Here is a 60,948-nt window from a genome sequence, read left to right as displayed (position 1 = left end):
CATAGACTGCTGGTGGGAATGCAAACTAGTGCAGCCACTGTGGAAAACAGTATGGAGATTTCTCAAAAAATTAAAAATTGAAATACCATACAATCCAGTTATTCCACTACTGGGTATTTATCGGAAGAATTTGAGACCAACAATTCAAAGAGACTTATGCACTCCTATGTTCAATACAGCATTATTCACAATAGCCAAGACATAGAAGCAATCCAAGTGCCCATCAACTGATGATTGGATAAAGAAGATGTGGTATATACATATATATACACACACAATGGAATACTACTCAGCCATAAAAAAGACAAAATTGTCCTATTTGAAACAATGTGGTTGGAACTTGAGGGTATTATGTTAAATGAGATAAGCCAGACAGAGAAAGACAAACGCCATATGATTTCACTCATATGTGTAAGATAAACAAATACATGGACAAAGAGAACAGATTAGTGGTTACCAGAGGGGAAGGGGGCTGGGGGTGGGCATAAGGGATAAAGGAGCACATATATATGGTGACTGACAAATTATAATGTACAACTGAAATTTCACAATGTCATAAACTATTATGATATCAATAAAAAAACAATTAATTTCAAAAAAAGAATATGCAACCTTCAAAAAAAAAGATAAATTATGACAAAGTCAGGTTTATCCTAGGAATGCAAAGTTGGTTTAACATTTGAAAAGCAATCAGTGTACTTTACCATTTAACAAACTAAAAAAGAAAACCATAAGACCATCTCAATAGGATACAGAAAAAGCATTTGACAAAATCTAAAGTCCTCTACTCATTAAAAAAAAAAAAAAAAAAAAAGCCTCAGCAAAGTCAGAATAGAAAGGAGCTTCTACAACCTGATGAAGGACATCTCTGAAAAGCCTGTAGGTGACAACATACCTACTCATTAAAGATTGAATGCTTTCTCCCTAAGATCAGGAACAAGCCTAGGATGTTTGCTCTCATCAGTATTATTCAACATTGTACTGCAGGTACAGTGCAATCAGGCAAGGAAAAGAAATAAAAAGCATTTATACTGGAAAGGAAGAAGTAAAACTGTCTTTATTCACAGACAACATGATTATCTATGTAGAAAATCCAATGGAATGTACTAGATTCCGATGGAGGCTCATAAAATTAAAAAGTGATTTTAGCAAGGTTGCAAGATACAAGATTAATATACAAAAATCAATTGTATTTCTATATACTGGCAACAAACAATTAGAAATTAAAATTTAAAAGTGATACTATTTATAATAGCATTAAAAAACTATGAAATATGTAGGGAATATCTCTGACAAAATGTATGCAAGACCTATATGAAAACTACAAACATGGCTGAGAGATATTAAAGAAGACCCAAATAAATGGAGAGATATATTGTGTTCAAGGGTTTGAAGACTCAAATATTTTTAAGATATCAGTTCTCCCCAAATTGATCTCTAGATTCAAGGCAATCTCTAGCAAAATCCCAGAAAGAGTTTTTTTGGTAGATATTGATAAGAAGATTATAAAATTAATATGGAAATGCAAAGAATATAGAATAGCCAGAACAACTTTGAAAAATAGCAAGTTTGGAGGGCTAAAACTGATTTCAATAATTATTATAAAGTTACAGAAATCAAGACAGTGTGATATTGGCAAAAAGATGGCCAAATGTATTAATCGAACAGAATAGAGTCTGAAAATAGACACACACATACATGGACAACTGATTTTCCACAAAAGTTAAAAGGCAATTCAGTGGAGAAGAATAATAGTCCCTTCAGCCAGTAATAGAATAATTGAATATACATATACAAAAAAGTGAAATTTGATTCATATCTTACACCATATACGAAAGTTAACTCAAATGAATCACACACCTAAATGTAAAATCTAAAATTATAAAACTTATAGAAGAAAACCTTTATGAACTTGGCTTAGGCAAAGATCCCTTATATTTGACATCACAACCCATAAAAGCACAAATTGATAAACTGAACTTCATCAAAACAAAAATTTCTGCTCTTCAAAAGGAGGGTATAAGGTCAAGCCATACACTGATAAAAAAAAAAAAAGTTATGTCATATATCTAATCAAGGATTTGTATCCAGAAAATATAAAGAATTCTCCAAACTCAATAATGAGAAAACAAACCACCCAATTAAAATTTGTCAAAAGATTTTAATAGACATTTCACCAAAAAAGATGTACAGATGGTAAATAAGCACATGAAAAAATGCTCAACATCATTATTCATTAGAGAAATGTCTATTAAAACTGAAATATGAGGGGCTGGCTCCGTGGCCGAGTGGTTAAGTTCGCGCGCTCCACTGCAGGCGGCCCAGTGTTTCATTGGTTCGAATCCTGGGCGCGGACATGGCACTGCTCATCAAGCCACGCTCAGGCAGCGTCCCACATGCCACAACTAGAAGGACCCACAACGAAGAATATACAACTATGTACCAGGGGGCTTTGCGGAGAAAAAGGAAAAAAATAAAATCTTAAAAAAAAACTGAAATATGATACCCCTAGACACCTATTAGATTAAAAAGTTTGGGTGAGGAGGAAATGGAGCTCTAACACACTGCTGGTGGTGATGTAGAATAGCTTCTTTGGAACACATTGGCAGTCTTTTTTCAGAAATTAAACATACATCTATTATAGAATGCAGTTATTCCATTCCTAGGTAGTTACCCAAAAGAAATGATAGCATATGTCCATATAAAGACGTAGACAGTAATGTTCACAGCAGCTTTATTTATAATGGTCAAAAACTAGAAATAACCCAAATGTCCATCATCAGGTGGATGTATAAAAAAGCTGTGGTGTATCGCTACCCATACAATGAATACTCTTTAGTAATAAAAAGAAATGAACTATGATACATGCAACAACACAGACGAATCTCAAAACAACTATGCTGAGTGCCAACAGCCACAGAAGAGGACATACAAAGATGAGTATGATTCAATTCATATAAAATTCAAGAAAATGCAAACTAATCTAGCGTCAGAAAGCAGATAGGGGAAGAGTAAAGGAGGGAAAACAGAGGGGCATACAGAAACTTTTGGGAGATAATGTATATGTTCACCATCTTGATTGCAGTGCTGGCTTCAAGGGTGTCGAAACTTATCAAATTGTACATTTTAAGCATGTGCATTTTATTTTGTCAATTATACTCCAACGAAGCTCTTTGTAAAAAAAAAAAAAAAAAAAAAAGCATGAGGGGGATCTATGCGTGTCGATATGGAACTATGTCCACGATGTAGTAAGTAAAAGAGGAAGTTCCAGAACATTAGTATAGTTTGATCTGAGATTTTAAAAAACTAACAAAAAAGTAATAAAATCCTTTTCTCTCACTGTACACTTTTTGGCATACGTATTGAAGTTCTGGTACTTTACACGATGAACTATTGCAGTGGCTATCCCCAGGGAATGAGATGTGGCACAGGACAGGGAGGTGATTTATACACATTTAACATCGAGCTGTTATCATTTTTGATATTTCAAAAGTTTCAAGTATTTGCATATTAATAAAGGGGTGCACTTTCTGGGAGGTTAAGTTCTACAAACCGGGACTGTTAACTCACCGCCATTTGGTGAGGTTGGCTGTCAGTTTTAAGGCGCAGGCGGTCACAGCCATTCCGTCGAAGACCCTCAGGCAGAAAACCTCCCGCTCACCACCTAAGTGGGCGTGCCCTGGACCCCGCAGCGGGCGTGAGCGGGCGCACTCGGACCTCCTGCGGGAGGCGGCGCTGAGCGCATGCGCGGCGGCCTGGGGGCGGGGCCGGCCCGGGCGGGGCAAACCTGTGGGACGCCCTGGGGATGAGGGGTCTTTGCCCCCGGCCCGCCGAGCTCAGTCGCCTCCAGGACTGTGCCCCGTGCGCCTTCGTGGCCGCCGAGGTCCCGCCGCCGCAGCCCGGCCCGCGAACGCCGGGGTCCGCGCAGAGACACGCGCAGTTGCATGTTTAAAGGTAGCCGGTCCTCTGGGGGGCGCGGTGGTCGCTCAGCGCCTTCGAGGGGGCGGCGGGCCGCAGCCCGGTCCCGCCTCAGGCGCGTGGTGACTCGGGGACAGGGAGGCGCCCGAGGTCCTCGCGCTCTCCCAGGCAAGGAGAGGCGTGACTGGCATCCTCAGCCGGCCGCCTGGGGCGGGGGTGGGGGACCCTGAGCAGCGAGCCCACCCCCGGCCGAGACCCCCCGCCGCGCCGCCCCGCCCAGGCTCTGCCCCGGTCGGCCGCCTGGCTGGTGTCCAGCTCGCGTCGGTCGAGTCACCGCGCTTGGTTTCCGCGGGGCCCCGGTTCCCCGAATTCGGGGGGTGAGTTTCGGCGGGGTCAGACCCCTCCCAGCCCTCCCTGCCGCGGGCGCCCGGTGGCGTTCCCAGCACGTGGAGCTGCTGGAAATGCTCAGTGATGGCTGGTACGCGGGCGTGCTTTTGCACGGCCACTGGAAGGGTCGTCGTTTACAGGAGGGTAGTGCCAGAGAGGGTATACTTAGCACGAAGAAATGTCCGCGAACGTGGCCTCCGGCCTCTCCTGGGAGTGGGAAGCCTCTGTCCTCTTTAAGTGGACTGGTTTTGTCTTTAGCACGTGTGCCCAGAAACTTCTCCCAAAACATGAAGTTGAATAAATTATGATGATTTTCTCCTGGAAAAATGTTGCAGAATGCCGTCTCGAATCCTTTGTATTAACTGACAGCTCCCTTAGTGTGTCTAACACGCAGGTGGGACTCTCCCCATTTCGCAAGGCTTCCCTGGGGAGGCCTGGCTTTCCTCTCCCAAAGTCGGGGAGGAGGGCAGGGGGACGAGGACAGGAAGCAGACGCCTGAAGTGCCCCCCATTTAGGGATCAAGAAAGATCGCTCAATTCTAGTTCTGTGTAACCCTCTGCTTGCATCTCAAAAGGTGTTTTGCATCCACATGTATTTTGAAAACTTCCGTTTTCATGAGTCATTTAAAAACAAACATACCTATTCTGAAATTAGAAACTTTTTGGGAAAAAAAAATGTATCTTAATACTGCAGCGAGACTTTCGAGAGTGTGGAAAATTGCTAAATCAATGATAAAATGTGAGAACACCAAAAAGCTGGCAATCACTGCTTTAGGAAAGATGCGTTTGACATAACTACTTCTTATCTATTGTCCTGTTGAAACCTTGATGATACTGTAATTTGATTTTCATGCTTTTAAAAAAATTATAGATTTTAGATTTAGAAGGGAATTTAGAGGTCATGTGGGCTACAATGAGCATAAATATTTTTGACAACGTGCCTAAAAAATTATATTGTGTCCTCTGCTTGAGTTATATTTAGTGGAGGAGGTATGGCCCCTTAGCACAATTCACTCTTTTATTAGAAAGTTATGTGCTTTAAAGCTGTATTTTGGAACAAATCTTCAGCTGTCCTGTCCAGGCCACACCTCCCTTGTCATTGCACGGATGGATGACTGGAACTTCAGATGCCTTATCAGAGGCCATCGGCCTGTGGTGGCAACAATCTGATTTCTCAGTGCCACCTTAGAAAGTTGCTTAAATAAAGGACATTTGCTAATTATTTCTCTTCATTTTCATCTTGCTGCTGCCAGCAAATTTGTCTAGCTGTTTAGATAGTTTTGAATCTTTGTTCTGTTATCTGGAGTGTTTACACAATATTTCTGGTGTTGTGATGATTGCAAACTTGAAACTTTTAAAAGTACTTTCTGCGTGTTCATTTAACCAATCTGGAAGAAGCTAGTGATGGTGCGGAAGATAGTTGCTTCCATTGCTGCCGCAAGGTTGGCTTGGGATGTTCAGTCTTTTGTCTAATCCGACTTGCTTGATCTTTCCCTCAAGAATACTGTGGGAGATTTCTTAGAATAGTTTTAGAGGGTCCGATTCACACGGTCACCTGGTGCACCTGATAAATTAGTAAACATATCAAAAGAGGAAATTGGGTTAGGCTGGTTAGTGAAGCCACTAAGTGGAATTTGAGTCATCATTACATTCTTTCCTAAATGCTAATACACCTGTTTTGTACTCTAGAATTGTGCTGAAAATCAGTGCCAAGCTTGCTTAATTCTCCCTTTATGGAAGTATGGCTTATCACTTGATGGGGCCATGTATTCTGGTGTTGTCTTCTGCCAGCCCGCACCGTTCCAGAGAGTGACTCTGAAACAGTAGTCCAGTTCCTTCAGCAACCAGGGAAGTAATTCATCTGATCCTGAAGACTCCTGTGACCTGATCTGCGATGGGTACTTGCCCACCATCTTCTTATGGGTCTTAGGTAGTGATCCCCTATTTATAGACCCTTACCAGCTTACTTCAGTGTTCTCTAGCATAAAGAGTGGCCTGCAAACACAGAATTAGCCATGTTGATAACTCAGTAGAAAAGTTTCTGCACTAAAAAACTGTGCAGTAAAAAATTCTGATTAGGGGAATACAATAGCCACTTGACTTATCTGTCTTTTATTTGTGGTGTTCCTCTGAAAGTGTGCCTGATAGCTCTTTGCTACCTACTCCTGGAGTGGAATGTGACGGAGAGAGAGCCAGCCTTGCCGTTTTCTGGAAAATGGTGGTTTGAATAGTAGAACAGGTAGCAGTGGGGGAATCAAATTGTAGATGTTTGCTGTAATACTGTCTTCTTGTTTGTCCTCCAAAGCTCTATTTTAGGAGTAAGATTCAGAGATAAGGTGAGAGCTGGCAGGTGGCAGGCACTAGAGGTTTAAGAGAAGTTTTTAGTGGATTAATAGGTTGCCGCCTCCACTTCCTGTGTGTAGTTGAGTTTGGCTTATTAAAGTAATAGAATGTATTTATTTCTTTATTTTTACTTTATGACATTTATTTATGATGCCAAAACAACGAGTGTTATCCTGGTGTAGACCTGTTATTATTGCCTTTTTCACCGGTAGACTGCTTCTAACTGGCAAGTCACTGTGCTAAAATTGGTCACCTCAAAGAAAATATGAATGAATCAATTGAATGGGAATGAATCAATTTATCTATCAATATAAGTGAAAAATTTTAAAACCACAGAAGCATATATTCTGTAAACAGCAGACTAATCAAGCTATATTCATATGGAAATGATAAATAATAAAAGCTATATGTCTGCTTATTTAATTATTAAAGTGTAGTGGTATTGTATGCTGCCAAAAACTGGAAATGAAAGATTTACACAACCTATAAACACATAAATGTAATCATGGACTATCTTAAATTTTTTGTAAAATCTTCCCATGTGTTCATTAAAATGAGAATTTTCAGAGCCCTTTGACTGCTTGATACAAAGTCTTCTATTTTAAGTGCAATTCCTGGCAAGTGTTGCAGTATTTCCACTAACCGGGCTAGTTCTTTTTTATGGACAGGATTCCTTCTGGGTAGAAAAACAGTTTGGGAATCAATAATTTCCTAACAAAAACTCTCAACATATACAATGATAAATAAATATCCTAAGCATAAAAATTATTGGATTTTTACTTATACATTCTGATGAATGTGGTGTTTTTGTGGTATTCTGCCAAACTAGAAAGTGAAATCAGATGGATGTTGGTGAGTACCTCATGGCAGCAGTTACTTCATTTCATTCCTTCAGAGTGAACTGAAGCTTGGAAGCTTTCTTTAGGGGAGAAAGTTGGTAGTTTGAAAAAGAAATGATCAGTGTTTAAAAATGATCTTAATATGTTTAGGCTGAAATTTTTATGTTAAGGTTTCCAAGCTAGTGAAGATCAATTTGTCTTGCATTCTAAAATATAGTTTACTGGTGCTCTTTGCTGTAGAATTATTTTATACAAAATTTATGATTTGTGGATGAGTTTTATGCTTTGAAAATTAATGCACACTAGGAAAAAGAAAATTAAAGTGTTGTTTTAATAGAATTATTGGTACATAATATCCTTTATTTATGGCGATTGTATCAGTGAATTGGCAATTTAACGATTTTACTAAATACACAGTTTTAACAGTCAATCCATGTTACATACAGTCAGATTTAATAGAGTACCATTGCTTTGTTTAGAACTGCAAGGCAATTTTCTAACCTGGTATTTAGATGAAGTCTTTGTTTCATTTTTTGGCTTCACTACTTTTCTGGTGAAGGATTATTAGGGATAACTTTTTTTGTGATACCTTACTGAAATTTTAACTGTCCATCCTGTAGGCTACCCAATAAAACAGTTAGAAGCAAAATGTCAGTAAGTGTGCTCCACATCAGAGTTAGAATCGAGTGTCCATTCCTTTACCTTCCCTGGGCCATTATTGGGATTAAAGAGGAGATCAGCTCTTTCAAGATAACATCTGCTTTGAATTCCTGATGTCAGCAGTTTCGTATATTCTACGTTGTATTGCTGGGCCAGTTCTCAGCTACGCAAGTCACTGGTTTAGGCAGATTAAAATGTGTGTAGTAGCTCTTTTGCCTGATGCTTTGCAACTATTTTTGCTTTCCATTTCAGTTTCCAAACCCAAAGGCGACCTTTCATTTTGTTCTGTGATTTTATGTCAGTCTTCGTTCTGGGATCCACTCTCTTCTGAGGTTAAGAAGTGTTTCCCATCAGACAGAGTGACTCACAAGACAGAGAGATTTTCATATTAAATAAATATTTTATTAGATTTGAAGGTATCTTTCAGTTGTGGCACTGAATCTTCCGTATATACATTCCCAACATTCAAGGGTGAAAAGGGGGTTAAATACTCAACCAAAGTTAAATAAAGTTCAGAACTGCTCTTACCATTATTTTACCTCTGAAATAATTGTACACTTTGGATTCTTATATAAAATACATAAGATAAGCCCATATACCTGGGTTTATCCAGACCTGAAATTTGTTGGAACTTACTTGTGTCTCAGGCTGACTAATAACCTGGAGATTCGTGTTTCCTTTGTTGGGGAAGAATGCTCATTCCTTTGCTATTTTTCATTGGCTGGTGAGGGTCAAGTGTGCGGCCTGCACAGACTCCGTCCCTCCATATCCACGTTCTCTAGAGCTCCTGCATCTTGAGTGTCATCCGACAATTGTCACAGATTGTTTGACTTTTTGTTAGAATTGTGCTTCGACTTAAGTAATGAAATTTGTTCAGAAAAATGCATTGGACAAGTTAACAACAATTGCCTCGTTTATTGAGCCCTTACTATGTGTTGGCACTTAAGGTACTTTAATCCTCACAGCAACCTTATGAGACAGTAACAGCTGTTCTCCCTGCTTTTCAGATGAGGAAACTGAGGCCTAGATTAATTTGCTCAGACAAGATCACATGGTTAGTAAACGGCAGAGCTGGGACTTAGCCAGCCCTATGCTTTTTATTATAATGTGCTATCTCTCAGACCCCCGACTTCTTAGCACGATTGCTTTGTGATGCTTCCTTCTCTGTAGGAGACAGTAAGAAGACAGTAATTAGCCAAGAACAAACCTGGGACGTATGCTGCTTCCTTGGACATTTCCTCTTGGAAGCCTCTTCGCCATCCTCTCCTACATACAAACTCAAATATGTGCCACGGCCTTATCCTTCCATTGCAGTTGTCCCAATTTCAGTGACGGCATTTATCGTGGTGCTTCACCATTTGACAATAGATCTTTGAGAACAGGTTTCCTCTTATTTATCTCTATATCTGCAGCACATAGCAGTACTTATCAATGCATGAAAGGGAAAGATTACTATTAAAATTGTCTTGAGCTGGGGCTGGCCTGGTGGCGTACTGGTTAAGTTCACGTGCTCTGTTTCAGTGGCTCAGGGTTCACCAGTTTGGATCCTAGGTGTCGACTTACACGCTGCTCATCCAGCTGTGCTGAGGCAGCCTCCCACGTAGAAGAACTAGAAGGATGTACAACAGGATATATAACTATGTACTGGGGTTTCGGGGAGAAAAAAAAAAAGAGGAAGATTGGCAACAGATGTTGGCTCAGGGCTAATCTTCCTCACCCCCAAAAAAATTGTCTTAGACTGTTTTTCATTTTCTGATGTTGTCATTCTATAGTTAGACCACAAATATATGGTGGGAATCTGGAAAAAATTATCACTTAACATTTTTTAATGTTTACAGAATGAAGAGGAAGAGTTTATCTGTTGTGAATAAAGTTGTCCAATCTTCACCAGCAGTGAAACAGCCAAAACTTGGGTTCTACTCTTCTCTCAACCAAACTCACACGTACACTGTTCTTCTAGACTGTTTGCGTCTAGGAGTTTGCCTCACCACGTAGTGTTACGCATTTTTCAGTATCTTCCTTTAATAGATCGGGCCCAGGCATCTTCTGTATGTAGGAGATGGAATGAAGTTTTTAATATCCCTGACCTTTGGAGAAAGTTTGAATTTGAACTGAACCAGTCAGCAACTTCGTCTTTTAAATCCACTCATCCTGATCTCATTCAGCAGATTATTAAAAGGCATGCTGCCCATCTCCGGTATGTCAGCTTTAAGGTAAGAAAAATAAGCTTTAAATAGAAACAGTAACTTAAATTTTGTTAACAACATTTTGGTATATCTAGATCCTTATATTGAAACATTGAATTTTGGAGAATTTTTATCCCAAACGATTTCCTGTTTTCCCTTAGTTATTTGCATGGATTAAGAGGTAGACCTTGAATTATCAGTGAATAACTTAAGCTTCAGTTTCCTTCATCTGGATGTTATTATTAGAGTTCAGGTGGTTGTAGAAGATTTGAAAGTATGAAGTGCTTAGAAAGTTGATTTGTCATCATCTCTATTCCTCACTTTTTATCTGAGACATTTTTAATAAAGAAAAAATACTAATTTATTTTCTAACTTAAAGGGATCAATACAATTTTGCAACTGAATTCTGTTAAACAATTATGTTCCCAGTAACTTTCTGATAAGTTACCTTCAGGAAATTAAGATTTAAAATTGTCTTTATAGGTTGATAGCAGTACTGAATCAGCAGAGGCTGCCTGTGATATACTTTCTCAGCTGGTAAATTGTTCTCTCCAGACCTTGGACTTGATTTCAATGGCCAACCCAAGTTTTATGAATGTGTCAAAGGTAAAGATGCCAGGCTTTTTTGTAAGATATACTAAAATTCTTAAATATTGTCAAACTAGGCAAAAAAGATTCTGTTGACTAGCGCTTATATTTGCTAAAATAGCTAATGCAAGGTTTCATTCTTTAGATATATTTTCTGATTTTAGTAATTATTTCCACAATAGATGTCATTAATATAAAATCTGGATGTTATACTTACGGTTTCCAAGTTTACTTAGTTTCTTTGAATATAGAGAGTGTAGGGCCCATAGTGGATGTCTTTCCTGTAATTCTGTAGTCTCTCAATTGGAGGTGGGACGTAATATTTAATTAAATGAACTATTAGTTACGATCGTATTTGAGTCGATATACTAGAAATTCCAAAACAACAATGGCTTAAAAAACATGACTAAAGTTTATTTCTCTTACATTAAACAAATCCATAGGTGAGACAGTTTATAACTGGTATGAAATTATTAGGAGCCCAGACCCCTCCAGCCACTCCATTCTCACCAAGGTGTTTTTTCATTTTTATTGTCCAAGATGGCTTTCTGAGCTCCAGCCATCAAGTCCCTTGTTCTAGACAGCTGGGTGGAAGAAATGGGGGAAGAAGGGCATGCCCTCATTTCAAGGAGACTAGCCCTAAGTACCACATAATGCTTCTGTTTATGTCTCATTGGCCAAAACTTAGCTCAGTGGCCACAGCAGATTTCTGAGAGGCTAGGAGAGTCTTTTAGCTGCGTGGCAATGTGCCAAGCTAAAAATTGGGACTAGATTACCAAAAGAAAAAAGATGAATGGTTGTTAGGAAGCAACTAGCAGTCTGTGCCACAGAAACTAATAAGTCTTCTCTTCATTCAGGCTTCAACTTGAATGCCGTCTCCTCAGAGAGGCCTTCCGTGACCACCTTTGCTAAAACACACCCACTCCTCCACTTCCCTCTCTACTATTACAATATTTTATTTTCTTTCTCTCATTCATCGATACTTGAAATTACCTTATTGATTTAGCATGTTTATTCTCTTCTCCCCCGACCAAAACATAAACTCCTTGTTCATTTACCATTTTAAACACAGAATTAGAATAGTGGCCGATATACAATAAGCAGTAAATTATGGTTGTCAGTAAAATTGGCTAATGGAAATCTTCCTATAGAAGAGGATGGGGAGCCAGCCCTCATGGCCTAGCAGTTAAAGTTTGGCACGCTCCACTTCAGTGGCCCAGGTTCGGTTCCCCAGACGTGGAAACCACACCACTCATCTGTCAGCAGCCATGCTGTGGCAGTGGCTCACATAGAAGGACTAGAAGGACCTACAACTAGAATATACAACTATGCACTGGGGCATTGGGGAGGGGAAAAAAAAGGGAATATTGACAACACATGTTAGCTCAGGGCAAATCTTTCCTAGCCGGAAAAAAAAAATCTAAAAAACAAAGAAGAGGATAGAGTAATAGTAGCATCTTCTTTCTCATAAACTGGGTCATGGCTGTCTTTCGCCAAGCATTTCTGCCAGGCTGTTTATCTTTTTAAGAGATATGCTGAAAAAAAATAGGTCATTTAGGGATTAGAGTAATATAAGTAATCAGATGAAAACTTACTCCCTCTAAAGAGTTATCTCCTTGTTTATGAACTGTGGAATCAGACGAGCCTGAAATTCTTAGATTCTAGGCTGTCTCTAACGCTGCACTTCAGCTGCCAGGGCCAACTTCTAGGTTAGCGGATGCAGTCACCAGCAATCAGCAGGCTTCCTTCCAAGCTCTGCCTCCACAGTAAGAGGAGCTCTGTGGCTTCTGGCAAAGTCGCAGGTCCCTCTGAGCCTCAGTTTTTTCATTTGTAAACTGAAGAAAAATAAGATAAAAGTACAGCATTTTGCTAGGTGTGAAAAGTGCTAAACAAACATATTGTTACTATAAGGAAATTTGTACTCTAATGCTGAAATGTGTCCTTCAAGACTAACAGAGCCCATTGAGAGTTGATTAAAAGGAAAATAAACCTTATATTTCTTAAGAAAAAAGAGTGATATATTTATGTTTCTCTAACAATTTTTGGTACTATGAAATTTAGTAAAGTGTTCTAGCCATCTACCATTTAAAAGTTTGTGCAAATCAGTTTACAATTAGTGTAAACCAATAAGTTTTATAAATAATTAAGATTTATAATCAATTTGGTCATTCTAATAGGGACAACAGAACCTTTGGGAGACTCCAAATTGATTTTGAAAGAGGACAAATGGTCATGCATGGTATTGGTTTCTAGACTTTGTATCTTTATTAAAAAATACTGGATCTTGTGGCTGGCCTGGTGGCGTCGTGGTTAAGTTCGTGTGCTCCACTTTGGCATCCTGGGGTTCGTGGGTTTAGACCTACATACCACTCACCAAGGCATGCTGTGGTGGCATTCCACATATAAAATGGAAGAAGATTGGCACAGATGTTAGCTCAGGGCCAATCTTCCTCAAGCAAAAAGAGGCAGATTGGCAAGAAATGTTAGCTCAGGGCCAGTCTTCCTCACCAAAAGAAAACAAAAACAAAAACAAAAAAACTGGATCTGAAAACTTGTGAAATTCTACTCATTTTTAAGTCAAACTATAAATAAGCTTTAGTCCGTCAATCTTCAAAACATAGAAAGTTTTCAAAACATATCTTTGTTTAGATAATTTACTAGCAAAAAGCATGTCACTGAAGAATATGACATCATTTATTCATTTATTCATCAACAAATATTTATTGACCTTCTACTGTGTGCCAGATACTATTGTAGATGCTGGATTATATGAGTGAATAAAATAGATAAAAATTCTATTCCTTCTAGGGCAGGGGTTGAAGAGGTCCAGATAGTACATATTTTAGGCTTTGCGGGCCATACAGTTCTGCTGCAATTCTTTTGTTGCAGTGCCACTCAGCCCTAGCATTGTAGTGAGAAAGCAGACATAGACAATACATAAATGGAGCAGCATGGCTATGTTACAAACAGACTTTAATTATGGACACTGAAAGAGTTGCATATAATTTTCACATGGCACAAAATGTTATTCTTTAAAAATATTTTTCAACCATTTAAAAATGTGAAAACCGGGACTGGCCTGTTGATGTAGTGGTTAAGTTCATGCACTCTGCTTCGGTGGCCCAGGGTTCGCGGGTTCAGATCCCAGGCAGGGGCCTACACACCACTCATCAAGCCATGCTGTGGCAGCATTCCACATGCAAGATAAAGGAAGATTGGCACAGATGTTAGCTCAGTGACAGTCTTCCTTAAGCAAAAAGAGGAAGATTAGCAACAGATGTTAGCTCAGGGCCAATCTTCCTCACCAGAAAAAACAAAGTAAAACACATTTTAATTCATGAACCATACAATAACAGAGTGTGGACTGGATTTGGCTGGCAGACCATAATTTGCCCCACCCCTATTCTAGGAAATAAATGTAATTATATCCTTTTAATATTGAAAACCAAATCCTTAACATTGAAAATAATTAGAAGACATTTACAATATCTTTGAAACTTCTTCCTTTCTCACCATTCCGTTTATCAAGTGTGAAAGTATGAAACTATATTGTGTTATAAAAATGTCTTCTACTGGCTAATGATACTTGGAAAAACAGTAATATGTTGATTGCTTTTACTATGTTGTTGTAAGCATATGTTGATCTGGTTTTAATAAGATATTTGATTGAAGCTGTAGGTTTGTGAATAATGTTTTCATAATTTTTTTCTTATTGCCATCCAAGTCTCATTTTGTGTCAGCACTTACACTTGTGTTTGTCAACTCAAAATCATTATCGTCAATCAAAATTGAAGGCACACCAGTGGATGACCCTTCACTGAAGATTTTGGTGGCCAATAATAGTGACACTCTAACACTCCTAAAAATGAGCAGCTGTCCTTATGTTTCATCTGATGGTAGGTTGTATTTTTTTAAGCTTGCATGATATTTTTTATTATAGTAATAGTAACAGTGCAATTTCTTATTGAAAACTACATGCTTATGAAACATAATTCATTAATCTTTTTTCAGAAGAGTCTTAATCTGCAAGCTAGATATAGTTTAAATTGCTTCTCTTAGGAGTATCTTAGTTATATATATATTTTATTATATGTATAATTATGTATCTTGACATCTCCTCAGAAATCGTTAGATGGCTATTTTAGCAAATGATGAATAACTAATATCAAATTTAAATTTACAAAATGTTATATTAGTGTCAGTATGATTCTTTGTTCTTAAGAATTTTTCCCCATTTCCCGCAGGAATCCTTTGTGTAGCTGATCACTGTCAAGGCCTTAGAGAACTGGCATTGAATTATTACATTCTAAGTGATGAACTTCTCCTGGCCCTTTCAAGTGAGACTCATGTTAACCTTGAACATCTTCGAATTGATGTTGTGAGTGAAAATCCTGGACAAATTAAATTTCATTCCATTAAAAAACAAAGTTGGGATGCACTTATTAAACACTCCCCTGGAGTTAATGTTGTTATGTACTTCTTTTTATACGAAGAGGAATTTGAGACATTCTTCACGGAAGAATCCCCTGTCACTCACCTTTATTTCGGTCGGTCAGTAAGCAAAGCGGTCCTAGGACGGATAGGTCCTAACTGCCCACGCCTAGTTGAGTTAGTGGTGTGTGCAAACGGTCTTCAGACTCTTGATAATGAGCTGATCTGTATTGCTCAACACTGTAAAAACTTAACAGCCTTGGGCCTCAGTGCATGTGAAGTTCGCTGCAGTGCCTTGGTTGAGTTTGTGAGGCTGTGTGGGAGGAGGCTCGCGCAGCTCTCTGTGATGGAGGAGGTTCTGACCCCCGATGGGGATTACGGCCTGGATAAAATTCACACTGAGGTCTCCAAATACCTGGGAAGAACGTGGTTCCCGGACGTCATGCCTGTCTGGTAGCTGGCTACCAGAGATTCTTCACTTTTTTTGTCAGTAAGATTAGCTTCTTTCTGTCTATGCAGACATAAATTTTAAGATGTATTGCTGAAATATTTTAGATAAAATATTTTATTTGCAAATTGTCTTAATGGATTGCAGCAGAAACATTTGAAAAAATAGGAGAAATTTGAAAAGCCAGAAATTTCCGTAAATAGAGTACAGATGCTATATTGTGGATTAGTTCATAGGCTAAAGACTACAGATGGTTTCTAGATAAGCTCCTCAGCCTTCCTTGAAGTCATATTTTACCTTGCTAAATAAATTTATAATATTGAGCTTTGGATCCTTTAAATTATGCATTTACAGCTTTATATTACTTTACTTGTTTTTGTTTCATCTTGGTATTAATATATTTTACAAAATATTTAGTATTAAAAACAAGAGTAAAATCAAAATATAGATATAGAGATTGGCTTAATTGTACTTCATTTTTAGCACTATATAAGATGATATTGTGATTCAATAGACAACTTCTAATTTCCAATGCACTTTGAATTCTATTTTATTATATTAACTTGGGAGAAAATGCGCATTAGATTAAAATTAAATAACGCTAGTTCATTTTATAAAGGTACTGTGATTCTGAATTGATGAAATACACTACTGAGATAAAAAAGTAACTCTTGCAGAGTGTGTTTGGGGGGAATCAGTATTTACTCATCTGCTTCTGTGTATCTGGAACTATGCCAGATCCTTTGCAGAAGTGATCTTATTATTTAGTCAGTAACACGGCTAAAACTCTTTAATGGCTGTGTATTGCCTTTAGAATGAAGGTATATCCTTAAAATGATGCACAAAACCCTACAAGGTCTGGCTCCTCCCTGCCTCTTTGCCCTCATTTTCTTCCTACAGCTGCCCCTTGCCCTTCTGCTCCCGTTCTCCTTCAGTTCCTTAGGACTGCCATGCACGCTCTAGTCAGAGGGCGTTTGTGCGTATTCTTCTTTCTACTTTAATTACCCTATTTGCTCCCTCAGATCTTTGCGTTAGATGTCATTTCCTGAGGGGATCCTCCGGGACTCTCAGCACTCTGTGACCTCCCTTTGTGGCGCTTATCACTATTGTAATTTGCCAATACTTGTGTAATTATTACCTGCTTATTCCATTGCACTGTGAACTCCATCAGTGGAAGAGCACTGTTAGGTTTTACTCACTATTGTGTCCCCAGTGTCTAGCATAATATTTAGCACGCAGCAGGCACTCAGTAAATTTTAAGCTTTCTTTTTCAAACTTGTTCCCCTAAGTCCTCCTCCCATCTTAAATTTTTCTACAAAATCAGTTAAACTAAAAATAATTAGAAATATGTTCGTTATTTTTCAGTTTCAAATATTTTTTAATTAGGAAAAAATTTTTAAATATTCTCACCTATTAAGAAGTTAGAATACACTGTGATTTGTAAGTGGTGATTTAAAAAAATAGCTCATTTTATATCGCTTCATGTAGAGACTGTACTTGTGCACACATTGTCACCACTCTACCAAATTCTTTGTCGCTGTGAGCTCTGTAAGAGCAGGCATCTCACCTCATTTACCTTCATGTTTGAAACTCTCAGAACAGTCTGTAGCACATTAAATGCTAGTGGAGCTGATGTTGCTGGTTAAAAAGTAAAACCAGTTTCTTAAAGACAGTTATTACTATTGCAGATCATATCAGCTATAGCTTAAGATTTCAGGAGAGTGCAGAAGCAGCCTGTAATAGGGAACTTAAAGTCTGATGAGAGTAACAGGACAAACAAACAGAAAGGAAAGGGATAACTGAGATGGAGGGCCCGGGCTGGTTGGAGATTAGAGTGATGGTGGAAATACTGAAGCCATAAACCTCCCGTCTCACCTGGTGTTACTTTAAGTATATATACCTTAATGGTAAGGTGATCGAAGGCCAGTGTTGTTTGCCCTAGAAGGATAACGAAGCAAAACCCAGGGGGCCTAGAGAAGGGAGGTCAAGGGGGAGTTTCTCCTCTTAGCCCACTAGCATAGAGAAAAAGTGAGTACCAATGGCCTCTTTTACATCCAATGAGAAGCTGCTGCTCTAAATGGTGGTCTCTAGGGGCCCGGTAGTCAAAGGTAGTTAATTAAGTACTGTAATGACTCTTAGAGCAAAACTCAGAGTAAAATTGTTGAGCTCGATTAAATGACCCTGGTTGTTCTGGCTTATTGGGTTGGTAAATTGAAGAGCAAACATTTTTAGGACAACCAAAACCAAGACAAGGAAATAGAAATTTTGATGCTTCGTCTAATGAAAATGTCTCTATTTACTTTGGAAATCTATGAAAAGTTGTAAGATTAAAGGATTCTAGATGAATGAGTTTGATATTACATGAATTTCAAGCATTAGGCTTTGAAAAATATTTTAGTTCTGTAAGAAAACTTGTTCATGTTAAAAATATTTCTGTGTATGTGTTAGAGAGTTCTGGAAAAGTTGAGACAATTTTGTGGGCAAAATGTAAAAAGAATGGGAGAAAAGGTTCTCTTGTAGGTGGTATTGAAGAGATGCAAAAATAAGATTCTCATATTTTTGTTTTTCCTCCCTTTTAAGCCTTGCAGACCTCATTTGTATTATACTAAATACTGAGGAGATGGGTAGATTTTAAAGTTGCATGTATTGCCGTTAATATGATAAATGTTGTCATGAGGATGTAAGAATTCTTCCCTCTCTAGGTCTGGCTTCTTAAATTGGCCACTTATCTTGTTCTCCCATTAAATTGCTTTCCTCCAGGAAACTCAAAATATTTTCTAAATAAAAGTTGCTTTTGTTCCTATTCGTTCATATTTGGTCATTGAACCTAGTAGCTGACGCCACAGTTCTTTCAGTACATATTATACTCACTTTCACTGAGGAAAAATAAGTTACTCAGTGCTATTGCTTCTCTGTCATTTGAACCTTTACAGTACTTTAATCTAAGCTCCACATTTTGACAGTCAAACTTAAAAGAAAAGGAAATTAAAAAACAAACCCAAAACAAAAAACCCTCTGCTATGAGGCACCAGAGGGCGCTGTGTTCCAAGAAAGAAGTCCTTTAGTCTAAGGGTTGCGTTTCCCTTCAACAGATGAGAGTGCTTGGCCAATGCTAGGTGGAAGGCAGTGTTCTGGCTCTACTGTGGGGAAGCCCTCCAATCCAGGTAGTGAATCTGGTTTTTAAAACAATCACTTCAGAAAGTTGATTACTTAGATGGCTAAGCATATATTTCATTGTTCACACATTTTAGAGCTTCTTTAAAAATTGCCTTTAAGGTCTGTGTGCTATTTCCTTTTTTGTGTTCTCAATGGGAGCACAGGCTTTGTCCTTTGAAAACAAATGTAATTTCTGGAAACAACCTAAAGTTATTTGGCACTAGGGAGATAAATAAGGTAGATGGCTAAACCAGACTGTGCTGGTTATAGTTTTCTTTCTTTTCTTTTTCTTTTTTTTTTTTGTTTGTGGAAGATTAGCCCTGAGCTAACATCTGCTGCCAATCCTCCTCTTTTTGTGGAGGAAGACTGGCCCTGAGCTGATATCTGTACCCATCTCTCTCTACTTTATATGTGGGACGCCTACCACAGCATGGCAGGCCAAGCGGTGCCAAATCTGCACCTGGGATCCAAACTGGTGAACCCTGGGCCGCCGAAGCAGAATCTGCAAACTTATCTGCTGGGCCATGGGGCCAGCCCCAGTTTTCTTTTTTTTTTAACAAAAAGTTAAATTCTTAATTCGCTAGCATTGTATAAGATGTTATGACACAGTAGAGAGTAGTATCTAACTGGATATGAGAAATTACCAATTGTGTTGTATAGTCTCCTAATATGTAAGAGTTGTCATTAACTCTTTTGTCTTCCTAGCCACCAACCTTTAGGTCCTGTTACCTCTATAAGGTATTATTCATAATAATAAGTACTCATGAAATCACCTTCAGCAGTGATAATAACTTAAATTTTTCCATGTGGTCCTTCCCTATCCAGTCCTGAAGTAACTTGTGTTCATTATTTGCTTGATTTCCTTTTTATATATTTTATCACATATATATGTGTTCCTAAAAATTGTGTTTTGGTTTTAATTGTTTTGAGTTTATAAAAAGAGTATCATGCTATATGCGATCTTTTGGACTCTTTCTTTTTTACTCAAAATTGTATTGCTATGATTCATCCATTTTGTTGTGTTTAGCTGAGGTTCATTTATTGCGATTGCTGTATAATATTCCATTCTATAACTAAGCCACAGTTTATTTGTTTGTGTCACTGTGATGGGCGTTTCAGTTGGTCAGGTTTTGCTATGACAAAGAGTGATATCGTAAACATTCTTATACATAAATCCTAGTATAAAAATGCAGCCACTCCTCTCCAGTAATAAAGTTAAGTTAATTACATCTTCCTCTAACATAGCTACACTAAGAATGCAGTCATTCTGCTGAAGTTTTCTACATTCCACAGGATTTAAGCAAAAATTCATAAAGAAAGTTTGCAGAATGAGGAATTCAACTTACTCATTTCTTAATGAGTGACTCAAATCTAGGGAACCATAACTGTTTCTGGTCCTTTGAACTTTTGCATGGTCTTGTTTCCCGTTAGTACCTATTGTCAACATAACCAGGAAAGAATAGTATAGATACACAATGATGTGTAGAAACAAGGAGCTATGATATGCATATGGTTAGATGAGGCTGACTGACTGGGTTCCATGAGATACTTCAGGTTAGGATGGACCTCTTTCTCTTTCTAGTGCTCCTGTCATGCAGTCTTACTGAAATCTAGACTATTACATGTTTTCTTGGATCACCGTCATTCATTGCCCAAAGGATCTACCACTTGTATAGAGTGTGGGAATGTGTGGATGTAAAGACCAGCACATTCTGTTATATTCATGCAGGCAGCTCGCCCTCCAACCAGTTTGACAAACCTAAGGATATTGTTGAAGTTCTTCACTACCTTAACTCAAAAGAAGCCTCTGGGGTTTTTTTCAGTTAATATTTATTAAGTGTGAGTGTGTGTCTAGCATTGTACAACACTCTATTCTTGTCCCATAAAAGCAGCTTCAGGCTTTTCCTTATTTTCAAGCAGAAAGTTAGTCTTAAAATTATCAACAATGCAGTGTGGACCAGCTTGAGCTCATATGTTTATTTATTCCATGTATTCAGGACTGAGAAATATTTAAAAAAAAAAAAAACCCAAAACCAGATCCCATAGGTTACAGAAAGACTAGGGAGCCCTGAGAAATTAGTTACACTCAAAAACATCAAAGCGGCAGTGAGTTGAAATCAAAATGCTATTTCCTTTCTTGCATTCATCATGTTTCTGTTTGAACACAAATTTCTTGAAAAGCAAGATATGCATCCAGGTTTTAAGAACACTGCTTTCTAGTCAGAAGATCTGGTCCCCTGTCTTCCACTTATAGGTACGCTGTAGGATCACTCGAGTCACAGTTTTCAATATGCACATGGGATTGTATGCCAGGATAAACTTTCTGCAAGGGCAGTACAGTTCCCAGTTTTTCTCCCTTCTTGATGGAACCTTTATGTTTAATTGGCTTAACGTGTAACATTTTAATACAGAAACCTAAAAGAAAAGTAAAATTATTCATTATCTGGATTTTAGTAACCTTGAATCAGAAATTCAAAAACATAAGAACAGAAATGGGAAAAAAGACAAAAAGAAAGGAGAGTTGATTGAACTCAATGAGCAAATGGAAGTACACTGCAAAATCATCAGAAACGAAGACTAAAATTACAAGGTGCCTGAGGAAGAATGGATTCAAATTAAAATTTAGTAACGCCATTGAAGAATAGCAGAAAAACACTAGTAGCTGATAAAATTGACCCAGAACAATGTCAACTCCAAGACATATTCTAATGAAACTGTTAGACTTTAAAGAAAAAAAAAATTGAAATAACTGGCAGAAGAATACAAGTCTACCTAAATACTAAAAGAAAAACTTTTTAAAAACAGAGACCCACCAAATAGAGAAATAGAGAGTTAACAGAATACCATAATTATAACATAAAACAATATGACCATGTTGGGACCAAATATTTGAGTTATATTTATATATGTTAACTCATGTATTAAAAAGGTTTTCATATTGGCTTGAAAAACAAGACCCAATTCTATGCTGTGTACGATAAAACACAGTAATTGAAAGGCTAAAAATTAAGGTGTGGACAAAGGTTTGCCAAACAAATGGAAGCAAAAAGGAAAGCAAGAGTTATGATCCCGTTACCGGAGGGTGGAATTCAGGCCAAAAAGCATTGAAACAAGACAAATAACACAGAGACATCTATACAAAGCATCTATACAAAGCAGAGACTACAGGAGATACGAGGAGAAATAGATAGGAACCTACTAGTACTAAAGACTTTAGCACACTTATGTCAATGAAAGCAGGTCGAAGGACAGGAAACATAAGTAAGGGTGTAGAAGGGTGTTGTCCGGTGTGGTAGCCACCTGCCATGTGTGGCTAGTCAGCACTTGAAATGTAGCTAACCTGAATTAGATGTGCTTTAAGTATAAGATACACACTGGATTTTGAAGACAATACCAAAAAAAGGTAAAATAATGATTTTTATATTAATTGCATTTTGAAATGATATTTTGAGATAGAGTTAATTAAAATATTAAGATTAATTTTACCAGTTTCGTTTTACTTCCTTAATGTGATTACTGGACACTTTAAAATTACATATGTGGCTTTTATTATATGTCTATTGGGCAGCATTGCTGGAGAAGATCTAAAAATCAATAAGGTGTGTCTTATGTACATATGTTAAACAGAATATGTGCAAGACCTCTATCCTGAAAGTTAACACAACAGCTACATATAAGAAAGCAAGAAGACCTAAATAAATAGAAAATATAACATGGTTATTTATTGGAGGACTCATTACTTTTAAGATATCAGTTCTCAGTTTGATCTGTATAATCAATGCAAACCTGATCAAAGTTGCAGCAGGATTTTTGGTGGAAATTAACAAACTGATTTTGTAATTTATTTGGAAATGCAAGTGACCAAGAATTGCCAAGGCAATCTAAAAGAAGAACAAAGTTGCAAGACTTACTCTGTCAAATATCAAGATGTATTTTAAATTTATAGTAATTAAAACTGTATTACTCGTGGAAGATTGACAAGCTGACTGATGGAACACAGTAGAAAGACTGGAAACAGACCTACATATATTCAGACTGATTTATGACACACAATACTGTGATGCAGTAGGAGAAAAAATGGTCTTGTCAAGTGAGTGGTACTGAGTCAATTAGATATCAATATAGGGAAAAAAATCTCTATTTCATTCCTTGCACAAAAACGAATTCCAGATGGATTCTAAATCTAAAGATGAAAGGTGAAGCAATAATGCTTGTGGATGAAAACATAGGGAGAATGTCTTTATGACTTCAGGGTAGGCAAAGGTGTCTTAAACAGGTAAAAAAAAGTGTTAACAGTAAATGAAAATATTACTAAATTGGATTCCATTAAAAATAAAGAATTTTTGCTTATTAAAAGACAGCATTAAGAATGCGAAAAGGCAACCCATAAAGTGGGAGAAGATATTTACAATACGTGTATCTGACAAAGGGCTCTTAGGCAAAATATACAAAAAGCACCTACATACCAGTAAGAAAAAGACAGGAGAAAAAGGGCAGAATATGTGAATAGGCACTTTGCAAAAGACAATATCCATGTTATCGATAAGTATGAAAAGGTGCTCAATTTCATTAGCCATCAGAGAAATGCAAATTAAAGCCAAATGAGAGACCACTGCCTATTCATTAGAATGACTGAAATGAAAATGTCTAGATAGATAACACCAAGTATTGTGTATGGAGCAAGTGGAACTTTCATCCACTCTTGGTAGGAGTGTAAATTGGTACACCTACTCTGGGAAACTGTGTGGCAGTATCTACTAAAACTGAAGATACACATAGACCAGTTAACCCAGCAATTCCTCTCCTGTAGCTTTCTGCCAATTGCTGAATATGTTGATTCCAGTTATGCATTCTGGAACTGGGGAAATTACTACAGGGTGGATTTGTGGACATGCTGGGCTCACTGTAAGATGGACCCTAGTGAAAAACTGCGTTGATCACCTGACCCTGGAAGTCCCTAGTCTGGCTGGTGGACCACATCGACCTTTGGGGCTCAAGGAATTAGTGTCATCCCTTTGGGGGTGGCTAGAAGTAAGGTTTACAGTATAAATTCTTGACTGTGTGACAGAGCTCTTCCTCAAAAGGACTCAGCCTCCCTTTCACTCAGGAGCTGTGGGACTGTAAACTGACTCAAGTCTGAGAGTAGGTTGGCAAGAGGGGGAAAATTTTGTGACCCATTATTGTGATGATTGAAGTCAGAATTTTGTTCATCAGACTTAGAGCATTTCCATTTATACAGATTAAATAAGGCTTTAGTAAGCTGCCCATCTATTCACTTCTGGAGTCACCATGATTAACTAGACAATGCTACAGACCTCTGTGCTTCAGATGACTCTGATTACTGCTTCAGCTCTCCCGCCTGTGAGGTAACCATGCCAACCCTGGCATTGGCTACTAAGTGGACCCCATGCAATGGCAGCAGTTTCTCTTATCAGTTCAGATCTACAGAGGATAGCTACCATATAGCTCCTCAAGGGTTTGGGCTTTCTCACAAAGTTTCTCACAGCCTTAGAGAGGGAGTGTCCTCCGGACCCACTCCCAAAAGGAATGCATATTTATGTTCGTTAAAAGAAATGTTCAAGAAAGTTCAGAGCAGCATTTTCATAATCACCTGAAACTGGATGCTACCCAAATGTCCATCTAGAGAAGAATGATTAAAAAGATGAAGATATATGCATATAATGGAGTACTATGCATCAATAAGAATGAAGGAACTAAAAGTACATGCAAAAACATGGATGAATCTCACAAACATGAGGTGGAGTGAAGGAAGCCCCACAAGATACTGCATGCTGCTTAATTTTATGTATTTCGTTTTCAAAAATGGGCAAAACTAAGATGTGGTGGGATAGTGATTACCCTTGGTGGGAATAATGACTAAAAGGTAGCACAAGGGGTTTCTAGGGTGCTGCCCATGTTCTTTTTCTTGATCTGGGTGCTGGTTACATAGGTATGTTCACTTTGTGAAAGTTCATGGAGCTGTACACTTATGCTTTGTGCACTTGTCTGTGTGTATGTTATACCTCAGTAGAATTAAAGCAAACAAACAGCAAGCCCAGTAGGAGTACCAGGAGACTCAGCTCAACCTAGAACATGGAGGCCTTTGGAAATATTTCACAGTCAACTCTCACAGAAATGCCAACACTTTTGAATTGCAGGATTTTGGTAAATGAAAGTATTTAGTCATTATAGTTGATAGTGCTGAAAGTGATTTTATTTATAGATTGTGAAGCAAAGCCACATTGGCCCCAGAAGGAAAGCCCTTCAGTCAGCTATAGAGTTAGGTGGAGTGTGTTCATAAAGAAGACGATTTCAGGGAAAGGGGTGGAACATTTTTGAAAATGCATTAGCTGTCGTAGTTTGGTACCCTAGGCCCTTTATGTTCTAGGTTTTATAATTTTCGAGGAAGTCTGAAACTTCTATGTATGGAATATGCATTAAATAAATAAGCACCAAACACGTCCAGTCTGTGCCCCAGGTATATACACCACCTCTTACCTCTTCCAGATAGCCGAACACCATTATTGATGGCATTTTTGTCTTTATACGGTTTCTCCTGGGCCACAATCATTCCGGTGAAAGGTGCATACACGGTAGATCCATCAGAGCACAAGACATCCACGCCCTGGTGAGGCCTGTGACTTTTAGGGTGTAAATAAGAATGAGCAGACTGAGGAACTGCCCTGGGAACTCCATTGCCCAAGAACATGGTGTCAGCCCACTGTTCCCAGACTAGGGCATCAAAAATTGAAGCTGCTAGGACATGTTGAGACGTCCTGGGTTTCCTCACTCTGTTTAACCCTCCCTCCCTGCAGGTAGTAATAACCATGTTGTAAAGATTAAAGCATTTAAGATTGCATTTGATACACAGGAAGCCTTTAAAAAATAATAGCTATTATTATTATATGGCATTTTGGGGAAATGAGGCAATCCATGTAAGTAAATGTTATAGATATCTGAATCTTGACACCTTCAAGACCACTTAGAAAGAGTTGTCTCTTTCTGGGAACCTACCGTAAAGAATCATAGGTTACCTTAGTCTTATTTTTCTCTCGGTGATCCAGAAGTCATGATAAACATCATTTCCTGTATACAGTATTTTAATACAGTGAGTGATACATCCTGACTCTATTAAAGTATGTGGAGCACAAACACAGAATGACCCCAGATTATGAGATTTCTTGAGGCTGTTGTCACTGTGCCCACTCTTACCAGCCTCTTCTCCCTTCTAATAGGCTACTCCCTGAAAAGTCAGATTCACCAGGATTGTTAGAATTAGTGTAAAGCAACACTGGGCAGGTTGCAGGGGAAGAGCCAGTAAGTGACTGTATAAGTCAAGTGCGTAAACTTTAGGGCTATGCACTACTTTAGTCTTAATTTTGGCAATTCGGAGGCCATTTTTCAAATTTCCCATCTCTTAGCCCTGTTCTGGGTATTTGAGTTTGCTTTGTAAGTAGTATCTGTGTAAGTGAGAGTTCCACTATAATTAAGATGGAAATAATGATGCAGTTGGACACACGGCTATTTCATCAGAAAGTGGCACTCCCACGGTGGTACTGTGTGTTGTGAAAATTGACGTGTGCCCCTGACTGTCTAGAAGAAATTGCCTGCTTAGGGCCAGCCTCTGGTGCTCAGCAACCAGAGCTGGGTCAGTAACGCCACGGTTTGAGGGGAAGAGCATCCAAAAGCCTGAAGCCTCGGCCAGCCTTCACTACCTGCAGCTGTGGTTAGCACATCCCTTAACCCCTTGGTACCTCGGTTCAAGTTGCTCCTCTATAAAATGGGATGGTAATGCTTGATTTTCACCTCGGAAAAACCAGGTGAGATCAGTCAACGTGTGAAAACATTGAGGGAAAACACTGTGTTTGCTCCCCTCTCTTTATTCAGTGCTCTGTTCCCAACTCAGAGCCCATACTTGAAGCAGAGTTCTTGGAAGTTGCTCCAAAGACAGTAATGTAACTTGTTTCATCTCTGAGTTTTGCCACTGTCAGAGGGAGATGATTGTGAGCACCTGGGGACATGTAGGGCAAGGACACTAAGCAAAGAGGTTAAGAGCCAGAGGAGTTTATGGTTATTTGTGAAACCCCATACCTTTGAGCAGTGTACCGGCCACAGCCATGGCTGTCACACGTCCTGATCTCATTGGAAGACTTGCCAGCACATATATTAGCCCATGGTCCAGCCAGTGCTAAAATGGAAAAACATGAGAGGCAGAATTCCTGACCTCACATATTTCTAATCTCCGTTTGCCTTATGTCTCCCAGTGGGCTCAAAAATTATGTTTCCGCTATAGTTTTTTCCTAACTTTCTGTAGTTTATGGGGAGGTCTTCCTCTAACTCCGGATTCAGATATAAAAGTGGCTTTTTCCCTGGCCACAGAATTCTGTTTTACGACATAAAGAGTATTCATAAACGTGTTTACTTAGAAGCAGTAAACGCCATCATTATAGTTTGTTTCCAATTATGCACTAATAAATGGTGTAAACTGTGCTTTTCAAATTTTCTTTACTCATAGCTTGGCATGGGGACCACCATGTATAGGTTAAACAAAATAATTAAATATTGTGGCTCAAAGAAATAATTTTAGAAACTCTAAAGTAACTCTGAAATGTTCCTTTATTGTTAGTCCTGTTACTCAAAACCAAGAAAATGTTTAAATTAAAGGAGAAACAAACTCTGAACTATCAGGGTTTATTTAACACTAAATAAATCTCTTTCATATTTGCAAACATGGAAGAGGGAGAGTCTTAGAAACAAGAACATGTCCAACTAATTTAGCCTAGAATGGAGTCAGGGGAGGGGGAAGGGAGGAGAAACGATATGAAAAGAAGTGATATGAAAAGTTATGAAGCAGTAAAACACGCAGGAGGGGCTGGCGCTGTCAGTGTATTTTGTGTGAACTTTGCTTTAAGTGCAACTTCTCTTTAATATAGTAAGCACTTGATAAATATTCAATTGAATTAAATTTCCTAGATTTCCATTGTTAACATTCACAGAGAGACACAATTAGCAAACTCATCCTTTCACTGCAAAACTAACAAAAATAGAAGCAAAAACGAGGAACTGATAATTTGACTGTTGATTTTCTTTAACAATATTTTACTATTCATTAATATATGTGCTATGAAGACAAGCTACAGAATATGGCCGTTAAGCATATTCTTTATATACTTTTAAGAGATGAATTTCAAAATTCTTATACCTTGGGGCCAAGCTTCAAGTCAACACCTTGATCAAGATATAATACCATCACTTTGGCAACAAATATTTCTCCTTGGCAATTGAGGCATGTACTACACGATTTATTAATTTGTTCATTTTTCTCTCCTGCTGTGACTATTAAGGGAGTGTTCCCCTTGTCTTAATCCACACCAATCTCTGTATCAGGAATTTTCTAAATCAAATTCTTACACAAAGTTTTTTGTCTAATTTTGTTCCAATTAAGTCCTAGGCCAAGATCGAAAAACTTATCTTAAAGTCCTTCCATTCCAAAGTTTTTGGTTCCCTCCCTAAAGACCTAGAATATTCAGCTGGAAATCATTGAGAACCCCCCCCCCATGTATGCTCTCTATTCCATTTTTAATAACCAAATCTATAAGTTTCTGTTGTGACTATGCTATTAATAACTTTAAATCTATCCTTTACATCAGTTTTTAAAGATTAGCCAAGATTCTAATATTGTATTTTTGACTTACCAGTCGAAATCAAAACAGCCAAAAAGATGACTCCTGTGGAAAACATTTGGCTTTTATTTCACTTATGACGTTTCTTCCTCTGGTACTTATAATTGCCCCCACACTCTCTTTGAAGAATATTCAAGTTTGAATTAGTATTTTCTAACTATTTAGCCTTACAACTCTGCAGCTCTCATTTCTTTAATTTGGTGTGAGAGAGAAAAAAATCTGAGACTGGAGCAAGTCAAAGTCTAATATTCCATGGGTAGCTATTTGGTTCACATGTAGGACTTATGTAAAAGCTTTTGATCTGAAGAAGCAGCTAATTTTATTGGAAATGCTGACTAAATATTAACAGGAAGTGATAAGGCTAGGTGAAGAGTGACTGTCCTTGAGGCTGTGGCTTCATGAATAGCTGCATTTAGAGTAAAAATACAAAGATTTGCACAGACTATAGGATAACAATTACCTCTGAGGAGGGAAGGAAATAGAATTGTGGAGGGGTACACAGTATGCTTAAACTCTAAAATACTTTATGTATAAAAAAGAAAAATTCCAGAAGCAAATATGTAAAAATATTCATTTGTTAATTATTGGAGGTAGATACATGAGCATTTGTTTTATGATTCTCTGTACTTTTCCATATATTTCAAACATGTACCAGCACTTCCTTCTTTTTATGCTTAATGGTAGATGAGCCCCTCACGTGAGATGAATTTTCTATGGAAACGTCTCCATTTAAGTAATTTGTCACTGGCTGTGGGAGGCTGAGATTTTGGCCCAATTCCTCCCCCCTCCCTGCATCCGCACCCTTGCCACGTCTCATTGGGGGCAGAGGGACTTCCCCAACCATTCATTTGTGGTTCAGCTGTATGACTTGCTCTGACCAATAAAATAAGGCAGAGGTGACAATGCATCAGAGGAGCCTGAACCCTACGGGTTCACCCTGTGTATTTCCATTCACTTTCTTGTGTTCTGCCATTGCCTCGAGGACAGCATTCCCAGGCTAACCTACTGGCCCCAGGAAGAGAATGACAGTCACATGGAGCAGAGTCACCCTAGCCAAGCCACCCCAGCTGAAGCTGCCCTAGCATACTCCTTAATTCACATTAGAAAATCACCAGCTCTCAGAATTATCGAACACAATAATTACACTCCAGTGTTTTTAAGAAAATTTTAAGGGAAGTGGTCGTAAGCAACGTTCAGATGTTTGCTACATGTTAGAGATCTTTTGATTAGAAACAATGATCGGCTAATAGACAGCTTTGAATGAGATCTTTATCCTCTCTGAGCTGTACGTCCTCATAAAGAAATATATGTGGAAGTCTGGTTACTTGTTGGGCTACAATTACGGAAGGGCGCTTAACTTTTGCCAGATGTAGTCAACTGTCAGCATTATAAGTTGACCTCTCATTTCTCCCCCATGCCTCATGCCTCATGCCTTGACCATTTTATTTTTCTTAGCACTTTTGCCAAAGATAGAGAGGGCCAGGAGGAGGAGGAGGAGGAGGAGAAATTCAAACTGGCTGTAATTCAAGTTTGAAGGCAGTGGTGATAAAAACCACTTTTCCTGTATTGAGACTAACTAAGAGTACCTGCCTCTTTCAGCACAGTGTTCTCATCTCTAGAAAAGCTTGAGATGAAATAGTGTGAGAGTTCACCCAATGCAAGTCTCAGTTGATCCTCTCTCGTCCCTGCTTCTCTGTAACTACGTCTTCCGCTTCCTATGAAGTAGGTAGTGAGCTCATGTTGAAATAGCGAAGTGAGGGGACTGGCCATATTCCAGGAGTTTATGAACAAATCGATTCTGATAAAAACCACTGAATCGTACACTTCTCTCTGCTGAGCCAGAGAAAATAATTGGTTTTCTTCTCTTAAGGCTAATTGTGTCCTTTTGTGGATAATTTATTTATTGATTTTTAAGAAGTAGCCGTATTTATTGTTCTGATTATATAAGTAATACATTCTTACTGCAAAAATTACCCCCCAATTCCAAAAAAGTATAAAATATTCCCCAATAACGTTTTGGGTATAAGTGTTTCTCTTCTTACTTTTATCTAATCTCTCATCAGGAAAATCTTGTTTTATTCAATAGGTACCATCTTCACCTGAGCCTAGCACTAAAAGTGAAATGCAAGAAAAGACTAAAGATTGTAATAGAACACTAAATAACAGAAGAGTTAAAGTGTTGGATATGTCCGAGTGCTTCCATCTGGGCAAAATTTATGTGAAACCTTTTTGGTTTTCCTTAGCTGTGGGAATAATGGGTGAGAGGGTGTGGAAATCATTTCTTCAGTGTCTTTCATCTTCGATTTGATCTACAGTTTGGAGGCCTTTGTGAAAGGGATGAGGCCACTGTGATTTGCAAAGGGTCGTTGGCCTGGGTGACCTGACTAAACACACTGGCTCCCGCCCTCTCTCCTCCTCCGTGCTTCACTGGAATGAGCCCACTTAGAAACAGCACGCTGTGTTAAGGTACTGATTTATTAACCAAATGCATTCAGAAACCTGAAATATGTCCAGAACCGTTCTACTAAAGTCCACTTAGTTGTGACTGGAGTGAAGAAGGCACTAAATACATACAATTTGGCTTGTGGAAGCCTTAGCATAATGAGCTCCCACTTGGTTTCTTCCATCGCTGACTTGAAAATGCTAAGCAAACGTTTAAATCATTCATTCCACCCGCCCTGACCCTCCTCCCACAAATCCTCTGTGCTGATAGAGAGAATGGAAATAATTACAAGTATGAGACATTAGTCACCACGGCTTTGGGAGGTGAAATAAGCAAGGGAGCCGGATTTAGTTACAAAAATAATTTTAATGTGAAGAATTGTTTCTAAGTTTTCTATTGTATGGGTTGGTTGACTTATCCTAAAAGACAGGAACCCAAAGAAGCATTTTCTAATAAGCCATTTCCTTTTTCATTGATGGAATAATGGAGGGGACACATTGTGATTCTTACAATGGAGTATTAGGTTTGATTTGCTTTAAATTAAGTTGTAAATTACTGAAGGTGAAAAGCTCCCTTTATGAAACGTGAACACACAATACAACTTTGCGTCATGTCTAATGCAATACTTCAGGATTAGAGGGATGTGGCCAGGAGGTTTTCTGGCTAGAGGCCCCTGAGGGAGCATTATCTAAGACAGAGTGGCAGTATATATACAGTAGTTCTCCCTTAGCCGCAGTTTCACTTTCTATGGTTTTGGTTACCCATGGTCAACTATTGTCCCAAAATATTAAATGGAAAATTCCAGAAATAATTCATACGTTTTAAATTTCATGCTATTCTGAGTAGTGTGATGAAATCTCTTGCTGTCCTGCTCCGTCCCATCTGGGACATGAATCATCCCTTTGTTGGATCCCCAACCATCGACGTCATCTGTTCCTGACATCCAAACATAGACATTGTCATGGCTTAATGATCCACCTTCTAAGGTATCGTCACAACGTCAATAGTAGCCTAATGCTACATTACAATGCCTACGTCACTGACCTTACTTCATCTCATCACATAGGCATTGTATCATGTCACATCGTCACATCAAGGAGGAGAGTACAGTACAGTGAGTACAGTACAGTAAGATATTTCGAGAGAGAGACCACATTCATGTAGCTCTTATTACATTGTTATAATTGTTCTATTTTATTATTAGTTATTGTCATTCATCTCTTACTGTGCCTAATTTATAAATTAAACTTTATCATAGGTATATATAGGAAAAAACATTGTATACAGTGTTCGGTACTATCCACAGTTTCAGGCATCCACGGGGCGTCTTAGAATGTATCCCCCATGGATAAGGGGGACTACTGTACCATTACTTTCCTGGCTATGACCAAGGCAGACATTACTAATCAAGCATGATAGTCTGTCAAACTACCCTCAGACATGTCCTCATGATCTTGCTTCTCACAAAATCTTTCCCAACTATTAGTGTGTTGAAGTTAACATATGGACTAAACCCTACTTGTCATTCTTGATTGAGGTGAATTTACCTTAATCTAGAGTCTGGCCCTTAGTTTTTTCAGTGTCTCAGACTCAGACTCAGGGAAAGTGATTCAAGTTCATTAAGTTACCAGAAGCCAAATAAATGAACACAGAGACAGGTAGATGATAGATAGATAAATGGAGGTGATTATCAAAGGAGATGATTCCTCTCTACTGGTGGGATGTGCTCCCTTCTTGCTGTTAGAATCCTTGGGAAAGTGGTTTGATGAATGTGGAATGGAAGCTAAAAGAGATGAAGAATTTTAAGGGCTTTTCCAAGCAACTGTGTGGTCCAGTCTGAAATCTCTTTCCTTTCCCCTGATAAATGGACTAGAAAATATTTCTCCCTTGGGTGACACCAAATGGGCCCATGAACTTCTGGCATCTTAATCCCTTTCTGGCTCCCTAGGCCCATGTTTTTCAAGTGGGAGTACCCAGAGGTGGGTCAGGTAACAGAAGATGCCACAGGATAAACATGGTGACAGAGTGTCAGTTTTTCTTTAGGATTAGGAATGGGGCAAGAGGAAAAAGAATAATCACTATATATAGTAAATGTGTGTGTTTTTTTATATCTGCTAGTATATTAAATCTTTTTTTAATTGAGACTGAATTCAAATAACATAAAATTCACCCTTTTAAAGTAGTCTATTCAGTGTATTTTAGTATATCCACAGAATCGTGCAGTCTTTACTACTATCTAATTCCAGAAAACTTTCATCACCCCAAAATGGAAAACCACACATATTAGCAATCACTCCCCATTCCCTACTATCTCCAGCTCCTGGCAGCTATTAATACACTTTTTCTCTCTGTGGATTTGCCTATTCTGGACATTTCATATGAATGAAATCATACAATATGTGGCCTTTTCTGTCTCGCTTCTTTCACTAAGTATAATGTTTTCAAGGTTCATCCAAGTTATAACATGTATCAGTACTTTATTCCTTTGTATGACTAGATAAAAGTCCATCAAATGAATATGCTATATTTTGTTTATCCATTCATTAGTCGATGGACATTTGGATTGTCTCCATTTGGGGCTATTATGAATAACGCTGCTATGAACATTCATGTACAAGTTTTTGTGTGGACCTGTGTTTTCAGTTCTCTTAGGTATACACCTCGCAGTGGAATTGTTGGGTCATGTGGTAACTCTGCGTTTAACTTTTTGAGGAACTAGTTAACTAATTTCCAAACTGAGTGCATCAATTTACATTCCCACCAGTAATGTATGAAAGTTCCAGTTTCTCTACATCCTCATCCTCACCAACACTTGCTGTTATCTGTCTTTTTAATTATAGCTCTCCTATAATTGGTGGGTGTGAAGTAATATCTCATTTTACTTTTGATTTGAATTTCTCTCATAACCAATGAGGTTGAACATCTTTTCATGTGCTTATTGCCCATTTGTATATCTTCTTTGGACAAAAGTCTATTTAAGTCCTTTGCCCAGTTTTTTTTTTTTTTGAGGAAGATCATCCCTTAGCTAACTACTGCCAATCCTTCTCTTTTTGCTGAGGAAGATTGGCTCTGAGCTAACATCGGTGCCCATCTTCCTCTACTTTATATGTGGGACGCCTACCACAGCATGGTGTGCCAAGCGGTGCCATGTCCGCACCTGGGATCCGAACCTGCGAACCCCAGGCCGCCGAGAAGTGGTACGTGGGCACTTAACTGCTGTGCCACTGGGCTGGCCCCTGCCTGGTTTTTAATTGGATTGTTTATCTTTTTATTGTTGAATTGTAAGAGTTTTTAAAATATATTCTGGATATTAGATCTTTGTTAGATATATGGTTTGCAGATATTTTGTCTCATTATATAAGTTATCTTTTCACTCTCTTGATAGTGTCCTCTGAAGTATAGAAGTTTTTAATTTTAATGAAATTTAAGTATCTATTTTCCATTGGCTGCTTGTGCTTTAGATGTCATATCTAAAAAAACATCACCTAATCCAAGGTCATGACGATTTATGCCTATGTTTTATTCTAAGAATGTTATAACTTTATCTCTTGCATTTAGACCTTTGATCCATTTTGAGTAATTTAGCATATGGTGTGAAGTAGAGGGTCCAAATGCGTTTTTTTGTATGTAGATATCCAGTTCTCCCAGTACCATTTGTTAAAAAGACTTATTATTTCCCCTATTTAGTTCTTTTGACCCCCTTGTTGGAATTCAATTGTCCACTTTGGACTCAGTTCTATTTCATTGATCTATACGTCTATCCTATGCCAGTACCACACAGACTTGATTACTGTAGCTTTATAGTAAATTGTGAAATCAGGAAGTTCGAGTCTCTTCCAACTTTTTCTTCTTTTTCAGAATTGTTTTGGTTATTCTGGTTCCCTTGCATTTCTGTATGATTTTTAGAATGTCAGTTTCTGGAAAAAACTGAAAGGCAGCTGAAGTTTTGATAGAGACTGAGTTAAATCTGCAGGTCAATTTGTTAAATGTCTTACTAAGTATTTTATCCTTTTTGATGCTATTGTAAATGGAATTGTTTTCTTAATTTCTTAATTAATTCTTAATTTCATTTTCAGATTGTTCATTCCTAGTGTAAAGAAACACAACTGCTTTTTGTATATATATATATCTTGTATCCTGCAATCTTGCTGAATGTTTATTAGCTCCAACGCTTTTTATTTTTTGATGGATTCCTTAGAATTTTTTATATAACAAGGTCATGTCGTCTGCAAATACACTTTTTTATTTCTCTATCACTGCTTTCTTTTGTAGTCAATAGATATTTTCTAGTGTACCCTTTAATTTCCTTGTCATTTCTTTTACTATATATTTTTAGTTATTTCCTTAGTGGTTACCTTGTTGATTATAACTTAACTTATAACCATCTGGTTCAGATTAATACCACCTTAATTTCAGTAGAACACAAAAACTTTGCCCCTAAATAGCTCCATTCTTTCCCTCCTCTTTTGTGCTTTGTCATACAAACTACACCTTTATACATCGTGCGCCCATCGACATGCAGATTTCTAATTCTTGCTTTATTTACTTATGTAGTTACTTTACCAGTGTTCTTATTTTTTCACATGGATTCAAGTTCCAAGTGTAGCGTCCTTTCATTTCATCCTGAAGGACTCGGTTAGCATTTCCTGTAGAGCAGATCTGTTAGCAAAAATTCTCTGAGTTTTTGATTATCTGGGATTGTCTTAACTTCTCCTTCATTTTTGAAGGATAATTTTGCCATATCTAGGATTCTTAGTTAGCAGGTTGTTTTCTTTCAGTACTTTTCTTTAGGTACTATGTCATCCCGCTGCCTTCTGGGCTCCATGATTTCTGGCGGCCAATCAACTGTTAACCTCATGAGAGTTCCTTGTATGTGAAGAAGTCCCTCTCTCTCATTGCTTTCAAGATTCTGTTTTTGTCCTTGTCTTTTGATAATTTGATGCTGATGTGTCTAGTCTGTGAGTTTTAGTGTGTCTTACCTGGATTTTGCTGAGCTTCTTGATTGTATAGATTAATCTTTTTCATCAAATTTGAGAAGTTTTTAGTCATTATTTCTTTAAATATTCTTTCTGCCCCTTTCTCTCTCTCTCCTGTCCTTCTGAGACTCCTATCATACATATATTGGTGTTCTTGAGGATACCTCACAGGTCTCTGTTTCTGTTCGTTTTTCTTCTTTCTTTTTGTTCCTGAAACTGGATAATCTCAATTGACGTATCTTCAAGGTTGCTGATTCTTTTCTCTGCCTGCTCAAATCTGATGTTGAGCCCCTCTAGAGAATTTTTTATGTCAGTTATTGTGTTTTCCAACTCTGGAATTCTTACTTTTTAAAATATATAAATATGTGTCTATATATAATTTCTATCTCTTTATTGAAATTCTCTGTTTGGTGAGATAGTGTTCTCATACTTTCCTTTAGTTCTTTATACTTGATTTCCTTTAGTTCTCTGAAGATATTTAAAGTGGCTGATTTATAGTCTTTGTCTAGTGTGTTCAACATCTGCTTTTCCTAATGACAGCATCTATTGGCTCTTCTCTGTGCTCAGTCCTTACATGAAGTTGTCTGGCTGTATCTGGCTACCAGAGCCATGACCCCATGGAGAGTGCTTGTACTTATGCAGAACATAAATATTCTCCCTTTTTCTACCCACTGTTGCTAACGGCAGAGGATCAGAAATGAGGAGGCTCCTCCCTGCATCTCATTAAATTACAGTATCTGCCTTCACAGCTGACAAGCACTAATATTTTACCTAAGGTTGCTTTCAAGAACTCTTGTGAACTGATTGACTCTCTGTCTCTGGCATACCTTTGTAGCTAAAAGACATTGGTGGTTGTCTACACAAAATAAAATAAGATCACTCTAGATTGTGAGATTTAAATTAGACATGAACTTTCTCCAGTGAAGGTTTTCTTTATCCCATTGGGTACAAATATGCAACCAAGGAAGACTCTATACCTTCTCATTATTTAAATCCATTCTTTTCAAATGAGGGTCTTTTAGTTTCAAAATCCTGCCTGAGAATTTTGACTAAGGACTGACCATTTGATTATAAGATTTCAGAATGTACTAAGCCTCAGTCAATAGACAACTCTCACTCTATCAAATGCTTACAGGCCCACAGTGGGCATATTTCCTCACCCAGTTTCACCATCTGCTAGTACTTTGACCAACAGAAAGCAAACAGCCCAGGGCCACCTAGGGAAACACAGACTTAGATCACCCCAAACCATGGTAAACAGATGTGATTAGCCCACTGAGCTTTGAACCCTGAAATTGCACCACACACAGACATGGTCAGAGCATTGCCAGAGGTTACAACACACACATTCTTGGCACCATTGTTCTGATTGACTCAGACCAGCTGACCATATTAAACTGAGTGGTAAATGAATTATCACAATGGAAGAAATGATGCTTTCCTATTCAGGGATTAAAATGTCTCTCTAGGGGCTGGCCTGGTAGTGCAGTGGTTAAGTTCACACGTTCCGCTTCAGCAGCCTGAGGTTCACTGGTTTGGATCCTGGATATGGACCTACGCACCGCTTATCAAGCCATGCTGCAGCAGGCATCCCACATATAAAGTAGAGGAAGATGGGCACAGATGTTAGCTCAGGGCCAATCTTCCTCAAAAAAAAAAAAAAAAAAGTCTTTCCAGCTATTGATACTTCCTAAAAAAGAAACTGTCGACATAAATGACTTTTAAAGTTACAGTACTACTTTGCTGTTCAACAACTCAAGCCATCACACACTCAGTGAGCAGTGTGTGCAAGGCACTGAATTGCTGTGAGAACATGAAGATGAGTAGGGAGGCAAGCAGGCCAGGAAACACTGACAACCTTGGACAGGGGAATGAGGGTGAGTGTGGGCCAGGAGGAGTGAAACAGGTTGACAGAGTGTTGCTTGTCCTGTAGCTGCCTGAGCCCATGAAGCACTTCAGAGGGCCTTGTAAATCAAGCCTAATCCCCCAGTTTGCTTGTTTCCAGCAATAAAGATGGAATTTTTGAATTTCATTTGACTCTAGGGAGATCTGGAACTGCTCCAGGAATATTTGTGTTGGATGCTATGAGAGGGGATAGGGAAGTAATTATTGGATATTTAAGTACGTGTGTGCAAGGACTAGATACATTTGTGTTTTTATCTGTTTTCAAAATTTACTTTAAAATTGTTTTATGAGAACGTATATCAGAGATATAAAACAATTTTTTCTGTTATTGCTAAATAGGAACTATCAAGAAAAGGACCTTGGTTGGATTTGTTGGACATGAAAGACAGACTGTGACCTTCAGAGTCGATCACTCTAGCAAAACTGAACCTTAGTCCGACAGCAGGGTAAACAGAGGTTTTCAGGGGAAATGCAACAGTCATAGCCTGGAAATATCTTTTGTACTTCCAAATTCTGATAATTTCTTTCTGCTGGAGATGTTTTCTCTCTGCATTTAACAAAAGGATACCCATCTGTATTAGTCAGGGTTCTCCAGAGAAACAGAACCAAAAGGCTGTGTGTGTATATAAAATAGCAATGTATTTTTTCTATATACAGAATATATATACGCACAAAATAACCCTCTCTATATTATACAATAAAGAGAGAGAGTTATTTTGAGGAATTGGCTCATGAGATTGTGGAAGCTGGGAAGTCTAAAATCTCCAGGGCATGCGGGCAGGATGAAGACCCAGAAAAGAGTTGATGTTGGAGTCCAAAGGCAGTCCGGAGGAAGAATTCCCTCTTCCTTGAGGGGCCCCCATCTTTTTTCCCTTAAGACCTTCAGCTGATTGAATGAGGCCCACTCACACTACAGAGAGTAATTTGCTTTACTCAAAGTCTACTGATTTAAATGTTAATCTAAAAAATACCTTCACAGAGACATTTAAACTAGTGTTTGACCAAATTATCTGGGTACCGTGGCCTAGCCAAGTTGATACACAAAATCAACCATCACACCATCCTAGCACCTTTGCTCCAGGACTCAGAATGTAACTGTGTGCTTTGACTTCAAGAGCTGAACTAGAACAGAAGCAAAGCTTGGCGTGTTATGGGAGCCTTCGCTGCACTTCAGGAAATTTCATTTTGTTGGTTTAATTTATGGAAGCTTTATATACCTAATTACATCTCGCTGAAAACTTGCCTTATGATCTGTCCAATTTAAAACTTTTGATGAGGAGTTAGAGGGCAAGTAGGACATAATGAAAGTGATTGAGCCAGGCACGCATCCTTAATTCTCACGTTTCATTAGCATGTTTTGCATCTTTGTGAGCACTCTGCACATCTCTTTGCATTTTATCTGTGCCAAACTATATAGACCAGAAAGGCGAGCAGAGCAGAGCGAGGAGCGGGTGGTGTGCTAGAGCAGACAGAACCCCATGAGGGAATATGAGTTCAGGTTAGCCCAAGGCCCCCACATTTTCAATAGCAAATGGCACAGGCTGTTCGTCTTATCATTTAAGAGCAATGTTAGTTGGAAGAGGGATTTCTGGCCCATGGTTTTTGAAACAAAAATCACCTACTTTGTGGCTTAGTGTTTTTATTGATCATTATTAAATATTTTGAAACATATTTTCATTATCAAAAGTTACAGTTTATCCTTTTCTTCCCAAAACCTTGTGAAAAAATCGAAAATGTTGCTTTGCCAAAATTAGAAGGGTTACACGTGAATCCTCCATTTAACAGTTCAGGGGACTTCGTTCCTTGGTGTGTTTCTTTTAAAGAGAACAAATCACCTTTTTCGTTTTGCGTTTGCTACCTCATTTGTTTCTGCTCTTCGTTTGTACCCAAACTGAAGCTCACACAGTTTAAGTGATGACTGTCTGGTTGTGTCTCCAGGGAAGCTCTCTTCTACCTCTGTTGTCCTGTCTCCAAGGATGGTCTCTCTGAGATAACTACTAACTCCTGGCCTTCAGAACCACAGGAGCTCCAGGTCTGAATATGGAGGATAGAGATTTTCCTTTGGTTTTTATTTTATTTTATTTTTTTAAATTTATTTATTTATTTATTTTTTTAATGTTTATTTTTTTCGGATGTACATCATATTTGAAATTCTGGATACATTACATCCTGTTCACCACCCGAACACTAATTATAGTGCATCCCCTCACATGTGACCCTAATCACCCCTTTTGCCCTCCCCCCTCCCTCCTTCCCCAATGGTAACCACCAGTCCAATCTCCAATGCTATGTGGTTTTTTTTTTGTTGTTTTTATCTTCTACTTATGAGTGAGATCATATCGTATTTGACTTTCTCCCTCTGACTTATTTCACTCAGCGTAATACCCTCAAGGTCCATCCATGTTGTCACAAATGGCTGGATTTCGTCATTTCTTATGGCTGAGTAGTAGTCCATCGTGTATAAATACCACATCTTCTTTATCCATTCGTCCCTTGATGGGCATCTAGGTTGCTTCCAAGTCTTGGCTATTGTGTATAATGCCGCAATGAACATAGGGGTGCAAGTATCTTTATGCCTTTGTGTTTTCAAGTTCTTTGGATAAATACCCAGCAGTGGAATAGCTGGATCGTATGGTAGATCTATCCTTAATTTTCTGAGTATACTCCAAACTGCCTTCCACAGTGGCTGCACCAGTTTGCACTGCCACCAGCAGTGAACAAGGGTTCCCTTCTCTCCACACCCTCTCCAACATTTGTTGTTTCCTGTCTTGTTAATTATAGCCATTCTGACGGGAGTGAGGTGAGACCTCATTGTAGTTTTGATTTGCATTTCCCTGATAGCTAATGATGTTGAGCATCTTTTCATATGCCTGTTGGCCAACTGTATTTCTTCTTTGGAGAAATCTCTGTTCAGATCTTTTGCCCATTTTCTAATTGGATTGTTGGTTTTTTTGTTGTTGAGCTGTATGAGTTCTTTGTATATTTTGGATATTAACCCCTTATCTGATATGTGGTTTGCAAATATCTTCTTCCAATTGTTAGGTTGTCTTTTCGTTTTGTTGATGGTTTCCTTTGCTGTGCAGAAACTTTTTAGTTTGATGTAGTCCCATTTGTTCATTTTTTCTTTTGTTTCCCTTGCCCGGTCAGACATGGGACTTGAAAATATGCTGCTCAGACCAATGTCATAGAGCGTACTGCCTATGTTTTCTTCTAGAAGTCTCATGGTTTCGGGTCTTACATTCAAGTCTTTAATGCATTTTGAGTTGATTTTTGTGCATGGTGTAAGGGAATGGTCTACTTTCATTCTTTTGCATGTGGCTGTCCAGTTTTCCCAACACCATTTATTGAAGAGACTCTCCTGTCTCCATCGTATGCTCTTGGCTCCCTTGTCAAATATTAGCTGTCCATAAATGTGTGGGTTTACTTCTGGGCTCTCCATTTTGTTCCATTGATCTGTGTGTCTGTTTTTGTGCCAGTACCATGCTGTTTTGGTTACTATGGCTTTGTAGTATAATTTGGAATCGGGGAGTGTGATACCTCCAGCTTTGTTCTTTTTTCTCAGGAATCCTTTGGCTATTCGGGGTCTTTTGTTGTTCCATATAAATTTTAGGATTCTTTGCTCTATTTCTGTAAAAAATGTTGTTGGAACTTTGATAGGGATTGCGTTGAATCTATAGATTGCTTTAGGAAGTATGGACATTTTAACAATGTTAATTCTTCCAATCCAAGAGCACGGAATATCTTTCCATTTCTTTGTGTCTTCTTCAATTTCTTTCAACAATGTTTTATAGTTTTGGTGTACAGATCTTTCACCTCTTTTGTTAAGTTTATTCCTAGGTATTTTATTCTTTTTGTTGCAATTGTAAATGGGATTGTATTCTTAATTTCTCTTTCTGTTACTTCATTGTTAGTGTATAGAAACGCAACGGATTTTTGTACATTGATTTTGTATCCCGCAACTTGACTGTATTCCTTTATTATTTCTAAAAGATTTTAGTGGACTCTTTAGGGTTTTCTAGATATAAAATCATGTTGTCTGCAAGGAGTGACAGTTTCACTTCTTCTTTTCCAATGTGGATCCCTTTTATTTCTTTTTCTTGCCTGATTGCTCTTGCTAGGACTTTCAATACCATGTTAAATAAGAGTGGTGACAGTGGGCATCCTTGTCTGGTTCCTGTTCTTAGAGGGATAGCTTTCAGTTTTTCTCCATTGAGAATGATATTTGCTGTGGGTTTGTCATATATGGCCTTTATTATGTTGAGGTATTTTCCTTCTGTACCCAATTTATTCAGAGTCTTTATCATAAATGGATGCTGTATCTTGTCAAATGCTTTCTCTGCATCTATTGAGATGATCATGTGATTTTTATTCTTCATTTTGTTAATGTGGTGTATCACGTTGATAGATTTGCGGATGTTGAACCATCCCTGCATCCCCATAATGAAACCCACTTGATCATGATGTATGATCTTTTTAATGTATTGTTGTATTCGATTTGCTAGTATTTTGTTGAGGATTTTTGCATCGATGTTCATCTGTGATATTGGCCTGTAATTTTCTTTTTTTGTGTTGTCCTTGTCTGGTTTTGGTATCAGGATAATGTTTGCCTCATAGAAGGAGTTAGGAAGCCTCCCCTCCTCTTCAATTTTTTGGAAGAGTTTGACAAGGAGGGGTATTAAGTCTTCTTTGAATGTTTGGTAGAGATTTTCCTTTGTATGCCTCATATTCACTTAAAGCACAGAATGCCCAAAAGCAAAGATAGTGCTCTCTTCTGCGAGAGACTGAAAACATAAGTCTTACCTGAGGACGTGATGTGTGAAGGTGAGGGGTCTAGAACATGCATGGAGAATAAGCGACAATAAAGAAACATTTTAAAGTGGAGACAAGGTGTGTTGGAGGGCTCATGTAAAAGGGTCTCAGCCTTCTGAGATGGGATAAGTAGAAAATATGATGGTGGTGAGGAAATGACCAAGAGCTTGAGATTAAGCACAGTTTGGACTGGCTACTATAACTGAGACATGGGAAATGAAGAAAAGGATTGCCAAGCAGCTGGAGCCCGGAAAGCCAGGCTCTGAGACTCTCCAGCAGTCATAATGCAGTGCCCAGGAGTGGGAGCAGATGACATGACAAGCAGAGGGAGGTCACAAGGTAGCTAAAGCCCAGGGTTGACAGGCTTGATTGGAAGAGCTGACCTTGAGTTCTAGGCTAGACAGAGAGGCATGAAAGGAGCCAGATGGGTAGGTGGGAGAGGTTTGAGAAGCTAAAGTCATCATGAGCTGCGCCGTGGCAGGACCACTCTGAATACTCTCTTTCTCTCCATGGAGCTCTTCCTGCGTCAGCCTCCACCATGCATCCTTCTGAGTCTGCCTTCTCTGAATATTTCTTTTCATTTCCCTCCACTCAAATGCCCTTCCCATCCTTCAGGTTCAGGTCAAGTCCTACTTACTCCATGAAGTTCTCCTAGCTGTTTCTAGATTTGTCAGCACCTCTTCTAGAAACTCCCCCAGAACTTTTTTCTGGGACACAAATTATTTCAGCATTAGAGTCATATATTGTATCCATTGTATATATCTCATTGTCTTGTGAAGATGTGCAACCTCTCCAGGGATAAGAACTGAGTCATGTGCTGCTTTTATTTCCCTAATGTGGTTAAACACCATTTGAACACAAATATACTCAATTAAAAAAAGTGTTGGATGGAGCTGACCCCGTGGCCAAGTGGTTAAGTTGGCGCACTCTACTTCGGGGGCCAGGGTTTCGCTGGTTCAGATCCTGGGTGCAGACATGGCATCGCTCATCAAGCCACATTGAGGCAGCGTCCCACATGCCACAACTAGAAGGACCCACAAGAAAAAGAAAACATATACAACTATGTACTGGGGGGCTTGGGGGGAGAAAAAGCAGGAAAAAAAAAATAAGATGGGCAACAGTTAGCTCAGGTGCCAATCTTTAAAACTAAAAAAAAGCCAAAAGTGTTGGTTGATTATCCAATAAATGGCATTACTCCCATACTCTTATTTTGAGACTATTTGGTGGATTTTTGTCAGATTTATGATATTTGAGAATTTGCAATATGTTGTCCTAGTCACTCATGAGAAGATCAAAATATATGTCAAATAATTATTATCTCTAATGTTATTTATCTCTATGAACCATTTGATTCCAGTAAAATCTTTATGGGAGAAGGGATCCCAAGCATTTATTTGCAGAGTTATTAAATTATGATAGAATCGAAAGAACTAAGACTCTCTCCAGACACTCTATATTTTCTTGGCTTAAATATAGAGCAAGTTTGTACTTCCTATTAATATAATGACCTGCACCTAACAACAGATGAATAATAAATTATAAGTTACGATGAAGGAGAAAAATTAGTGTATTGTACAGAAGAAGATAACTTCTCTGTATGGACCAAAATGGCTGCCAACAGGGCAACTCTCCTCTAACGAGCTGGTGGCCTTGGACGAGGCACTTGCTCTTTCTTCACCAGTTTCCCCGTCCACGAGCTGCATGAGGGGACTTTCGGTTAACTTAAGCAGTGTAGAGCTGTTGGAACCCCTGCGACCAGCAAGTCTGCAAGGCCGCACGGTGGCCTTCCACTAGTGGGCGCCATTGAGCAGACGTCAGAGCCTCAGCCTCTGCCCCCTGGAGCAGCCTGCGTGCATTTCCCGTCCTGACTGACGCATTTGGGTCTGAAATGGCGCAGGGTTATGAAAGTAGTTGGCAGAATTCGATTCCATCAGCTTTTCCAGAGGTCTTCCCTGGCCCTCTGGTTTTGAGTCATGCCCGCGCTGGAAGCTTGCAGTTTTGCCACCACAGCCTGTTGCCATCGAAACGGTGTTCCTCCTTTGTGGAAAATGCTGATCCTTACAGTGCATTGCTGTCTTTCTTAATAGGGCAGTTGATCTCTTTCTATATGCTGAAGGCAGGTATCCACCTCCCTGGGCTCCTGGGCAAATTTTCACAGACAAAATCTTAGAGATGACTTAAGTTGTAGAAATTCAGAGCAGAGGGAAAGCTTAGGAATGACTCTAGCCAAATCCTCTTGTTTCCAGAAGAAAGTCAGGTCCAGAGAGGAGAAGTGACTGGTCCAAAGCCACTGGTCCAAGCCCCTCCGGGAGTGAGCCTGGCCTGGAACCCAGGGATAATTGTGAGGCGCAGGTAGAACCAGAAAAGGACCCACAACCACGTGGTTTCCATTACCTTTGGTTACCTAACTGTCCTCTCCCACACAACACGCCGGGGGAAGTGGAAGGTACGCCAGTTGCAGCTTGCATTAGTCTGTTTTTGTGTAAACATCCTTCATTTGCCTCTTTGGTAGCTCATTATGCGCTAAGCACTGGGCTAAACTCCCATAGCACATTATGTCTCATTTAACCCCAGGCTGTGCGATCCAGGCTTAGAGGAAAGTTCTGGAGCCAGCGCCCTGGACTCAAGTCCCAGCTCCACTTCTTAAGAGGCCCCCGGGCTGGAGCCAGTGGCGTAGCCTCTCTGTACCTCACTTTCCTCTGCCAAATCTCCGGATAATAATACAACCTCCTTCTAGTCCATGAGATAAAGCATACAAGCTACTTAGCACAGGACCTGGCCCGTAGGAAACACCCCAGAAATGTTAGCTGTTGTTTGTATGCTTTAAGGTTAGCTTTCTTCATATTGAGATTCAACGTGAGAACCATCTGACTGTTTTATTTCACATTTGTAATGAGAATCAAATATTAAAAGTATATATAGCTATCGATGTGTTAATACCTATATTGTTTTTGTGCCACTGGACAAATAATGTTTTTGTGAAATGAATGCATAAAACCCAAATGGTATAATTATTCTAAAAAAAACTCTATGCCATTCTTCAAAAACAGCTTATTTTCTCATGATGCCTCTCTTCAGCCTCACATTTAAAAAGATCAAAACAAAAACAAAGAAATACTTCAGATAAAAGGCATCATCACCCTTCTTGATAGTCTCTCTTTTTTTTCTTTAAATGATTGGCATTCTGTTTATGGCTTTGGCTTTGGGATTACGCACTTTTTAATCTGTAGGAGATAATTAATTGTGGTTAACTTTTTTCTTCCCAGAAGAGGACCGCGAAGACTAGTTCCCCAGGCTGGTTAAGGTGGAGGTGTTGTCTGCAGTAGAGCCCCATAGCAATATCCAACGTTTACAAGTTGCGTAAGTTACAAGTTACATAAGTTCTTGCGTTTTTGACAGCCATCAAAGTTAACAGATCGCAGCGCAAGGATTCTGCTTGAATTCTCTGTGACATGCTCAGTACTCAAAGCAGTAGCTGTTTGCAGTTTGGTGCATTTTAAACCCGAAAGCGGGGGTTCTAGATATAAATAGTATGCACAGCTGGACAACGGCATTATCGTCGGGGTGAGATCACTTCCAGGAAAACACTGCAGTGTAGCAATGGGAATAACATCTGGCCTTTCCACAGTTGCATTTGATTTAGACTTGGACATCCTACATGAAAAAGAGGCTGTGTTTATTAATGACTTCAGTTTCCATGCAATTCACTCGTTTTAACTTGAAAAATGAGACCTCTACAGCCTACTCGTTAAACCTACTATGTTTAGGGTATGGATGCAAAGCTCACTTGACTTAGTAATTGCTTGCTTGCAAAAATTGCCTGTTCCTCTCTGGCCCATCCATTCCCACCTCATTCCACACTAAAGGAATATAGGCAAAGAGGACCCCAGGGAGCAAAGTTTGTCTTTTTTGTTGGTGGTGGTGGTGGTGATAGGCTGGGGGTGGAGAAAATGTCCATTAACTAAGATAGGATCAAAATATGAATGTTTTTCTTCCTCTCTTTTTGTTTCAGTATCTGGATTTCATTTTAGTTTTCCCTGTATGGCAATGAAACCCTCAGTTTTTTTGCTGGGTACATGGCCAACCAAAATAAAGACTCCATTCTCAGCCTTCTGTGGAAAGTAACTAAATTCTGGCGAATGGGATTTAAGCAGAAATAGTACTTGCAAATTCTAGAAAATGTTTTTACAGAGAGGTTGTAAAATTCCTCTTCTTATCTTCTCCTTCTTGTGTTTGGAATGTGGCTCCAATGACTGGAGTTTCAGCAGCCTCTGGTACCAGGGCGGCCTTCAAAATGGAAGAGATGTATGGTGAAACACGGAGGTAGAAAGAGCCTCAGTATGACACCATGGAGGGTCTTAATAATCCTGGACAGGGAACCTCCAGATTAGTGTGGAAAAACAGTAATGTGAATAAAATAAAAATGAACAGTTCAATGACTTATCAAAAAAGGAAGGCTCATGTAACTACTACTTGGTCAATTTTTGTAAATGTTCTGTGTACACTTGAGGGAAAATGTGTCTTTTGCAGTTTGAAGTGTAGAAAATGTGTCCATTCTGTCAGTTTGCTAATCGTGGTGTTCACCTTTTCTCTATTTCTGCTGGCTTTTTGTCTGTTCTTTCGGTTATGGAAATAGGGGTGCAACAGCCTCCCGTCGTGATTGCACATTTCTATTTCTCTAGCGTTTGAAACTTGATTTGTGAATTAATATTTTGAGACTCTTTTATTAGACGCATACAGTTTTAGAATAGTTCTATCATCCTCTGAATTGAACTATTTCTTTTTAAAAAGTGCTTGTCTCTGGTAATGCACCTTACCTTAAAGTCTATTTTATCTTGGGATGTTAATAGAGCAAAACCAAATATATTTAGTGATTTCCACGTTATCTTCAATCCTTTACTTTCCACTTTTTTGTATCCCTATGTTGGAGATACATCTCTTGTGAATAGTATAGTATGTAGTTGGGTTTTATATTTTTAAATCAGCTCTCATAACCTTGTTTCTTAAAACAGAAGGTGTAGACTGTTGTAGCCACCCTGAAGAAGCAGGATAGACCGCCATCTAAAATTTGGTTGGATGTTGAGGCTGATGACACCGTACATGCACACCAAGAGGATATGAAAAGGTTTGTTGCTTACATAACTGAGGCCGTCTGAGAAAACAGGCCAGACTTCTCAAGCAGGCCCGAAACGGCGTGAGAGAGCAAGAACAGGAGACTGTGGTTAGGGGACTGGGTTGGGGTGAGGATTTCCTCACACAGGAAGGGGCTTGTGTGGTTTGACTTTCCCACTGGTGCCAAAGGAGGGAGAACCCAGGTTTTCTTACCAGCTGTCCCAGATGTGGGGCAGAAGGCAAGAAGGAGGGGCAAGACTTAAGGACCATTAGCAGTCAAACATCTCAAAATGGAATCAGACTCTTTATCAGCTAGACCTATTCCTTTAATGTAAAAACTGATTTCATTTAAATCCACCATCTTACTCAGTGCTTTCTATTTTTCTTGCTTGTTCTATATTCCCTTTTCTCCCCATTCTTGCCTTGCTTGTGACTAATTATTTATATTTACATTCATACCTCTATTAACTTGAGAGTTTTATGATTTTTAATTTTTTTTTCCTTACGAAGATTTGCCCTGACATAACATCTGTGCCAATCTTCTGCTATTTTTTAGTATGTGGGCCACCAGCACAGCATGGCTGCTAACAGAGCAATAAAGATCTGTGCCCCGGAACTGAACCCGGGCCACTGAAGCAGAGCTTGCTGAACTTAACCACTAGGCCGCCAGGGCTGGCCCTTTGATCCTTCTTTTCATATTTATTCTAGAGATTATAGCATGCGTGCATTTCAACTTACCAACATCCAGTATTAATTGGTGTTTCTCTTTCTTTCTGGACAATGCAGTGATTTTATTTAATACTTTAACTCTCTGCCATTGTTTGTGTTTTAATTTTTATCTATCTTTTAAACCCACAATACATTGTTATTATTTTATGTAGTTGAAAGTAGTTTAGATTTACCCTCATATTTTCCATCTTCATTGTTTTTTCTTTCTGCATCTCCAGACTTCCATCTGGAATCATTTTCCTTCTTCCTGAAAGATACTTTTTGATATCTAAAAAAGGTGCAGCCTATTAGAGAAAACTTCTCTCATTTTCTACTTGTCTGCATTCCTCACGTCACCATTTCTAAAGCATATTTTTTGTGCATCTAGAATTCCAGGCTGGCAGCTGCCTTTGTCAGCACTCTGGAGATCTACTGCAGTGTCTTTTGGCTCCACTCTTTCTGGGGAGAAGTCAGCTCTCAGTCCAATAGTTCTACTTTCAAGGAAACCTGGTTTTGTTTGTTTGTTTTTGTCTTTAGTTTTCAACAGACTTACCATGATGTGCCTGAGCGTGGATTTCCTTTTATTCCTGTTTAAGGTTCCTAGAGCTTCTGGACTCTGTGGCTTGATCCCTTTTATCCATTTGGAAGGCTCTCAGCCACTCTCTTAAAATACTGCTTCTGAACCATTCTCTGTCACGTGCTTTGGAGACTGCAATTATACTTACATAAGACCAGCATCTCTTTGTCTTCCCTCTCCCTCTTCCTTTCTCTTCTATATTTTTCCTTATTTTTTTCTCCCCATGCTTCATTCTGAAAAATTTCCTTTTTCCATTTTCCAATGCTTTGCAAATTTTAGTATCTTTAACATCACCTGAAGGGCTTATTAAAATATAGATTCTGATTCACTAGGTCTGTAGTAGGGCCAAAGATCCTACATTTCTAGAAAGCTCCCAGACTTAAAAAGGATATTAAGTAAAACTAAGGAAGTATGAATAAAGCATGGGCTTAGTTAATAATAATGTATCAATATTGGTTCATTAATTGTGACAAATATACTGTATTAATGTAAGATGTCAATAATATGGAAATGGGTATGGGTTATATGAGTACTATCTTTGCAACTTTTCTGTAAATCTAAAACTATTCTAAAAGAAAAAATCTATTAAAAAAAAAAACACTCCCAGATTATGTCAGTGCGTCTGGTCTACAAATCACAGTTCAAGTACAATATTTTAACCTATTTTACCACTTTTCTCTTCAGTTGTATCTAATCTACTATTAAACCCATCCACTGAGTTCTTAATTTCAGTTATTGTAATTTTAATTTCCAAATCTTTCATTTGATTCTTTTTTATAACTCTTAGTTCTCTGACAAAAATTCTCAAGCTTATCCTTTAGCTCTTTGCATATAAATAGCAGTTATTTTAAAGTGTGTATGGTAACTCGAACATCTGAAGCTCTTGTGGGTCTGTTTCTTTTCTCTATTGCTTTTCTTGTTTTTCTCTCATATTGTCTTATCTTTGAGCGGCTCTGGTTATTTTTAATCTTGTGTTGGACATTGTATTTACAAAATTTTTTGTAGAAATAACTAGAGGACTAAGATGAGTTTATAATTCCAGAGAGGAATTATGTTTACTTTTGCCAGATCCCTAAGCATCCCAATGAGCCAGGATGAGCTCAGAAGAACTTCCAAGATTGAGATGAGCTATAGTCCTTGCAAAGACCTGTCTACTTCTATTTTCCCTGCTCCTGGGGTGCAGCTCTTCAGTGTCTTGGATCCAAAGCAAGGGAAATCACCTCTTTCTTCCTTCAGGTGACAGGCCCTGGGTTCCACTTCTTGATCCCCTAGGCTGTAAAAAGTCTGTTCCAGCTCTAAGCAGTGGGTTAGATCAGTTCCCCCAGAAGCCACTGAGAGAAATGCCCTTCCCTCATTCAAAATGATTCCTCTAATTTTAGCAATACCCTCCTTCTATCCCAAGTCCTAATGTAGAAGTCCCCTCACTTACCCCAAGTACCAGTGACTTCAAAGGGGAGATTCAAGAAGACCATGGACTTTATTCTTCATCTGTCTTTCTCCCTATCCTAAAAAGGTACAAATTCAGTGTGAAGAATAAAATTGGAAAAGACATGAGCTTTCAAGGCAAAAATTTAAGTCTGGCTATGTGGTTCTCAAATGTCAGCGCACATCAGAATCCTTGGCAAGGCTGTTGAACACGATTATGTCTGGGTCCCATCGCCAGGGGTTTCTGAGTCAGAGTGTTTCCCACAAACTTTCTGGAGTGGTTTTGATGCAGGTATCCCCCTTGTAAAACCCTTTTGTAATCGTGGACTGAACAAAAGGACCCTGAACTGGCTGTAATCGGTGATCAGAGTGAGTTCTCTGGCTTCATTCTGCCGCTGACTTGCTCTGAGAACTTGGACAATTCACTGCATGTCTCTGAGTTTCCAAATTAATTAATCGAAAGATGGGTTCCTGACTCATCCCCACTTCTCCAGATGTTCTGTGAATGAATCTATGAAGTCACTAACATTCACTGTAACCAATTCTAGCACAGAAATATTTGTTCTTTTAATGTGCTTACCTGCTAGGCAGGTTCTAAGCTGAGATCCTCTGGGATTCCTCCTCCTGCATTAATATCAATTAGGGCCGTTTACAGTAATATTCTTCGTGGCCAAGTATGACTTTAAGCCTTAAGGTCACTTACCATTATTAGGAGGATCTGTGTTGTCCCAGCACCACAGCTCCTGAGAAGTGGCTTCCAGAGGAGCAGCACTCAGGACCCGTTGGCTTGAACTTGGTTTGAGCTGTGTGAACACCTCTGGCTGTCCGGGCAGTGAGGACAGTCAGCTCTGGGTGGTTTTACTGGAAGAAGGAGCTTAGCTGACTAGGTTCTGGTTTCTGACCTGGGCCCATTTTGAATTTCCTATGATCTGGTCCGGTCAAGGGGTCTCAGCCTGCCAACAGAACAGTTAGGGGCTGGCCAGAAATTGTCAATTCAGGATGGCAAATAGGGATAAAGAAAGAAAACCATGTTACTTCTTCCTATTCTATGTTCTAAGCATGATTTATCATTAAAGAAAGTCATCTCTAAAAGAGAGCATTTATCTTAGTTTTTTACTAAGTCAGCTCTTCAGGGGTGAAATGTGAAAGGAGAAAGAAAAGGCTGGCAAAGGTAGAAGTCATCTGCTCATCACTGCTGGTTTCGGGGAGGGAAGTTGGTGTATGGCTTGGCTAGTGGGCATGAGTTGAGATAATACAAATGTTTATCAAGCACCTGCTGAGTGCCAGGCCCTGACTTGGGAGCCAAGGGTGAGGTGGTGAATCGAAAGCAGTTCCTGCCTTTATGGAGCTTATATTCCAGAGGAGGAGCCAGAGCCTCAGCAGTGTGGTTGTTTGCTTCATGTCTCATGCCAAACTTTAGGAAGTGCCATGAAAGAAAAGAGCACAATTCTATTACGGTGAATAACATGGGGGCTGGCCTAGACTGAGGGTCAGGGCAGCCTCCTCTGAGGACATAATGCCTGAGTCAAGATCTGAAAGAAGAGCGGGGACAGGAGGTGGCTGGTGCTGGGGCGATGCCAAGGGAGAGAAGAGAAGAGGGCACTCAGGGGCAGGGTGGAGCACGTGCCATGGCCCTGCAAGAAGACTGACCAGTGTGTCCTGAAGGAGGAAGGGAGGGGGAAATGTGGTGTGAGGGGAGGCCACGGGTCCTTGGTGGTGAGGAGTGGAGAAGCCCAGTGCGTAGACTTCACAGACCACGTGAGAGACGTCGGATGCTGTCTTAGGATACAACCGGAAACCACTGCAGGTGTTTAAGCCAAGTAAAGCTGTGACCATATGTGTGTTTTGAGAAGACGGCTCTGGCTGCAGTGAGGAGAACAGATGGAAGAATGGTGAAGAAGGGCAGCGAGGAGGACGTCGCAGGGTCAGTGGCTGGGCCTGCGCTGGCAGAGGAGGTGGACAGAAGTGGGCAGGTTTCAGAGACATTTAGGAGGGAGCACAGGCAGCAGAGTGACAGTCACACTTATCTTTATTCTGCTGTGCTCATTTGCAATCTCTTTGTGACAGCCCAGCAGAAAGTATTTGGATGGATGTCAATAGTCCCGATGGCCTCTCTGATTAGCCCAACGTGTAATCCCAGCCAGGCGCCCCAACATGCCTGCAGGAAAGATATTTCCATTCGACACAGATCAGGTGTGTGAGGAAGCCGAAAGCTGAGCACAGGCCCTCTGCATGTGGCACCTTGGGCTAACAAGGGGCCGCTGGCTCTCAGCTCCCACATCCACGTGTGGAGAGAAAGCTCTCTCCCATCTTCTCTGTGAGCCACAGCTCTCCTCCCTCCCTGCCCACTGTGGTCAGCTATCTCAGTTAAACGTGTCACTTCCCCTATTCTGTCCCTTCACACAGAGAGTGGTTTTGGTTAGCCAACCATGGGGGCTGCGTGAGCTAGGAGAGGGTTAAGTCACCCCACTACATTGTCTGAGTTAAGTTGTGGGTCTCCACCCCTCTGATTCTCCTCTATTTTATGTTTCCTCTCTCTTCATCAAATTTTTTATGCAGCTTTTTCTCCGAATGTCCCATCCATGCTGAGAACAAATGACATGCTAATGTGTTCGATTGGTCTCATATGTGGTAGCTTTGAGAGAAAGTGCCAGAATGTGTAAGGGAAGTTATAGGGCAGTGGAAAGTATCCATGGCGATGTTACCCTGTTTAGGAAACATATTAAGATCATTTGTGCTGAGATAATCAAAGCACAACCTGGAGGTACACTTTGGCAGGTCCAAATTCAAAACTGGGATTTTCCACTGGTTGACTGCAAAGCAAAAATAATATTCATACACTTCGTGCCTTGAACTTTATAGCAATAGTGAGGCACGTTCTCTCAGATCATGGATAATTATCAAAGTGTCATGTGACGTTGGGGTGTACTCATGACTCACACTGACATCAAATTTCATTTAGATCAAGTCTATACACTTTTTCCCTGCAGTATGACGACCTTCAGTCATCCTTAATTCGCCAGATATTTCATCGTTATTTTTCTTGAAAATTCTGCAAACATGTTAAGATAGAAACATTTACATGAAATCCAAAAATGCTCACTCAATGCAATCAGTATTTATAAGGAGTTAATTCCTTGGCCGTTACTCACTGGTGGTACATCCCCAGCGCTACTCATCCGAGTCCTCAGTGTTCTAGCAGCTGGTCTCTCTGCTCACCTCGGTGCATCCAGAATTACCTAGAGTTTATGTCTCCTGTCTACACTTGACCTAGGAAAAAAAGATTAAATGCAATAGTGTGATGCTGTTTTCTGGTGGAAAATAGAAGGCCTGGTTTTCGTGTTAGCTTTGAAATTGACGTAAATTCCATTTTCTTACACATAAAACATGTCAAAACAAATTAGGTGTTGACATCTGGGTTCTCTGGGACTTGAACCAAACTTGTCCACCTAGGAACTATGTACTAAAAAGCTATGAAGAAATCTAGGAGGATCTAAGTGTGGGGGCTTCCTAAGTAGAAATTTAGATCTGCCAGCTGCCAATGGCAAATGAGGTAAGTGACCAGTCGGTAAAGCTTTGTGTAGTTACGGTAACAAATAACATGCTGCCCTTGCTAATTGTAGATGATTCATTCTTGGGAGGACTTTTTCCTGGTGGCCTGAGTTAGACATATGCTGGGTAGTGGTATATATATTTTTAAAATGCTGTGTAAACATAAAAATTGCCCATTATCCAATTCCCCAGAGAGCCATGGCTAATAGTTTGTTGTTTGTTCTTATAGTCTCTGTGTCTTTTTATGGTTCAAACTCCTTTTTTTGTCTAGCGATATCTTATGAATAATACTCTGTGCTAATGAAAACAACACGAACTCTGCTTAGTGGGGATGTTGTGCGACCACTGAGCTTGGTACACAGCAAGTACATAGTGCTTAGTACATAGTCAGCACTCAACAAATATCTGAAACAATAAAATGACAAGGGCAGTGTGTATAGCTTTGGCACTGGATCTTAACAGGCAGGCACCAGTCTCTCGAAACAGATTCTTACATCTACTCTGTTTTTGGTGATCTTTGTAATTACCTCAACCAGAAAAGTCATTTTCAGATTTATGGCATTCTTGTCATTCTCCTTTGTCTGTCGTTTACTCCGCCAGACTGAACCCGGGCTACTCTGAGGTAGTGCAGGCCAGGTGCTGGGTGTGTGGCTGCCTTTCTAATCCCAGGGATTTCCTGTAGAAACACGCTAATGGTGGGGCCTTCTGCGTCCGGGGTGCTTAGTGCCGGGGAAGACGCATGCTCAGCATGCCCCATCCTCAAACCCCAGCATGAGCTCGGGGCGCTTGGTAAAGTCCTGTGCTCAGCCACTCCAGCTCTCCCCTGAAATCACAGGTAGATGCCCAACTGCGGATGGTGTTTTCAGTTATTCAGGACCCCTAACCTAATTGGAAATGAGCAGAGTTCAACAACCTTATTCTGTGTTGGAAAATCTAATTGACTCATTGTTTGGGTTAAGTCATTTTCCAATCCAGTTATCCGCCAGACCTCCCACGTTGAACATTGTAGCTTTACCTCGTCATTTTCCAAGTTACAAAAAAGGAGGGAGAAGAAAATCTAGACTTCAAATCTGTGATGCTCCACTCGATAATATGAAAGGGAGGAATAAAAGCAGGGGATCAGAGGCCGCGCAAAGCAGAACATCACCTACTTTATCTGTGAGGAAGCACAGGCGTTTGTCTCCAGAAGGACATTCTGCCTCCCTAGAAAGTCACGCCTGCAAAATTATTCCAAACAAGGTTCAAAACAAAGACTTCAGATGAAACGGACTCAAACGAGTAAACACAGCAAAACAGAGGATTTCAAAAATCTTTGACATGTACGTACCACAGAGCCGTTTTCTATAATTGGTGGGGTTTGAGCTTTAGCTCACATTCACCACTTCGCTCTCGAAGGAAAATTTCTGAGGCTGCAAGCCCACGGAGGCTGCTGTGAGCAGGCCCTGGGAGAGATCTCCATCACCCGGTAAGAGGAGAGAGCACAAGACGCCCCTGACAGAGAAGGTACTGTCAAGGCTCCTCCTGGGGCCCACTCCCCTCCCGCTCGGAGATGCCTGCACACGCCACTGTCTGACTCATCCCAGACTAGACAATTAGCAATCACATTTGTTGATTAAAAATCAGCCTATCTGGAATATAAATATTCCTTTCAAGCAGCTATATTACCCTATCTGTGAAGCATGTAGGAAGTCTGCTCTGTGTTGTTTTTCCATTAAAATGTAGTCCTAACAGAATTCCAGCTACCCGATAACATCTGCTCCAAATTTTCACATGATTTATATGACCATGTGGCCAACTCCGTGTACAAATATAGATAGATTCTGAAAGGGATCTTGTTCTAAGTACAAATAAAAGCGGGAAGATAGGTATTTAGTTACATCATCAAATTTGTATTTGATCTTAGAACATCATATTGTCAACCAGATGTCGATATAGCCACATGTATTGTTTCATGTCAGCAACACATGAGCGCTTTAGATGTATATGTTCCTTGTAATTAGTTCTGAATATTTTTCCTAAGTTATTTCCATCACAACTGCAGGCAGAAAGAAGGAGCAGATTCTATCCACTCTGCCCTATGGCTGGGGAAACTCAGCGGTCACACAACACGTGAGGTAACCAGCACCCCATTCTTTTGACTCTCAGCTTACTTTTTGGTTGACAGTCTCATCTCAAGGTTATAAAAAAAAATTTAATAAAATGAAAAGAAGGAAATATATAGCCATATTTGATTGAGGGCAAAGGGGAGCGATGATGCCACTCAAATGTCAGGAAGTTCCCCTGTCCCAGTGGCTGTCTTCTTTGGCTGGGAATTTTGTGCCGGCTCGCTCTGGCTGCAGGTGGGGAATGGGCTGTCGGGGTGCAAGGGTGAGAGTGAGGAGGCTGTGCCGCTGTCCAGGTAAGAGACTGTAATAGCTGGGACTTGGGTGCTTGGCTGTTGGCAACGCAAACGAAGAGCAGGAGGCTAGTTCAAAAGAGATGAAAAAGGCAAATCAAATGGACTCACTGATGTATTGCTTATGGAAGATGAAGGAGATGCAGGTAAGAAGGACGGCTCTCAGGTTCCTGAGTGGATGGTCGAACCGTTCATTAAAATAGAAAATTCAGGAAAAGGCAGGGGTCAGACTGAGAGGTCAGTCTTAAGCAAACTGATGTGATGTCAAGACTTCAAGTGGAGATGTCATCTAGAAAAGCAGGCCGAGTGCTGGCCCTCCCTCGCCACTCGCACAGAGTCAGCCCTGCTGTTATCTGTGTGATAGGTCAGGTAAACAGTTTTTAGAGAAAATAGTCTATGACTACAAAAAATATTGAAAAACACTGCTGTAAGCGATAGGGAGTCACTGGGGATTTTAATCAGGGAGATGAGTTGAGTATTTAAGTCCACTTGGGAGCAGTAGAGAGGAGATGGAAGGAGGTTTGAATTGGGGCTGGCCCCTTATTGGCTGTTTAGATTTGGGCAAATTAACTACACCCTCTGAGCCCAAGTTCTTTGTCAGCAAAATGGTGATAACACTGCCTTCCTCATAGGGTTGTTATGATAATTGTAATTAAAATATCCAAGGTAGTAAATACTTAATGAACACTGGCTCCCTTCTCCTGTAGATGCAGTTCAGCAAGTGGGGCAGCAGGGGGCTGATTCCAGCAATGTCCCTGGGAAGGGGTGGGCCAGCCCTGACCTCTGGCAGAGGAGAGCAGACTCTCAACTGCTGGGTTATGGGCAGTGGGTCAGGGCAGTGCTGACGAACGAGTATGGGGCTCGGGCTCCGATGAAAGGTGTTACGGTTGATCGTGTTCAGGAATTCAAGGGGAAAGAAGAGCATTTGGGGTTTGGTCAGGTGGAGGGGCTGCCTGACAGCCGTTTATATAAAGGGGCCGTGTCCGCACCAGACCGCAGAGCACTTCTCCCCTTGCCTTATCCTCCCTAGTGCTCTCTCTTCCCCTTTCAGTCTCTGCTGCTGCTGGGCCACAGCTGAGCTTCCTGACTCCTCCTGCCTCATTGCTCACTAGCTCCCACACCACACCTCTCCTCTCTGCTTTGCACACAGCACTAACCCTGGGGCATACTCTCTTTCTTTTCCTCCCTCAGAACTTGGTGTCTGCCTCTTTCCAGCCAGGGGTGCTAATGCTCAGGTACTCTCTCTTTCTTACCAAAGAAGGGAATGTTTTCTTTCATCTGGCTCCCTCCAGTTCTGGAGCCCTGCTGTTTTCTCCTTGCATTCCAGCTGCCGCCCTGGCTGAGCCTCCTCCTTCAGGCAGTGTCCTGAGTGACAGCAGGAAGAAGGGGTCATGGCTGGCTACCCAGAGGCCACACAGGCAGCATGACCTGGGCAGTGGCCCTCTGGCACTTAATCTAGACCAGGATGCCTTTCATTGGTGGGGTGTACCCCATGACCCCTTTTCAGGACCTGGCTCCCTTGGAAATCTGACTATAACCTGGTGGTCGGGACATGTGGATTCAGAGCAAGGTGGGGTGGCTGGTCCCAAAAGCTCTTCTTTGGGCTCTGGTGAGGTCTCTGCAAGAGCCCCACCTCACCAAATGGCACGGGGAGAGCCCGTGGATGGTCAGCACATCTTTGACCTTCCGAATCCAGGCCTCTCTTCCTGAGTGCACGGCCCCTCGTGCCCTCCTCTCTCTCCTTTTTCTGGGCGTCTGCTGCCGGGCAATTCCTCTTTGTCAGTTAACTCACCCTTCAGGCCGCTTCTTTGCTCTCACCTGGGAGCTCATCCGTCTGGGAGAAAGGTTCTACCGGCCTTCTGGGGGCTGGCTGCCTGATCATGAGTCTGTAGACTTTTTCCTGGGATCACCTTTACAAGTCATGTGCTGATCTCCATTTCAGAAAGGTATGTCCTATGACATTTCCGGCAAAGAGTCAACTGAGACTCATAACATACAAACTTTTCACTGTTTAAGTGACGTTATTGAGGCAAAATTTACATATAAAAATGCATCCATTGTAAGTATGCAGCTTGATGAGTTTTGACAAATAGATACATCCATGTAGCCACCACCACAATTAAGATATGGGACATTTCCATCACCCCCAAAAAGTCCCCTTGTGCCCTTTGCAGTCATCCCCCTGGCCCCCAGCCTCAGGCAACCACTTATCCACTTTCTGTCAATATGCATTAGTTTTGCTTTTTCTAGATTTTTTATGTCAATGAATCATACAGTTTGTACATTTTTTGGCTTATCCTCAGCATAATGTTTTTGAGATTCATTCATGTGGTAGCATGTTATTTAATTTAATAACATAGCATATTAATTTATTCTTTTTTTTCAGCTGAGCAGTATTCCATTGTATGGAAATAACACAATTTATTTATCTCTTCACCTAACAATAGACATTTGGGTTGTTTCCATTTTGGGGGTATTATGAGTACAATGTCTTTTCTGATTCTGGGTGGAGTCCGTGGAGTAACCATGGCTGTTGCCCTTAGAAAGCCTGAAATCTTGTCAGGAGGAGGAGAGTTAAACGGAAGTTTACTATTGGCTATAATCAACTGTAGGAATGCTTCGTGGCTGTGCAGGTGCTATTGAACAGTCAGAGCGTGAGAGGGGACAGTGGGTGGGAGTCACTGCAGGGGATTTTATGTTATTGGGGGATGGCGTGTTAAAGCCCCCATCAGATGACCAGGGATGAGGGGGCAGGGGGCAGTGCCCCTGGGAGCTCGCTGGGGAAGGGCACAGAAGGGGAGCAGGTGAGAGGGGCCACGCAGACACCATCAGACCTGGAATAGACAGTTTGTGTTCAGAAGAAGGTAGAGAAAGGGCTGGAAGGCCTTGAACACTGGGATTAGAAGCCCAGAATTGCTGTCCCGGCAAGAGGGAGTCGCTGTAGGTTTTTGAGTGGGGGGAGGGCATGGGTGAAAGTAGTGTTTTTGAGAGATTCCTCTGTATTGGTGTGTGAGATGGTTTGAATGGAGCAAAAAACTCAAGAAAAGAGAGAATGGGGGTGTTTATTTGAGCTGTTTTCCTGATGGCTCCAAGGGTGAAGTCTGGTTGCCCTCCCCAGCTGCAGAGGCGTGCCCAGTGGTGGAATTCAGCAGACAAGCCTGGGGGCTGCAAGTGGCAGAACCTGCCGCTGCCATGGTGTATTCGGTTTCTATTGCCGTGTAACAAATTCCCTCAAACGTAGTGGTTAAAACAACACGATTTTTTTTCCCTCTCTCTCAGTTTCTGTGGGTCAGGAGTCGGCATAAGTTATCTGGATCCTCAGTTCAGAGTCTCTCCAGGCTGAAATCAAGGTGTTGGCTCAGAGCAGTGTTGTCATTTGAGCTCGGTCCTCTTCCAGGCTCGTTCAGGTCATTGGCAGAATTCAGGTCCTGCAGCTGTAGGGCTGAGGTCCCGTTTTCTTGCTGAACTAGAGGCTGCCCTCAGTCCTGGCCATGGTGACCCCATCCATAGGCCGATCACAGCATGGCAGTTTGCTTTCTCCCAGGCCAGCAGGAGAGTGTCTGCGGCTGCTGCTTGTCTCTTTTAAGGGCTTACCAGATTAAGTCAAGCCCACCCAGGATAATCTCTTTGGTTAACCCAAGGGATCACACCTGCAATTAATTAATTAATGCAAATTAATTGCATCTGCAAAATCCGCTCTGCCATGTGAGGGAACATAATCACTGGAGTGATATCCCATCATTTTTACAGTCCCTCTCATGCTCAAGGGGAGGTGATCACACAGGATGTACATTGAGGGACAGGAATCCTGGCGGCTGTCTTAGAATTCTGCCTACGACACGTGGTTGTCCTTTGACCCCCTATTTCTCCACTTGTAAATAGAAGGGTTCTGGGCTAGGTCCTCTCAGGGGGTCTGCTCTGCACTAATATTCTGAGTTGTGTTTTCCCTCATATTGTGATTATGGAGTCAAGTTGGAAGCACTGTTAGTTACCAATCCTCTCATCCAAAATGTGACTTTGAGATTGCTGTGAGTGAGAGGCAGAGCAAAGCCCTGGCCAACCCACAGTGGACATGGGTGCAAAGGAGAAAGAAACCTTTTGTTTGAAGCCCCTGAGATTTGGGGTTGTTTGTTACTGTAACATAACCTAACCTCTGCAGGCTGATGCAAGGACAGTATCCCTGTTAGTCTTGCTGCCACCTTCTCTTTTTCTCTAGGAGCTCTCATCTTAGCCAGGCCCCTGATCCAGTCACTTCTGTGAGATATAGCTGTGGGACCCAATCCAAAACTCTTCGTGAAAAGTGATTGTGTTGCTGTATAGTCATGTATTTTCTGTCATTCAAACACAACTACCCACCTGCTCACTGAGAGAAGATGCTGTCTCACACCCTAGGACCTCAGCTCCCATG

General features: G+C 40.1%; 2 protein-coding genes and 1 long non-coding RNA gene across 3 annotated transcripts in view; 1 reads left to right on the top strand and 2 right to left on the bottom strand.

Moving 5' to 3' along the window:
* The first annotated feature begins 3,815 nt into the window (after window positions 1-3,815).
* FBXL21 (F-box and leucine rich repeat protein 21) lies at window positions 3,816-18,602 on the top strand. Its single transcript, XM_023617660.2, is given in 6 exon segments — window positions 3,816-3,954; window positions 9,985-10,117; window positions 10,120-10,359; window positions 10,816-10,938; window positions 14,645-14,816; window positions 15,165-18,602. Coding segments are annotated over 5 exon segments (1,311 nt in total). The 5' UTR covers window positions 3,816-3,954; window position 9,985; the 3' UTR covers window positions 15,809-18,602.
* A 2,315-nt stretch (window positions 18,603-20,917) lies between these two features.
* LECT2 (leukocyte cell derived chemotaxin 2) lies at window positions 20,918-28,981 on the bottom strand. The gene is made up of 4 exons (XM_003362814.5): window positions 28,651-28,981; window positions 27,047-27,143; window positions 25,454-25,596; window positions 20,918-21,370 (listed from the first exon to the last, which is right to left on the bottom strand). Exons 1-4 carry the CDS (start codon window positions 28,694-28,696, stop codon window positions 21,204-21,206), a joined length of 453 nt encoding a protein of 150 aa, XP_003362862.1. The 5' UTR covers window positions 28,697-28,981; the 3' UTR covers window positions 20,918-21,203.
* Window positions 28,982-45,975: 16,994 nt separating this feature from the next.
* Window positions 45,976-60,948, bottom strand: part of LOC138917480 (uncharacterized) — a 22,083-nt gene continuing 7,110 nt past the window's right edge. The window contains exons 2-5 of the long non-coding RNA XR_011425568.1: window positions 53,746-53,863; window positions 51,297-51,546; window positions 50,598-50,673; window positions 45,976-46,425 (exon numbers count right to left, since the gene is read on the bottom strand). This is a non-coding gene — a long non-coding RNA (uncharacterized lncRNA). The remainder of the gene's footprint in view (window positions 46,426-50,597; window positions 50,674-51,296; window positions 51,547-53,745; window positions 53,864-60,948) is intronic.

This window comes from Equus caballus, chromosome 14 (assembly GCF_041296265.1).
Source record: "Equus caballus isolate H_3958 breed thoroughbred chromosome 14, TB-T2T, whole genome shotgun sequence".
NCBI classification, from domain to species: Eukaryota; Metazoa; Chordata; class Mammalia; order Perissodactyla; family Equidae; genus Equus; species Equus caballus.
This window is presented reverse-complemented; position numbering and strand designations above follow the sequence as displayed.

Excerpts from the sequence above, each read along its gene's own strand:
- LECT2 (XM_003362814.5), bottom strand. The coding sequence starts at position 28,696 with ATGTTTTCCACAGGAGTCATCTTTTTGGCTGTTTTGATTTCGACTG. Across the intron at positions 27,144-28,650 it reads GGCTGTTTTGATTTCGACTG|CACTGGCTGGACCATGGGCT; the intron begins GTAAGTCAAAAA and ends TTTCCATTTTAG. Across the intron at positions 25,597-27,046 it reads GGCCGGTACACTGCTCAAAG|TCACAGGCCTCACCAGGGCG; the intron begins GTATGGGGTTTC and ends ACACCCTAAAAG.